We start from the raw sequence: 72,089 nt of genomic DNA, 5'->3' as shown, positions 1-72,089 counted from the left end.
ACGGGGGCATCATTTGATTGGGAATTTGACTAGACTCGGGAGGTTGTTTTTTACTATTAACTTTAGATTTCTTAGAAGGCTTTGAACCACCTGCCATTATAATTATATTTAACTAATAATCAACAAGAGACAATTAAATTAGTAGAGATTAACAAACAACAAAAGTCATGTACACAAAGTCACATATAAATAGTTAACAAACAACAAAGTCATGTCTTAAATATTTTATGTTTATAAACAACTACTAAACAGATTATTGTTACTTAATTTTAATAGTTAAAAAGCTACTAAACAAGATGTGTTAGATCTTACTTAACGATAGAATGATCGATTCGGAGAATTCCCACTTGCTTAGCCTCCAAATCTCCAATGCTCCATGTAACAGCCCGCCCTTAACGAGCTGCTTTATAAACACACTTAGTCTTAATTTAAACAAACTCAACGTAATTACATCTTTAAACCCTGCTAAACACACTCTACTCCTTAAACAACTTCGAATATTTAATCACGGCTTAGCCTATCTCAAAGATAGTAATTAAAACCCTTCAACTTAATTAGTTATTAAAAATTTCGGCAGCACTTCCCCTAAATATGGACAACCTAAGTTATTGCTTAGGATATTACGTCAAATTTTCTTTCACCTGCTTCAATTATAACATTCCAACATTAACATTCCCAAAACAACACCAGGGTGTCACCCAACACAACAAGGATGTATAATCCATAAATAATAAACCAAAAATCTCTAGAAAGGAATAATACAATCCATTAACAAATTGAAAAAAAAAAACTTAAATACACTTGGAGAACCCATAAACCCGCCTTGAAACATATAGGACATCTGGAGGACTCTACGCACCTTGAACCCGAATTGAGACCTAACTCTTGCTACCTGCAAAACATTTTAACTCTGCCCCCACCAGGACAGGTTCAAAGAACAAAATCAGCGGAAATATGAGTACACATTATCCAACCTGAAATGCATTTGATAGGTGGCTCAAAATAAACTTTTAGTTTTGTTTTTACGTTTTGCTTTGAAATGCCACTTCGCTTATTAAACTCACTTGGAAAAACAATTACCTGATCAAAGCATACTTAACTCTTTTGAAATCTATTTCACAAAATTCTTATCGTTCAACAATAACTTTAGAAACAATCCTACATAGTGCTACCAAGATAACTTGAGACCTTACCTCCATCTCACTAATTTCCAACTTCACAATCAACATGATTAGTTAAGCTCACAACTTATGATTCATTTAGTTACTCTCATACTCTTAATCATTTTCAATCGTAACCTTATTCGACAATTACTTATAACCATAGACCAAGTATTTCTCCAAGAGTAAATTTCCCCAAATCATAATTTATGTTGCAAGGTGAAACTCAATATACATATATTCACAACTCAATGTGAAATTCATTGGCACAACATTGACAAAGTCATATAACTTGATTCATAAAATTCTCATAACACAATTCAGATGCATAAAACATATTCATAGGAAATTAATAACTCAATGCGAAAATACACAATTCAATCTCCACTTTATAATTTAGAATTTGGGGAAAGTGAACACGAAGAGAGAGGGGTCAGCATGACGAGCTGTCTCTATACGGTGGGGGTCGTCACCCTCCTGATAAACATACGCTTGCAAGACTTAACTAGGACATGTCCCTAACTACGGGTCTATCCCGCTTCTACGAGTCTACTTTTGTAGCACTCGCTTTACGGCCAAGCCGCTTTAACGGGTCTATCCCGCCGAACTACGGGTCAAGCCCGCTTACCACAAGTCTACTGATGTAGCACTCGCTTCCAAATATGGGTCAAGCCCATTTACCACGAGTCTACTGATGTAGCACTCGCTTCCAAATGTTTTTCATCACCGATGCATGTGAGCACTACGCCACACATACTCGGCTACTTTCCCCTACCTAAGCATTTTATTACCAATTTATCCTAATTCGTTGCCAAAACTTATTCACGTTCCCTTATTCATGCATTAGCTTCTTCCTCATTATGGTTCAACACAAATTCTTTCTCATATGACTTCTTAACCCGATTTCAATCTCAAACTCAATACTTGTTTGACACTTTGCTCTTATACTTACTCAAACCGTAATGATCTAGTTAAGACATGGGCACTCTTCTCAACTATTCTCCTTAACTTAGAATCACTCCTTATCCTTGGACATACTCTTAAACCATTGGCAAACAATTGACTGTTAGTGACATTCATTTAAGATACTAAAGTTATTAATAGCTTATACTTTCCTCAAATCCGAATTCATTCTTTTATAACTTAGTGTGCCTGAAATGTATTTTAGAAAGCATTTGAACAATTCTTTATATTAAAACAATCTTTAATATATAAGGAAATAACTATTGGTTTCTTTTAGAATTACTAGTTCCAAATACACTTTAATTTAGTCGCATTTTCAAAGTATTTAATATTCATAAAAGAAAATAATTTCGTCATTCTTTAAATCAAAATCCTTTTGTGAGACTTTATTGAAAAACTATTTTCCTGTATAAAATCATTATCATTAATAAAACATGTTCACACTAAGATATATTTCAATAATCTTTGTTCAAATAAATATGCTCTTTAAAGATCTTTATAGTCATTTAAAACTATTCTTAATTTGTAATTCACGATTTAAAGAATATGTTTGACTTTTTAGAAACTCAAACTAGAAGTGGTTTTATAAAATAGTTTATAAATTATCTTCTAAAAGAAATATCGCCTTTAAGAAATAAGTTAAAACACGTTTTTTTTTTTTAGTTACATACTCAATATAGTTTAATTCCTTAGTTCTAACTTTTTTTTTTTTACTAGTTGTTGGCCGGCGCGCTAACGCGCGCCGTCCCCCAAGGTAGCAAAAATAAACTTTGTGAAATTATAATCGTCATAATTTAGCAATTACACTTTGAAAGTTGTTATATTAGTTGTCACAAGAAAAAACACTACGTTAATTTCATTTAAAAGTGTAAGTGTAACAACCATTTTATACGTTGTATTTCATATAAACCAAACTAAATTTTTCATCGTAGTTTCAAGTGAAACACATACAAGTATCCCTCTTAACACTAACCATAATCAATCAATTATATACATACAATAATTCAACAAATCTTGAAAAACACAACCTATTTAGACAAACTCATTTCAACCTAAACAAATCGAAATATAACAGGGAGAAGAGATTTTAACAACAAAATAACATTAAACTTTTAACTTCCACCATGATTTTTCTTGATATGGAGGATGCAACAGGATTAGGATATCAAAGAAATTTCACTTTCGATGCCTGTATCAAAAAGACATGGAATTAGCATAAACTTTTGACTACTGAAAAATCTAGGCAAAAAAAATATAATTATGCATAACCCGTGCACTAATCTCCCTTTGATATTTCATAACAGAAAGGATATACGCTAGAACATGATGCATTACATAGGGGGAGGGGTAATGGGAGAGTGGAAGAGGATTAATAAGAATAATGGGAGAGAGGGAGAGGAAAAGATATTGAAAACAGATAATTAGCCCACATATCTGACATATCCCCCATTTCTAAATTAAGGTTCGCTTTGAAAACATACTTGAATACACAAAAATAATATATACTACTAAATTATTTTAGAATATCTTCAACCCTTTTTAATTTATTTTTATTGAAGGCATTACTTATTCTACATACTCCGTATAATCTAAAAACGATGATATGCATGACTCAAAATATCACTATAAAATATTCATGACCAACTTCAAAGACTACTTTATCCCTATGAGCCTTCATCATAACCACCCAACATTCACCGGCAACACCAATTGTACTCTTCAAAATACACTAAAAACCCAAACCTAGCATACCATCTCTGGAATAGGAAGCAACTCACAAGAAACTGAGGCACGCAGAAAGAAAATCTTTTCCTCTTCAATCAAGTACTCCATATATTAGTTATCATACCTCTAAAAGGAACCTTCAGTTCACCTTATGTATCCATGTCGAATAATTGACACTGACATGGATATGGTCTCTAAAGGTACGTACTTTAATTTATGTCATAAACACACACAAGAATTCACAGAATACTCATGCCCAACAGTTGCATACTTGTAGGAAAGATCATTTATAACATATCTTCTCTTGGAGAGGAAAGAAATAGGATCAAGAGATAAGAGGAACATCACATGTCTTACATTGATGTCAAACAGAAAATAGCAAGGACACTAATCAGGGATCATAACCAATAATATTCTTTTCCAATACAGAGTATATAACAACAGGAAAATGAAAATGGAAAACGCCTATCTCGGCAGTCCTATGATGAATCAATCAAAAAGTAAAAGTGAGCCTGAAGAAGTAATAAGGTACTGATCAATTACAGCTCATAATAGGCATTTTTAAGAAATAGGTAAATAATAATCGAGTCAAATCAAGTAAGAGTAAAAAAAAAGGGAAAAGGGGCCTAGAACTTTTATGCTTTATTACACAACAAATGCTCATATCAAGGTTAATTCTTTGGTCAATTCTCAAGGTCTTTGACTCTTTTCACATCAAAAGTCAGTCCGGTTCCTTAAGAAAAGCAAAAGGCGATACCTTGTTGGAATAAAATATGGAAGAAATACCTCTTTCCCGCCAGTATTCAAGCTCTGTTGGCATTGGGAGTCTTAATGGTGCTTTATAGAAGGATTTTAACCACATTTCCCTTTCTTGATCTACTTCATTCACATAAGTTTTCCAGTAATCAGGAACCTGGATCATAGAAACAACAGATTTAATTATTTGAAGCATAAAAATGAGGTAATGTTTAGTTCATTCTCAAGAGTTCATTCTCAAGAGTAGGCAGACATCATACCTCAAGAAATGGTTGACGAAATGTCAAAACCTGAAGCTTGGCATGAATCTTTTCCCTCATAAAATTAGGGATGTTGAAGATCATCATATGTACCCCTCTCTTCTGTAACAACTGCATGAAATTCACAAAACCAACATCAAACATGGTTGTTGATATGTCATTGACGTAGCATAACGCTTGTACTATAGACAAGTGGAAACCATACACTGATACGCTAAAGTAATTTTACAAAGATAACCAATGATTTTCCATTTTCATTAATCGAATACAAATATTCTAGTAGTTCCCCTGCCCCTTCTCTTCTTAGTTTTGTGATATCAGTGCGACTCGGGAAATGGCCTGGCTTATTACTGTACATCTAAATCCAACAATATTCTTGTATAAGGTAGGCATTAGAACATCAAACTGCGGGAGAATCTTTTCAAAAGGTTGCACAACGTCCAACCCTTGTGATATCAATGATGTGAATTGATCCTAAGGGTGTGTAGTAGTAATTTGTGTTAAGGCCTTTGAAAACTTATTGGGCCGCCATGGACAACAGAGAAGACTTGCAAACAAATTCTAGAAGAAGAGTAATCAAAGGAGTAAAAAATCCTAGTGGTGTATCTTTGATTAGGGTCTACAAGGCCATATTAACTTACTACGTACATGATATCACTACTCTAACCAACTCTCTAGTAATATAAACTCTCCAATTATTTATACGAAACCCACATAAGCAGATACTTAACCCTCAGAAGCCTTATGATTGATACATACTTGATTAGTCTTCTTATACTCCGTACAAAGTAATTAATATTCTCAAAAGGGACGTTCCTGGTATCCTGAAGTCTGTTGGAGCTACATATTTTGTTGGTTATAAATAAGTGCCAAGATAAGTAAATTTTCCAAACAAAGATCAACACCATCAGTTACATAAAGATATTAGCTAAAAAGTTGCTTATATCCAAGAAAATATGCAGTAAAACTTGCTTATGTCCAAGAAAACATGCAGTGCCTCATTTCATGATCAGTGAAAATTTACAAATTATGATCCGCTCCTACTAAAGCTCCCGTCTTTAGATTAGAAAACATAGGTAGGCAGGTAGCGGAAAAAGTTCCAAAAATACCTCATCCTCTGATGCATATGAGAACAAGATTCTACATTTCCCTTAAAAAAAGTGAAGAGGATCTGTTTTAATATTTATGGTGTAAATGTAAGCAGGAGCATAGTGGAATTGACGCCTATTCCCCACAGACGCTAGACAGGCTAAAGTCGTATCACCTAGTCAAAAATAAACCTAATTCCACTAACAAGGTAGCAAGGGAAGTCAGGATTGTATCCACAGGGAAACAAGCGTTCTTTCTACTATTAAAACTAAGGTCTAAACTATTGGGAAACAAGAAAGTTGGTTGATTTGTATATTAAAACTAAGACAATAATAAAAGAGGAATAAATAAGATATTAAAAGGTCTAGGGCATAGGTTCACCAATGAACAACAATCCGGGATGATAAACAATATTAATAATCAATAGAACAATTAATTAGATTAGCATGCTCTCTCGAATCGATACTAATCATAGACTTAGAATTAACGGGCTCTCGCTACGTATTAATCCCAGTTCTACCTATTGACACAAGCCTAAACATCAAACTGCATCTCTCGAATCTTAACTTGATATTGCTAGACTAATACAATTAGACCTGCGCAAATCTAATCGCATAGTAAATGAAATCAATCAATAGGAATTAACCACAATACCAACAATCAATAACATTCAATCATCCCTTCATATTAATTCATGGATTCCCAAAACCCTAGAATATAAACTACTCACAAATATTTAATTTAAACAAAGCAAACATGATTAATGAAAACATAATTAAAATTGAATAAAGAAGGAAATAAATAATAAATACCAAATTGAAGAACAAAGGATGAAATTTAAAGTTTGAAACTTGAAAGCAATAATAAAAGTAATTAACAAAAGTTTAGAGAAAGAATAAAAACTAAGCAATAAACTAAGGTACTAGAAAAATAAGATCCCAAATAATATGTCTAAGGGCTTTATTTATAGTCTAGCCTTAAAGTAAAAGAAAAAAACCGGAACCAAAGCAAAAATCCGCGCCCAGGGGTTGTCGTCGCCCGATCGGGCAATGGGCCGCCCGATCGGGCGATCTGCTCGTCAAACTGCACGATCCCGTATCTTAAAAACACAAATCTCCTTCGTTATAAGTCGGAATTAGGCGAGTGACCACTCGTTGGAAAGCTCTTGAAGTTTTGAATCCAACCCAATTTGAATCTCTGCATTTGGAGTTGTATAACTCGAGTTATGATCAAAATAGTGGACGACATTCAGTTTTCTACTTCTTTCACTATTCGCTTTGCATGAAAATTCTTCCAACTCAATGTTTGCGCTCTCGAAAGTATATAATCTCTTGTATTGATTCAAATAAGTAGGAAATGTACAAAAATATGTTAATTCCTACAATGATGAACCTGAAACTACAAACACACTACAAGGAGCACATTAGTACTAAAAATCGCTCCGAATAGCTCATTTGAGATCAAAAAGTACTAAGGGACGGGGGTAAAAACTTTATATAAAACGCATATATCAAACTCCCCCAAGCTAGATCCTTGCTTGTCCCTAAGCAAGGAAATCATAGATGAATACAAGATCAACTTCACCCCTAACATATTTCAAAATGAAAGACATAATTCAAAGCAAAATCTAACGAGCATGCATCAATGTCAACCAATCAAATCCACCAACCACAAATCCTCCCTAACAATCGTCACGCAAAGCGAACCACAAATGCACAATGGAATTCAAGACTAGTGCTCACACACTCGTCACTCATTTATGTGGCGGATAAAAGATGTACCCGTTCGCTCTCCTCCCAACATATAAGTGTACAATGCCCTCCCAAAACTCACAACACTCGTGTGTCTAGAAAAACATACACTCAACCTAATAGTCGACTCGGAATATGTCATGTCATAACTTGCATTGATAAACAACTACTTTCACATTAATATGACTCTATGCACAAAGGTCGGAAGGTCTTCAAAGCTTGTAATGATAGGCTTAGGTAGGGGTGCGGTAAATTTGGGTAAAATGTGAGCTTAAAGCCTTGGCTTTGGGGAGCATAAATCCTAGCAAAACCATGATCAACCACAAATGATGACCACAACTCTCCCACTCAACACATGATGAAACAACAAACAAACCACACTATACTTTCTTGCCTTTCTTTCACAATTAAAATCAATCACTCATAAAGATAAGAAATTACAATACTTGAGTGAAACAATGCTTTGAATTTTTCTGAGAGTAATGAATTTTTTTCTTTTTTTTTTTCAATTTCCTTTTTTTTCCTTTGGAAACCATCATATTTTCTATTCTTCTCATCTCTTTCACTCTTCATTCTTTTTTTTTCTCTTTTTCAAACAACAAACAAGATAAGAAGAACTCCCTTATTTCCTTTTCAACACTCACTTTGTGCTCAAAATGTAGCACACTACAACTCCCTCACCTTACTTACTATTAGCTCCCCCAAGCTAGGCTTGGGACTAGTAAACAATGGGGCTTTCATGGGCTTGTAATATGGCTAGTCACCGAATAAAGGGGCACAAGCAACAACATGGGTAGAAAAGGAGGGAACAAATGTATCTAGATTCATCTGAATACTACCTAAACAGAAAAATGCCTTCGTCCTCCACAATGTGCATGTATATGAGTCATAAAACACTACTAACAGTTGCAAACCAATACTCAAAATCAATGACACACCAAGAAGCTATCACACATCCTAACCAAGTCAACTAGCCAAGCACCAAGTCCACAAATAGTTAGTCAGAGTTGACTCATGTTAAGGCATCAAAGCAATCGAATATCAAATCATGGCTAACACATCCACATTGCTCGTCATCAAATACCAAGAATCAAAACAATTTTCAATCAAAGGGGCACAGGGAAGCATGATATTGTATTCATCGGAACGTTTTTTTTTTTTTTAAAAGCGATAAACTAATCTAGAAAGCAATAACACATACCTCCCCAAAGCCAAACTCAGCAATGTCCCCAGTGCTTAAAGGAGTGGAGATCGAGGGTCTCAATAATCGTTGAACCCCTCCGGGTCCAAGTCTTCTATGCCTTCCGCTCGACCTTGGTTAGTAAATAACCAACCAACGAGCGCAGAATCTTGTCATGCGCACTCGCACATCTTTCGTGCAACCGGACATGCACGATAACCAACAACAAAAATTGCATAAAGTCCGAACGAACTCTATGCCAGTAAGGAGTAGGATGCCTAAATGAAGAAGAACAAAAGGAAAAAACAATAATAAAAGAAGAATAGGAAAAAGAAGGAAAAGAGAAAGTAGGCATACTCTCCTTATGGAAGCTATTTTTGTGGACTATTGATTCTTCAACCTCAACGATCAATAAAATATCACTCTCTGTGTTTGGGCATTCATGGTGGACAAGCTCTTCACCATATAGAGCTCTTTGCAAAGCATCCACCTCTTCTTTGTAATTACTGCAAGTACCTGCAAAAGCTTCACAAAGAGGAACCGGAAAAGATTAATAATCAATTTTTTTTCAAAGAGAAACTAAAGAAAAGAAAATATGTACATGCTCCCAAAAAACACGAAGTTCTTCGAGACTCGGGAAAATAATCTAGACCACAAAATTAATAGCAGAAAATAGAACCGTTTCCCCGGCAACGGCGCCAAAATTTGACAGGCTAAAGTCGTATCACCTAGTCAAAAATAAACCTAATTCCACTAACAAGGTAGCAAGGGAAGTCAGGATCGTATCCACAGGGAAACAAGCGTTCTTTCTACTATTAAAACTAAGGTCTAAACTATTGGGAAACAAGAAAGTTGGTTGATTTGTATATTAAAACTAAGACAATAATAAAAGAGGAATAAATAAGATATTAAGAGGTCTAGGGCATAGGTTCACCAATGAACAACAATCCGGGATGATAAACAATATTAATAATCAATAGAACAATTAATTAGATTAGCATGCTCTCTCGAATCGATACTAATCATAGACTTAGAATTAACGGGCTCTCGCTACGTATTAATCCCAGTTCTACCTATTGACACAAGCCTAAACATCAAACTGCATCTCTCGAATCTTAACTTGATATTGCTAGACTAATACAATTAGACCTGCGCAAATCTAATCGCATAGTAAATGAAATCAATAAATAGGAATTAACCACAATACCAACAATCAACAACATTTAATCATCCCTTCATATTAATTCATGGATTCCCAAAACCCTAGAATATAAACTACTCACAAATATTTAATTCAAACAAAGCAAACATGATTAATGAAAACATAATTAAAATTGAATAAAGAAGGAAATAAATAATAAATACCAAATTGAAGAACAAAGGATGAAATTTAAAGTTTGAAACTTGAAAGCAATAATAAAAGTAATTAACAAAAGTTTAGAGAAAGAATAAAAACTAAGCAATAAACTAAGGTACTAGAAAAATAAGATCCCAAATAATATGTCTAAGGGCTATATTTATAGTCTAGCCCAAAAGTAAAAGAAAAAAACCGGAAACAAAGCAAAAATCCGCGCCCAGGGGTTGTCGTCGCCCGATCGGGCAATGGGCCGCCCGATCGGGCGATCTGCTCGTCAAACTGCACGATCCCGTATCTTAAAAACACAAATCTCCTTCGTTATAAGTCGGAATTAGGCGAGTGACCACTCGTTGGAAAGCTCTTGAAGTTTTGAATCTGACCCAATTTGAATCTCTGCATTTGGAGTTGTATAACTCGAGTTATGATCAAAATAGTGGACGACATTCAGTTTTCTACTTCTTTCACTATTCGCTTTGCATGAAAATTCTTCCAACTCAATGTTTGCGCTCTCGAAAGTATATAATCTCTTGTATTGATTCAAATAAGTAGGAAATGTACAAAAATATGTTAATTCCTACAATGATGAACCTGAAACTACAAACACACTACAAGGAGCACATTAGTACTAAAAATCGCTCCGAATAGCTCATTTGAGATCAAAAAGTACTAAGGGACGGGGGTAAAAACTCTATATAAAACGCATATATCAAACTCCCCCAAGCTAGATCCTTGCTTGTCCCTAAGCAAGGAAATCATCGATGAATACAAGATCAACTTCACCCCTAACATATTTCAAAATGAAAGACATAATTCAAAGCAAAATCTAACGAGCATGCATCAATGTCAACCAATCAAATCCACCAACCACAAATCCTCCCTAACAATCGTCACGCAAAGCGAACCACAAATGCACAATGGAATTCAAGACTAGTGCTCACACACTCGTCACTCATTTATGTGGCGGATAAAAGATGTACCCGTTCGCTCTCCTCCCAACATATAAGTGTACAATGCCCTCCCAAAACTCACAACACTCGTGTGTCTAGAAAAACATACACTCAACCTAATAGTCGACTCGGAATATGTCATGTCATAACTTGCATTGATAAACAACTACTTTCACATTAATATGACTCTATGCACAAAGGTCGGAAGGTCTTCAAAGCTTGTAATGATAGGCTTAGGTAGGGGTGCGGTAAATTTGGGTAAAATGTGAGCTTAAAGCCTTGGCTTTGGGGAGCATAAATCCTAGCAAAACCATGATCAACCACAAATGATGACCACAACTCTCCCGCTCAACACATGATGAAACAACAAACAAACCACACTATACTTTCTTGCCTTTCTTTCACAATTAAAATCAATCACTCATAAAGATAAGAAATTACAATACTTGAGTGAAACAATGCTTTGAATTTTTCTGAGAGTAATGAATTTTTTTCTTTTTTTTTCAATTTCCTTTTTTTTCCTTTGGAAACCTTCATATTTTCTATTCTTCTCATCTCTTTCACTCTTCATTCTTTTTTTTTCTCTTTTTCAAACAACAAACAAGATAAGAAGAACTCCCTTATTTCCTTTTCAACACTCACTTTGTGCTCAAAATGTAGCACACTACAACTCCCTCACCTCACTTACTATTAGCTCCCCCAAGCTAGGCTTGGGGCTAGTAACCAATGGGGCTTTCATGGGCTTGTAATATGGCTAGTCACCGAATAAAGGGGCACAAGCAACAACATGGGTAGAAAAGGAGGGAACAAATGTATCTAGATTCATCTGAATACTACCTAAACAGAAAAATGCCTTCGTCCTCCACAATGTGCATGTATATGAGTCATAAAACACTACTAACAGTTGCAAACCAATACTCAAAATCAATGACACACCAAGAAGCTATCACACATCCTAACCAAGTCAACTAGCCAAGCACCAAGTCCACAAATAGTTAGTCAGAGTTGACTCATGTTAAGGCATCAAAGCAATCGAATATCAAATCATGGCTAACACATCCACATTGCTCGTCATCAAATACCAAGAATCAAAACAATTTTCAATCAAAGGGGCACAGGGAAGCATGATATTGTATTCATCGGAACGTTTTTTTTTTTTTTTAAAAGCGATAAACTAATCTAGTAAGCAATAACACATACCTCCCCAAAGCCAAACTCAGCAATGTCCCCAGTGCTTAAAGGAGTGGAGATCGAGGGTCTCAATAATCGTTGAACCCCTCCGGGTCCAAGTCTTCTATGCCTTCCGCTCGACCTTGGTTAGTAAATAACCAACCAACGAGCGCAGAATCTTGTCATGCGCACTCGCACATCTTTCGTGCAACCGGACATGCACGATAACCAACAACAAAAATTGCATAAAGTCCGAACGAACTCTATGCCAGTAAGGAGTAGGATGCCTAAATGAAGAAGAACAAAAGGAAAAAACAATAATAAAAGAAGAATAGGAAAAAGAAGGAAAAGAGAAAGTAGGCATACTCTCCTTATGGAAGCTATTTTTGTGGACTATTGATTCTTCAACCTCAACGATCAATAAAATATCACTCTCTGTGTTTGGGCATTCATGGTGGACAAGCTCTTCACCATATAGAGCTCTTTGCAAAGCATCCACCTCTTCTTTGTAATTACTGCAAGTACCTGCAAAAGCTTCACAAAGAGGAACCGGAAAAGAATAATAATCCATTTTTTTTTCAAAGAGAAACTAAAGAAAAGAAAATATGTACATGCTCCCAAAAAACACGAAGTTCTTCGAGACTCGGGAAAATAATCTAGACCACAAAATTAATAGCAGAAAATAGAACCGTTTCCCCGGCAACGGCGCCAAAATTTGACAGGCTAAAGTCGTATCACCTAGTCAAAAATAAACCTAATTCCACTAACAAGGTAGCAAGGGAAGTCAGAATTGTATCCACAGGGAAACAAGCGTTCTTTCTACTATTAAAACTAAGGTCTAAACTATTGGGAAACAAGAAAGTTGGTTGATTTGTATATTAAAACTAAGACAATAATAAAAGAGGAATAAATAAGATATTAAGAGGTCTAGGGCATAGGTTCACCAATGAACAACAATCCGGGATGATAAACAATATTAATAATCAATAGAACAATTAATTAGATTAGCATGCTCTCTCGAATCGATACTAATCATAGACTTAGAATTAACGGGCTCTCGCTACGTATTAATCCCAGTTCTACCTATTGACACAAGCCTAAACATCAAACTGCATCTCTCGAATCTTAACTTGATATTGCTAGACTAATACAATTAGACCTGCGCAAATCTAATCGCATAGTAAATGAAATCAATAAATAGGAATTAACCACAATACCAACAATCAACAACATTCAATCATCCCTTCATATTAATTCATGGATTCCCAAAACCCTAGAATATAAACTACTCACAAATATTTAATTCAAACAAAGCAAACATGATTAATGAAAACATAATTAAAATTGAATAAAGAAGGAAATAAATAATAAATACCAAATTGAAGAACAAAGGATGAAATTTAAAGTTTGAAACTTGAAAGCAATAATAAAAGTAATTAACAAAAGTTTAGAGAAAGAATAAAAACTAAGCAATAAACTAAGGTACTAGAAAAATAAGATCCCAAATAATATGTCTAAGGGCTATATTTATAGTCTAGCCCAAAAGTAAAAGAAAAAAACCGGAAACAAAGCAAAAATCCGCGCCGAGGGGTTGTCGTCGCCCGATCGGTCGTCAAACTGCACGATCCCGTATCTTAAAAATATAAATCTCCTTCGTTATAAGTCGGAATTAGGCGAGTGACCACTCGTTGGAAAGCTCTTGAAGTTTTGAATCCAACCCAATTTGAATCTCTGCATTTGGAGTTGTATAACTCGAGTTATGATCAAAATAGTGGACGACATTCAGTTTTCTACTTCTTTCACTATTCGCTTTGCATGAAAATTCTTCCAACTCAATGTTTGCGCTCTCGAAAGTATATAATCTCTTGTATTGATTCAAATAAGTAGGAAATGTACAAAAATATGTTAATTCCTACAATGATGAACCTGAAACTACAAACACACTACAAGGAGCACATTAGTACTAAAAATCGCTCCGAATAGCTCATTTGAGATCAAAAAGTACTAAGGGACGGGGGTAAAAACTCTATATAAAACGCATATATCAAACTCCCCCAAGCTAGATCCTTGCTTGTCCCTAAGCAAGGAAATCATCGATGAATACAAGATCAACTTCACCCCTAACATATTTCAAAATGAAAGACATAATTCAAAGCAAAATCTAACGAGCATGCATCAATGTCAACCAATCAAATCCACCAACCACAAATCCTCCCTAACAATCGTCACGCAAAGCGAACCACAAATGCACAATGGAATTCAAGACTAGTGCTCACACACTCGTCACTCATTTATGTGGCGGATAAAAGATGTACCCGTTCGCTCTCCTCCCAACATATAAGTGTACAATGCCCTCCCAAAACTCACAACACTCGTGTGTCTAGAAAAACATACACTCAACCTAATAGTCGACTCGGAATATGTCATGTCATAACTTGCATTGATAAACAACTACTTTCACATTAATATGACTCTATGCACAAAGGTCGGAAGGTCTTCAAAGCTTGTAATGATAGGCTTAGGTAGGGGTGCGGTAAATTTGGGTAAAATGTGAGCTTAAAGCCTTGGCTTTGGGGAGCATAAATCCTAGCAAAACCATGATCAACCACAAATGATGACCACAACTCTCCCGCTCAACACATGATGAAACAACAAACAAACCACACTATACTTTCTTGCCTTTCTTTCACAATTAAAATCAATCACTCATAAAGATAAGAAATTACAATACTTGAGTGAAACAATGCTTTGAATTTTTCTGAGAGTAATGAATTTTTTTCTTTTTTTTTCAATTTCCTTTTTTTTCCTTTGGAAACCTTCATATTTTCTATTCTTCTCATCTCTTTCACTCTTCATTCTTTTTTTTTCTCTTTTTCAAACAACAAACAAGATAAGAAGAACTCCCTTATTTCCTTTTCAACACTCACTTTGTGCTCAAAATGTAGCACACTACAACTCCCTCACCTCACTTACTATTAGCTCCCCCAAGCTAGGCTTGGGGCTAGTAACCAATGGGGCTTTCATGGGCTTGTAATATGGCTAGTCACCGAATAAAGGGGCACAAGCAACAACATGGGTAGAAAAGGAGGGAACAAATGTATCTAGATTCATCTGAATACTACCTAAACAGAAAAATGCCTTCGTCCTCCACAATGTGCATGTATATGAGTCATAAAACACTACTAACAGTTGCAAACCAATACTCAAAATCAATGACACACCAAGAAGCTATCACACATCCTAACCAAGTCAACTAGCCAAGCACCAAGTCCACAAATAGTTAGTCAGAGTTGACTCATGTTAAGGCATCAAAGCAATCGAATATCAAATCATGGCTAACACATCCACATTGCTCGTCATCAAATACCAAGAATCAAAACAATTTTCAATCAAAGGGGCACAGGGAAGCATGATATTGTATTCATCGGAACGTTTTTTTTTTTTTTTAAAAGCGATAAACTAATCTAGAAAGCAATAACACATACCTCCCCAAAGCCAAACTCAGCAATGTCCCCAGTGCTTAAAGGAGTGGAGATCGAGGGTCTCAATAATCGTTGAACCCCTCCGGGTCCAAGTCTTCTATGCCTTCCGCTCGACCTTGGTTAGTAAATAACCAACCAACGAGCGCAGAATCTTGTCATGCGCACTCGCACATCTTTCGTGCAACCGGACATGCACGATAACCAACAACAAAAATTGCATAAAGTCCGAACGAACTCTATGCCAGTAAGGAGTAGGATGCCTAAATGAAGAAGAACAAAAGGAAAAAACAATAATAAAAGAAGAATAGGAAAAAGAAGGAAAAGAGAAAGTAGGCATACTCTCCTTATGGAAGCTATTTTTGTGGACTATTGATTCTTCAACCTCAACGATCAATAAAATATCACTCTCTGTGTTTGGGCATTCATGGTGGACAAGCTCTTCACCATATAGAGCTCTTTGCAAAGCATCCACCTCTTCTTTGTAATTACTGCAAGTACCTGCAAAAGCTTCACAAAGAGGAACCGGAAAAGAATAATAATCCATTTTTTTTTTCAAAGAGAAACTAAAGAAAAGAAAATATGTACATGCTCCCAAAAAACACGAAGTTCTTCGAGACTCGGGAAAATAATCTAGACCACAAAATTAATAGCAGAAAATAGAACCGTTTCCCCGGCAACGGCGCCAAAATTTGACAGGCTAAAGTCGTATCACCTAGTCAAAAATAAACCTAATTCCACTAACAAGGTAGCAAGGGAAGTCAGGATCGTATCCACAGGGAAACAAGCGTTCTTTCTACTATTAAAACTAAGGTCTAAACTATTGGGAAACAAGAAAGTTGGTTGATTTGTATATTAAAACTAAGACAATAATAAAAGAGGAATAAATAAGATATTAAGAGGTCTAGGGCATAGGTTCACCAATGAACAACAATCCGGGATGATAAACAATATTAATAATCAATAGAACAATTAATTAGATTAGCATGCTCTCTCGAATCGATACTAATCATAGACTTAGAATTAACGGGCTCTCGCTACGTATTAATCCCAGTTCTACCTATTGACACAAGCCTAAACATCAAACTGCATCTCTCGAATCTTAACTTGATATTGCTAGACTAATACAATTAGACCTGCGCAAATCTAATCGCATAGTAAATGAAATCAATAAATAGGAATTAACCACAATAAAATCCACTCAAGCCCAATATCCCTTACAAGGCCTCAAAGGCCCAACAAAGGCACTATATATACCCCTCAAAGGGCAAGGTAAAGGGGTCATTCTCGAACCCTAGAGAAGCCACCCTACTCTCTCTCTCCCCTAAACACCTCATTTTATACATCAATTGTACTGACTTGAGCGTCGGAGGCTCCGCCTCGGGGACCCCCCCTTTGGCCCGGAGTTCATCTTGCAGGCACCGTACGTGATCGGAACTCAAGACATCAAGGACGCTCCTTCCATCGTTTCAACCCCGGAACAATTTGGCGCCGTCTGTGGGGATCGAGAGCAATAACCCATGAAAATCCACATTTTCATACTATTATGTTCAACCGCAAAAATGGCCGGAAATCTGAAATAGCCGACCAAAAATTACTGTTTGTCAACAAATTACGTTATAATGGGTAGTGTGGTGACAAATAATGTTGCTACAAATTGTTGCTACAGATCGTTACTACATTTTGGTGGCCCAGTAGCCTCAAGGCCAAGTAAAGATGCTTTCCCACTCTCCCAGATCTGCAAACTCATTTTCAGAATAAAGAGGATTCATTTTGCTTGAGTACAGATTTTTGGAGCCAGTAACAGCTCACGCGTGAAAGTTATGAATTTGGAAATAAAGCAAGTTTCCACAACTCAGACTCAACTGAGCCCACAATCACCTTGCACGATTGGTAACAACAGCATACATTGGCATGATGGCACTACATCACTTCCGAAGGTAAAAATCCGAAGGATAAAACCGAGCCGAAGGTAAAAATCCGAAGGATAAAACGGAGCCGAAGGTAAGAATCCGAAGGATAAAACCGAGCCGAAGGTAAAAATCCGAAGGATAAATCCGAGCCGAAGGTAAAAATCCGAAGGTAAAAATCCGAAGGATAAAACCGAGCCGAAGGTAAAAATCCGAAGGATAAATCCGAGCCGAAGGTAAAAATCCGAAGGTAAAAATCCGAAGGATAAAACCGAGCCGAAGGTAAAAATCCGAAGGATAAAACCGATCCGAAGGTAAAAAGCCGCTCCGAGATTACAACTCGAACCGATGTTACAATCCGAGCCGATTTTAGAAGCACGTTCTTAAACAGATCTCTGGATTTGAAGAACGAGGTTAAAAATCGCTCCGAGATTACAACTCGAATCGACGTTACAATCCGAGCCGAGGTAAAGAAACCGCTCCGAGATTACAACTCGAACCGATGTTACAATCCGAGCCGATTTTAGAAGCACGTTCTTGAACAGATCTTCGGATTTGAAGAGCGAGGTTAAAAATCGCTCCGAGATTACAACTCGAATCGACGTTAAAATCCGAGCCGAAGTAAAGAAATCGCTCCGAGATTACAACTCGAACCGATGTTACAATCCGAGCCGATTTTAGAAGCACGTTCTTGAACAGATCTTCGGATTTGAAGAGCGAGGTTAAAAATCGCTCCGAGATTACAACTCGAATCGACGTTACAATCCGAGCCGAAGTAAAGAAATCGCTCCGAGATTACAACTCGAACCGATGTTACAATCCGAGCCGATTTTAGAAGCACGTTCTTGAACAGATCTTCGGATTTGAAGAGCGAGGTTAAAAATCGCTCCGAGATTACAACTCGAATCGACGTTACAATCCGAGCCGAAGTAAAGAAATCGCTCCGAGATTACAACTCGAACCGATGTTACAATCCGAGCCGATTTTAGAAGCACGTTCTTGAACAGATCTTCGGATTTGAAGAGCGAGGTTAAAAATCGCTCCGAGATTACAACTCGAATCGACGTTACAATCCGAGCCGAAGTAAAGAAATCGCTCCGAGATTACAACTCGAACCGATGTTACAATCCGAGCCGATTTTAGAAGCACGTTCTTGAACAGATCTTCGGATTTGAAGAGCGAGGTTAAAAATCGCTCCGAGATTACAACTCGAATCGACGTTACAATCCGAGCCGAAGTAAAGAAATCGCTCCGAGATTACAACTCGAACCGATGTTACAATCCGAGCCGATTTTAGAAGCACGTTCTTGAACAGATCTTCGGATTTGAAGAGCGAGGTTAAAAATCGCTCCGAGATTACAACTCGAATCGACGTTACAATCCGAGCCGAAGTAAAGAAATCGCTCCGAGATTACAACTCGAACCGATGTTACAATCCGAGCCGATTTTAGAAGCACCTTCTTGAACAGATCTTCGGATTTGAAGAGCGAGGTTAAAAATCGCTCCGAGATTACAACTCGAATCGACGTTACAATCCGAGCCGAAGTAAAGAAATCGCTCCGAGATTACAACTCGAACCGATGTTACAATCCGAGCCGATTTTAGAAGCACGTTCTTGAACAGATCTTCGGATTTGAAGAGCGAGGTTAAAAATCGCTCCGAGATTACAACTCGAATCGACGTTACAATCCGAGCCGAAGTAAAGAAATCGCTCCGAGATTACAACTCGAACCGATGTTACAATCCGAGCCGATTTTAGAAGCACGTTCTTGAACAGATCTTCGGATTTGAAGAGCGAGGTTAAAAATCGCTCCGAGATTACAACTCGAATCGACGTTACAATCCGAGCCGAAATTAAAATCCGAAGGTAAAATCCGAAGGTAAAATCCGAAGGTAAAATCCGAAGGTAAAATTAACTTTCACTGCCAAGTGATCAAAATCAAAACCCAACCCATTTTTCAAATAGAATTGGGTCTGGGGGGCATTTGTTGGGGTGTTAAAATGGGCCCACCATTTTAACCTAAAAGCCAATAAAATCCACTCAAGCCCAATATCCCTTACAAGGCCTCAAAGGCCCAACAAAGGCACTATATATACCCCTCAAAGGGCAAGGTAAAGGGGTCATTCTCGAACCCTAGAGAAGCCACCCTACTCTCTCTCTCCCCTAAACACCTCATTTTATACATCAATTGTACTGACTTGAGCGTCGGAGGCTCCGCCTCGGGGACCCCCCCTTTGGCCCGGAGTTCATCTTGCAGGCACCGTACGTGATCGGAACTCAAGACATCAAGGACGCTCCTTCCATCGTTTCAACCCCGGAACACCAACAATCAACAACATTCAATCATCCCTTCATATTAATTCATGGATTCCCAAAACCCTAGAATATAAACTACTCACAAATATTTAATTCAAACAAAGCAAACATGATTAATGAAAACATAATTAAAATTGAATAAAGAAGGAAATAAATAATAAATACCAAATTGAAGAACAAAGGATGAAATTTAAAGTTTGAAACTTGAAAGCAATAATAAAAGTAATTAACAAAAGTTTAGAGAAAGAATAAAAACTAAGCAATAAACTAAGGTACTAGAAAAATAAGATCCCAAATAATATGTCTAAGGGCTATATTTATAGTCTAGCCCAAAAGTAAAAGAAAAAAATCAGAAACAAAGCAAAAATCCGCGCCCAGGGGTTGTCGTCGCCCGATCGGGCAATGGGCCGCCCGATCGGGCAATGGGCCGCCCGATCGGGCAATAAGCCGCCCGATCGGGCGATCTGCTCGTCAAACTGCACGATCCCGTATCTTAAAAACACCATATCTCCTTCGTTATAAGTCGGAATTAGGCGAGTGACCACTCGTTGGAAATCTCTTGAAGTTTAGAATCCAACCCAATTTGAATCTCTGAATTTGGAGTTGTATAACTCGAGTTATGATCAAAATAGTGGACGACATTCAGTTTTCTACTTCTTTCACTATTCGCTTTGCATGAAAATTCTTCCAACTCAATGTTTGCGCTCTCGAAAGTATATAATCTCTTGTATTGATTCAAATAAGCAGGAAATGTACAGAAATATGTTAATTCCTACAATGATGAACCTGAAACTACAAACACACTACAAGGAGCACATTAGTACTAAAAATCGCTCCGAAGAGCTCATTTGAGATCAAAAAGTACTAAGGGACGGGGGTAAAAACTCTATATAAAATGCATATATCAACGTTTTACATTGGATTTGATCCTAATCCTACTTATTTTTCATGTAAGATACGATTATTGGCTTGAGGTTCTTTACAGAGGAGTAGACAGTAGAAGACCATGGCTAATTAAACAAGAGCTCAGTATAAAGTTCAAAACATATGCATACCTGTCTTAAAAATATACTCTGTAGTTTTGAGTTGTAAACAGTAAGGCTCCTTCCATCAACATACTAACATACTTACACGTGTGATGTATTATTCTAGGATATTGTCTCACATTCCAAAATTACTCCCTCTGCCCCTAAATAATACTCCATATATGAGATGTAAAATCTAAATGGTGAAGGGTAATTAATGCATACCATAAGAGCCTAACATGGGAAAGTGCAGGACCTAGAGTCTCACATGTAGCCTTGTAAGATTGCAGATACACCAAGCCCCTTCCGGTTAGGTAAAGATCTGATCACCTTTCATCCACATCAAATCTACTAAGGTTGAGTCTTTATACATCTTTGTCATCCTCGTATACTACCAATATGCCACACAAATTCTAGCATTATATTCTAATTTCTTAATAAGAATTAAATATCTCATTTAATTTGCGTACTTCTTTTTGGTGCAAAGAAAACTTCAACAATTATATTACTTCTAAGTAATTACACTTAAAGAATAATCCAACCCCCCTATTTCTCGGAAAAAAGGAGTGAACTCTAAGCCAAGAAATCAAGTATGCATATATTTTAAGCACCTATACTCATCTCCAATATAGCCAATAAGTACTTATATATGTACTCACATAGCCAATTAAGTATCGCTCGTACTCCCATAGCCCTAAGTACCTATATATACTCGTACTCTTATAGCGTAAAGCAAGCAGAGCTAAGTTGAAGGTAACCACGTAAAGATGGAAATAATCAAAGCCACAATCATACTATGACTACTAAGCTTACAACAACCAAGGATAAAGCCCGTAATTGAATCACTAACATCACTTAGTTCACGTCCACATCTTAAAACAATATCCAATCTATTCTATATAATGAGTGATTATTAGCTCAATAAATTACCAACCCACTAACAATTTCAATCAATTCAATATACGACATTTACCAAATTAGAGTACAATAAATAAATAAAACACAAGTACAAATTTATTCATGAACGTACAACTTTATTTTAAAATATACTTCCTAAGAATTAATTCAAGAAATACTTGGAAATATAAAAAAGAAAATTGACCTGTTTTTTCTTGGCTAGAAATCTATCACCAAGCAATTGATCAACTCGTTCCCATCCCACTATAGTGGTTCCGGTGACATAAATTTTCTCTCACCTTTCCCAATTGCATCAGCCTAAAATCAACAAAATTCACAAAATCAAACAACACCCTTATAAAATCGAAAGAAACCAATAAAATGGAAGTGTAAAGGATATTTTGATAACAAATTTTTTTGTGAATACGAAAGACAAAATCTCAAATACATGAATCCCTAATTTAACAAATACATGAATTCATAATTTGATTTAGTTGTCAACTTAATAGTAACTCTTGCAGGACCAGTCACAAATCTGTTGACTTTTCACAATCAAGGAAAAGGAATTTGCAGCACTATACACCATCTTAATGTAAGAATTCCATAAACCATTTTATAAGCAATTTACCGTCTCCGACATAACCATAGCTCATACACAGTGAGCAAGTGAGGCAATGTATCACAAAAACAAACAACCCCTTTAAAAAAAAAAAAAAACCTTTTCGAAACCCATGTAACTAAATATGACCATAAATATGTGATAAGCTATTTTTAATCATGAATTTGATCATGATCATGCAGGTGATATATTGGGAGTAATAATCAAACAACAACATTGGAAAATAAGTAGGCTAACCCAAACTCTGTACTACATCATCTGAATGCATAGCTCCTCCATCCTCTTGAAGACAATTTGGAGTTTCCTTTTCCTCAAAGACACTTATTTGGTTGCCATCTCTCCCCTGTAACTCAACATCAATTGAACCCATTGCATCACCAAAATTGTAAATTCTTGCAGCACCATAAAATAACAGAAAAAGAAACGTTGAAACAGTAAATATTCCAATTCAATTAAACCAGCCATAATTCAACAAAATCAACAATTAAACCCAAGAAACTAAACCGGCCCTAATCCAGAAACTTCTGAGAAAAGAGAATCATACCAGGAGAAAGAGCCGAATTGATAGTGAGGAGATTCAGAAGGAGTACGCGTTGTGAGGAAGAAAATTTCAATCTTCGTTCATATCAACACGCATTCTACAAAAAAATAGTCTGTTTAGTATGGATATTCGCCAGGGAAAACCAATCAAAGGCATATAAATCATGAAAAAAGAAAGGGCTGGCCTTCGATCGGAGATGGCCATACAAAATCCCATAAACAATCAACAAAAATAGCTTAAAATCGCATCAAATTGATCAAAACATCGCGAAGATCTGACATTTTCTGAAGAATTGAAACCCTAATTTTGCAAAAATCTTTTGAAATCATCGATCACTTTGTAAATTTGGATTTGAGATTGATAGTTAGGAGTGATAATGGTTTGGTAGTTGATGGAGTGAATTATGAAAAGGAAAATGAAAGCTTAGAACCCTAGAAATAGATGGTCTCGAATGGCTGGGAGTGTTTACAGAGAAAATGAGGAGGGAGAAAGGGGAAGATCTGAATAAAGGAAGGGTTTGACGCTGAAGCAACGTGACAACGGCTGAGATGAAGGGTACAAAAGATAAATTGTAGAAACTTAAGGGCATTTTAGTCATCACACTATTGGATGAATAGTGAAAATCAACTCCTTGCTTTTAAAGGTTGTAAGATTTCTTCATTAATATCATGCGGTCAATAGACAATGACTCACATTAAGATTCAATGCAACCTCATGTTCTCTTGAGTTCGACCAACACTTGAATTACCATTAGCATCCTCATTTATAATTCTATACTGCATACCTCTTCTTAAACCTTTTAACTCATTTACATACTTCATGATTGACCTTGTCACTACCTTATGCACCAACCCAAACCCAAGCACTCTTGATAAATTTAATACTTAGAACGCATATTCTTAGCTCACAGGTATTTGAAAATCAAACCATTCCATTCATGAACAAGGAAATTCAATAGATAAACTGTTTCATTAAAGCAATAGAAATTCATCAAGTACCACAAAATCATTTGCAAAACACAATTTCAAAACATACATACATACATATATGCATAATATTTCTAATACTTTATCATACTCAAACACACAAAACATATTTTTAAAATCAGAGGTTGGTTGGACAATGTGTACCTCGCATCGCCACACATAGATCCCTAGTCTCATTCGATCATCGTTCTCCACCTCACTCCATGATTCAAATCTCTTTAACCATTCTCCAATCAATTACCTCGACAAGAAACACTCGAATTAAAAAACTACTCACTAGAATCGACTAGAACTTGATAAATTCTTTAGAATCTTAAATGATTTTCGAAAAACATAGTATTGAAACGGACGTGACATATTCTACCTCGAGAAACTAAAACTGACTTAGGTTGATAGACATGGATTATGATTGAAACCATAATTATAACATTTTATTTGATTAGCAAAAATCAATTTAGAAAACTTAATCATATTTCTACATTAGAATCCTTCTTTGTATTAGGAAAAAAAACATGAATTACTCAAATATATTATAAAAATCGGCTTAGTTCAAACAAAACCAAAATCGATCATTTCCAAGTAATCAAAGTAATAATTCAATAATAACTTAGTAAGGTATTTTATAAAGACTACACAATCAATAAAACCAAACTAGAAAATCTTAGTTACATTATCATCAAGAAAATATTTTAGAACACGAAATATTAACTTGAACTGTTCAATTACATAACCGAAATCGCTTAATTAAACTACTGCAATTATTTTCATAAAATCAAAATAATTAACTAATGACAAATTTATTCCTAATAATTATTTCAATCTAATTGGGCTAAACTAAAATAAACCAAAAATGGAATTGAAGTATAACCTTAAAATTTTAATGGAAGAGCAAGATGGGAATTTAGCAACAACAAGATCAGGAACAACAACCACAATAGCGGCAGAGGCTGAGGAGCAGAGTCGCCGCATGCGGCAGCGGAGGGGAGGCGACGGTGGTGGCTACCACTCAGAGGAAAGAGAAAAATTGAGTTAGGGTTTAAAATCTTGAATCAAATTAATCAACCAATTGAGTAGGGATTTAAAATCAATTACCGTTTGATGATGGAGCATTGATAATGGTTAATGTCAGCCACCGTCGACGACGGCACAGGCACGAAAAAGAGGAGGCGAGAGAACGGGGAAGAAGCATTACCACCAACAACAACAACCAAGACCACGGCATAAACGATGTCGCCGGCAAGAGAAGAACAGTCGGAGGCGCGTAGGTGCGGCGAGCAAGGAGGAGAGGGGGGCATGGTAAAGGGAGGGGAAGGAGAAGGTGAAGAGTGAGAAATGAGAGGAGTGAGAGAGAGATCGAGAGAGTGAAAGAAAGAAGGGAATTCTTCCCTGAATTTTCTAGAGTGCTTGACTTCTAATGGGTGAGTCATCACTCTCTTAAGTGGACAAGTAGCATTACTGTAAATAGATATAGAATTTCTCTAGATTATTTATCCTTTTATTTTTAAATTGATTTTGAAATTTTCACCAAAATAGTTTAGGAATTATATATTTAGGAAAATTATTTTATCAAGAATAATGGATTGCCACTAGTTTGTTTGGAATAGAAAACAAAAGTTTAAATGCTTTGAACGAACATCTCTAAATAAATAAATAAATAAATCATCTTTAGGTAAAACTCGAGAATTCATTATAAGATGATTTTGAGAGATAATTAAATCCAGTTGTTTAATAAAACCTTAAATCATTTACTCGAGTTTGTCGTAAAATGAACTTTAAGAGTGAGATTAAGAAAATAATTATATTAAACGGCAAAATAAATTATCAAAACAAGTTGGTAAATTCGATTTAAAATAGAAATCTTAGTTTTATATTTACTCATCGATGTTAAGCAAACTGTTTTTAGATTAACAAAATTCCGAATCCTACTTTCGAATTAATCTTAAAAGTGGTTTAAAAACGAATTTAAGCTAATAAGTATACTTAACACCAAATCAAAAGTTGCTGAAAGTCAGGGCTATTACACTATACCAACCTTAAAATAAGTTTCGTCCTCGAAACTAATTTGAAACATAAAACTAACTTTAGATCATTTGAAGAGTTATATCCTTTTTAAATCACTTTTGTAAATCATAGTATAGTAGGAGCTATGATATCTCCAACAAAAGAATATTGTAAAATCAAATAAACTAGAACTTAAACTATGGAGAGAGTACCGTATAGGAGGACACGTCAACTCTAAAAGATACGAGGGAAGAAGTCTAGAGTAGATTTATATAGAAATGATATATTAGCATACTTGATTATATAAGACAGAGTAAAGGGGCATAGGTTTTACTTTGGGAGAACTATTCAAAGGAATTGAAGTTGAGAACGCATATGAAATCTTATGGACATCAAATAAACTGGAGACATCCTTAAAATATTTATTAAGATTGAAAAGAAAGAAAGAAAGTTAAATAAGCAACAACCATATAATAGGCTTCGGGCATGCTTAATTTAAAAGGAAAACCATTTTCATGGTAAGAATTTGTCAAAGGAGTGGAATTGTTGACGCTTTGAACAAATCGAAAGGGAAGAATACCAACCGGACTTATATGGAAGAATACTTTAATGAATAAGAGTTTATATAAGAAGTTAGACCACAATTTACAAACAAAATTCGAAAAATACTTGGTTGAAACTTTAAATATTCTTTAAATAAGTTTTTTTTTTCCAAAGGTTCAAATAGGAATCTTAGAGTTACTTTTAAAATAATAAGAAGTATATAATAAACTCACACATGAGATCAACACCTCCATCAATTCAACGAAAAGTATTTCCTAAATGCAATACTCACCTTATACCTCCACGACTTTAATTTCCTAGACTCAGCGTATATACTTGACTTTCAATCCTAATAGTACTAATAAACAACCAACGGATGCACAAACACATACCAAATAATCAAACAATTAAACCAGTAAACAAGTAAACAAATCAAAAACTCTAATCCTCCGATAATTCCAACACATTACTAATCTCTAACTCACATTACAATTCCAATTCTAATCCTCAATATTTCCTATCATAAGACCAAATGAATCCGCGAAGATTGTTATAATTTATACTTTTCAAAATAATGATTCATTCTCAAGCCCTTAAATCTCTAACGACCATTTCACGGACCAAACTTATCGTTCTCACCCTCATTTCCAATTGCTCAACTTCTAATAACGACATTTAACTATAAAAACATCAAACTATATATCATAATCTTAATGGAATACCTCAAAATCCATAAATCATAATCCTTAGGTTGGAATTTCAAAACTTGACCTCTCTTAGTTCTAGTAATTCTCGAACCATTAATCTATATTCTTCAAATCCCAATGCTTTTATATTTCTATCACAATATTCTTATTCCAAACTTTTTCTCCTAATACTCCATACATGGTACCCCACTATCATCTTACTCGATTTCCTATATTAAACTTTCAAAATAAATATTTTCTTCGATGAACAGATTTAAGCGCTTCAAAATTCTCAATTTACCATTCCCATTCCTAAACTCAATTCTAGACAAGCCCAACCATTATATAATATTTTATTTCCAAAATACCACTCTACCCAAACCATAAGTTTAAATCATTTAACCCCTATTAACTCCAAAATTCCAATGTTTTAGCGTTTCAATGACTCAATCCATATCAACAAACTTAATTTCTTCAAATACCTACTTAAATTCCCATGTTCTATTCAGCAACACCTCTCACTAATAATCAAGTAACAAAATGATAAGTCCATCATACACATTCTTCCACAATACTCATATTCGTACATTTCTCAACTTTATTGACGACAACTCATATCCTTATAACCCCATATTAATACGTATGACCCTGTTGGCCCTTAAAAAAAAAACTTTCAACACTAGTCCTTTGGTGACTAACCTCCGTACCAACTCTCGATTTCTCAATTTGAAATAGCAATCTTAAGCTTTTCCTCCCAAAATAAACGCATATATTCCATAACTCTTAATTGGACGTACATACATTTTCTTTTTCCCAATTCATATGCCATGATATGAAGATTATGGCGAACCCAAAATCAACCTCGGCTCTGATACCACCTGTAACCATGGTATCAGAGCGGACATGCGACTGTATGCCGAGTTATTAGACGACTTAGCTACATAGCAGGGAAAAAGATCTATGGGATTAGTTGTGATTGATTAAGGATATTAGATATGAAAGTTTGTGGATTGAAATATGAGAGTAGGCCGGAGTTGTTAAGGGAGAGTTGGAGATTTGAAATGGGGTAATGATTTGATGGAACTAATCAAGTTATACAAGTTAAGGATTTTGCTGTTGAGGTTTGGAGATTTTAGCAAAATATCGATCTGGGAGTTAGTTAATGGTTGAGTTAGTATGAGTTTGCTTAACTTTGTTTTCTTCGTGTGATTCTTTGTTTTTAGACAATCTAAAAGTTTATGTTTTCAAATTTCGAGGACGAAATTTATTTTAAGGGTGGTAGTATGAAATAGCCTGATTTTTAAGCAGCTTTTAAGTAAATGCTAATTCTATTTTATTAGCTAAATTTAAATCTTAAAAACGATTATAAGGTTAACAGTACATTAAGGCTTTCCTTTTAAATGACTTATATACTATATGTTATTAAATAAGTTAATATTTTCCAAAAAACTATTTTTCTTTTAATACCCAATAACAATCTGATTATTTTTTTTAACTTAAGTTACAAAATTACCCTTTCACTCTAAACATGAGAAAGTCAGCTCCTCATTCACTTTTGTCTTCTTGATGCGTGGCAAGTGGAGGAAGTGCCACCAATTGCATTGTTGTCAATAGGAAATCAATAGCTAACCAAGTGATCTTTCCCATGTTCTTAATGAGCTCTTGATCTTTGTAATCTAGCTTTATATATTTCTTTTATCAATCCTAATTAGCTTTGATTATCGTAAGAACCACCACCGTTCGTCGGTATTTCTACCGCCAGACACCACCATAAACACCAGTACCACTAGTATTATTCACCCCATCTTCGTCATTTCCCTTTTGCTCATTAATTGTGGTCAAATAACACCCACAAACATCTCCCAAATTTATTCTTTTGTATCTGAAATCGCAACACCGAAACTTTAACCCAATTCATTAAATTTCTTTTTCCTTGGTGTCGGGCCTGTTGTCCAATTCGCCATTGTTGGTGGGTTGTTCTGTCACCATGGTATCACCATTCTTGCTACTTCGTTGTTCGGTTGAGGCGCAGCCATTGTTGCTACGTTGGTGTTGTTCTTGTTGGATGTTGCTCCTTTGTTCTACTTTTCTTGTTATTTTTAAGGAGACCCAAATTTTAATTGGGCTTTTAGAAGATCATATGGAAATTGGAGAGTAATGAAAGAGTTGTGTTCAAGATGGTAATGGGGATCAAGGATTATTTCTATACTAGTACTATGGGAAATGAGTATTGTTCCTAAGATTTGTTTGCTCTTTTGTGGTAACTTTTATGTTCAGCAAAATTACTTTATGCCCTTGTGTGTGTTAATTATTATTTTATATTCATATATGATCATATATCCATGGCCATGAATATCATGAATTGCATTTATATTTGATTGTTAATTAATTTGATTGATATTGTGAAATTATTTATGGTATTGTTCGGAAATAATTTGTCTATTAAAATAGATTTCGAAATGATATTGTAAATAAAAATGTGATCCGTATTTGTTTTGTTGGTATTGGATTATGAACGGATATGGAAAAGTGGGCAAGGTACAGGCAGAGGAAAGATCCTAAAAATTAAGCTAAGACCGGAATGGTCGAATATAAGTAATGTGTTGTGTTTAAAATTAAAGCAAAACCAGAATGGTCGAATATACGTGATAAGTTTTGTTCTGTGATAATTAAAATATTTTGTATCCAAAGCCTGTCCTTACCACTGATTTGTGAAGGGAATGATCAATGCCAGCTATACGTTTTCAAAGATAACCAAACTCTATTTCCGAACAATTGCTAAGTTATGTTTTGAAAACTCTTTGAACAAATGGTTTGAACTAAAAACGTTTTTACGGGCTGAAGTAAAGGTTACGAGTTTTTCACTCATTTTGGAATTTTTGTTTTTTTTTTATGTCTTCTCTCTGTAAGCAGGTGGAGTGGAAGCTCAGGTGGGATTCAAATGGAGGCTGGTTGTATTTAAGAGATTGTAAATTATGTGTTACAGATTAAGGTTGTATTTACGTGTGATATTAGATTGTGAATTGTTTGTAAGTTTGATTGTGAATTAGAAATTTATATTTATTTAAAGATTAATCATTCGAGTTATTTAAGGTTGTTTTGTGGGCCCATAACCACAGGTCCAGGATCGAGTTTAAGATTTAAGGTTAATTATTTCGTTGCGTGTTAAGAGTTAATTGTGATCATTAAGGGTTAAGTGTTGTTTATTAGCAGCTCGAAAGAGCGGGCTGTTACACTCCAAGCCTTTGAATCTCCAATACCAAATTACTAACCCATTATTTTTATAATTTCTACAACAAAAAAGAGTTAACATCTATTAAATTATAGTTTAACAATTTAGGAGTAATATATGAATAAGTTGAGAGTGAGAGTGATATTGAAAACTGAAGTGAGAGTATTTGTGAAATAATATAGCAAATTTATAATAAAAGCCTAGGTGATTACCGTTGTTTTTGAGCCGTTGGAGTTGATAATTGAAAGTCTGAATTCATTGTTGATAATTTCGGTGGATGAACAGATAAACTGATGAAGCCTTCATTTGAGCCGTTGGAGTTTGCTGTTTTTGGAAGATGAAATGATAGATTTATATAGCAAACGATGCATGCTAGCATACATGCATGATAAATTAATGAACAAACTTTACTTTGTCAGACAATGTTGGAATTTCTTTACTTTACTTTACTTTTCTTACTTTACTTGACAATGTTGGAACAAATTGATAAAGTGAAAGCATCTTTTGCTTTCTTTAACCACAAAATACAAGGTTGGAGTGTTGGACCACTTTGGAAGTATTAACATGCATGATAATTGATAAAGTGAAGAATCTTTTGACTCCCACATGCATGATAAAGCTCTTCAATACAATACAAGATATTAACATGCAAAATTGGCACAAAAGTTGTACAATATGGCACGTCGTGCTTTATCGGGCTTTAGGCCCGCGGGCCGGGCTTACCGTGCCAGCCCACGGGCTAAAACGTGCCTCAGTGGGCCAATATTCGGGCCATGGGCCGGGTTGTGCCTGATCGCAAAAAAACAAGGCCCAGGCACGGCACGTGGCACGGCACGAACAGTAGCGGGTCGGGTCGGGCTTGGATCAAGCCCGTGCCGGGCCGGGTTTTCCTCGGGCTGGGCCGGGCTTCGGGCCAGCCCGGCCCACAGCCATCTTTAGTCACAGTACTACTATCAAAACCTAAAAACCTAACCCCATTCTTGAATTCTTTCCTAGGGTCCCAGAAATGTACTTTCTCTATTTCAGTGTACCCTAAACCATCCACTAATTCCTTAACATATTTTCCATCTGCATTCTCATGGATGTAATAAAAGACATCCACCCTCCCCCCATTATAAACCATATCCCCTTGTACAACCCATTCACCACCATGATGCACATATATGCAAGGGTTCAAAGTCAAATCATCAACATCTGATCACAGTTAAAACAATATCAATTAAAAGAACAAAACTTTAAGAAATCAAACCAAATGAAAGCTTGAATAACAACACAAGAGATAACCAAAGGAAACAGTTTCATTCATTCATTCATCATGATCATTCCAGTTAAATTTACAAAAGGGTAGGCTTCAACCCTTACATCACAAACCCCAATCCACTATTGAGGGAGAAGCCTACGATTAAGTATAACATACTGTCATAGCAGTGACAAATACCAAAAATCAACACTTGTCACCTTCCACAAAAACCTACTTTGCTATGACAGTAGTGATTGAGTTTGTCCTAGATTTTTTTAAAAAAAAAGCTATTAACAAGCTGGATCATCAGAAGCTTGACAAAAGAGGGGCCACCACCAGCGCCACCATCACGCACCCCTGCATGGCCTCCACCAACAGCTACTCCTCCTCCTTGAAAAGGAGGGGAAAGCCGTCAAAGTAGACGGTCATGTCCTTGTCGAGCCAGGCGTGGAAGTCACGACCATCATTCTCAATGATGTCCATGATGACCCACTCATGCAACCACCCACGGTAGCATCCTTGAGGGTACGTGTATGGCAGGCGGTAGCGCAACTTGGACCACCTACGCCACTGCTTGCAGACCCCTTGCACAGCAGCCTGCCCCTCCCATTCCAGCCTGGGGAAGATCTCATGAGTCAGGATATGTTGATGATAGCAAAGGGGGTGTGCCTCTCTCAAAGCAAGGACTCCTAAAGTCAAAGTAACGGCAAAAGTCAATATCAAGCAAACTCTGTTTAGTTAAGTGAAAACAGTAACTGAAACCCTAATTACTACAGAATCTAGTTTAAATTACTTCCAAATTAAGCAACAATTCTTTAATTAAACATATTAAACACCATTTTCAAGAACATGCAAGCATCAATTCAAATTAAAAATTGGAAAGTAAAAACGGAAGAAACCCTAATTCCTAATTCCAACTTAAATTGTTAAATTATGCAAAATCATCCCACGATTGTTCAAATTAACATATAAAACACCATTATCAAGATAGTGCATGCACCAATTTTGGGAAAAACTTTAACAAAAAAGCCCTAATTTATCATGGCTCAACTGCAAACATTTATTGAAAAAAATCGACAAATTGAATGAATGAAAGTACCATGAGGAGTACCTTCGTCCCATCTAGAAATTCTTGGCCTCTTCCTGGGGAGTCCTTCCCACTTGGCATCAGCATATCGTTTGTTGGATGAGCAAGAACCCATTTTTGCAGAAAAAAACCAGAGCAATAACTTCAAATTCCTTTGTGTTTAAGTGAGTAAATAGGAAAAAGACAACTGAGAGTGTAAAGGGGGGGGGGAGGGAATATAAATAGGGAAGTGAAAGGGGGAAAATAAGGTTGGGAACAGTAAAAAAAACCGCCAAATAGAAGGTACCAGGAAAACGAGGGAAGTTGGAAGGGTTTCCTCTTGTAAAAATAGAAAATGAAGTTGAAAAGGCTAAGTAATTCGAAAAGACTAACTTTTAATCAAAATCATCTGTTTTCAATCATTAATCTAACGTGTATATTAATTCTCCTTTTATTTAAATCATTTTTAATATTATTATATGCATTTTAACGTCCGTTAGTTAGGGGAAATAAAAAGCAGCGTTTTTCATCCATTTTCAGGGACCTAAATGCTCATTTTGAAACTTGAGGGACTAAACTGCACCTTTTGGCAAAGTTTAAGGACCTTCAGACCTGTTTACTCAATTAAAATAGATATCTTTTACCTATACAAGGGTAACTTTTAAGCATTTTACATTAACTTACTTCGATATACAATATTTATCGTACACCTCGTGTAAATAAGAATTTGTGTTGTTGTGACATTTGTCAATGCAGTGAAACCCTCATTTAACGGTTAACACTTAACACCAGTTCTTGTCAACAAATTGAAACCCCTCTCTCTCGATGATGATGATGAACACCAGTTCAAATTTCCCACTTCCAGATGCATTCATCAAATTCCTCGAAGAAAATGGACTAGACCCTTCAATTTACGCTTCCAGGGATTCTCTTCCTCGTTACATTAGGTATTATATTCCTCATCCAAAATCTCGCCCTATATTTCTTTTAAAAATTCATTGCTAAAGGAATGATATAATCATTCATTGCTTCAATTATGAGATGATTCAATTCGATTGTATATGGGTCTGATTGTAACAGGTTGAAGCCAGGTCGCGAGGCGAAAATTGATGAGATTGAAGCCGAGTTTCAGTGCAAATTGAGTGAAGTAGGTTGGCTGCCAAGTTTTTATTCTCTACCAACTCATGTTCAAATTGCTAATTCTAAGGCCTACCAAGAAGGCAAGGTAAATAGAGGAAGAAATTCTTCCACTTTGAGTGGTTACGGTTGATTTTTTAATAGCATTTTTTCTTAATTTCTAATACATTTAACTTCATCTGATTTCTTATTAGTTATTCATGTTTTTAATGACCTTTTAGTGTATAGTTTAGGGGAACATCATCAAAATTATGTTAGTGTATAGTTTAGGGGAACTTCATCGAAATTAGGTTAGTGTATAGTTTAGGGGAACTTTTCATCTGAAACTATGTTAGTGTATACTTTAGGGGAACTTCATCTGAAACTATGTTAGTGTGTAGTTTAGGGGAGCTTGAATTTGATAAATAGGTACAAAAACTCTGCATTTTCAGCATGGTTATAAAGATTTCCTACGGTTCATCTTTGTTTGTTGTGAAGTAGCCCAAGAAGGTCATATTGGGTTATCTATCAACTGTTGAACGTTGGAAATGCAAGACTGTAGAGACAAAGAATGGCTGCTTTCGACCTTGTTGGACCTTGTATTTGACGGGAATCGTGTGCCTTGAGTAGTAATTGAGTGGATAATGTAGATGTATTCACTATTCCCTATCTATACCATGTCTCTTCGTGCCTCTACCCTGATCCCCATTGGACATGCGTACACTAATCCATGTGATTTTGGCATTTTTCTATCATTGGTGGGCCGAGAGCCTCATTTGCAAAGAGATTGTTTCAAAAGACTAGCCTTTTTTTTATGTTACTTAACTTCATTTGCAAATAATACATCAACAACAACAATAACGCCATAGTCCCAAAATTATTTAGGGTCGGGTAACATGAACTGTCATAAAGAACCGTCTGGAACAAAAAGGTAGAAGATTATGTTAAAGAGAGTTAACACACAAAATTGAGAAAGTGAAGGCGAGGGTAATGAGGCAAGAAAGTAGGGAACAAGATATGAAAGCCGGTTTAAAGAAGAAGCACTAGTGTATAAAAAGGTGCAAGGCGCAGGCATAAGGCGCGCGCTTCATCAAAGTGAGGCGCATTTTTTATGAAATAAACATTTATTCACTCATATGCATACACATCCCACTAAAATAGACTATAAAAACACATAATTGTTCAACAAAAGATATGCATTTCATTCATTTTACTATAATCAACATTAAACATCGTCTTTTATCATGCAATAGGAAATAAAGATGCTACAAAGTGAACAAAGCTAGCTTCATTGATAATATCAAAAGTATATGGCTTGATTTTATCATATTATATCATCATCTTCTGCTATAAAAACATCACCCTCCATTCAGTGACTGATAGCCTTCATCGTCGTATTCTTCTTCTTCCTCTTCTTTTCTTATGGCCTGCCTTTGCCTTTTTGTAGTAACCCCACTTGGGTAGAACGTGACAAGTGGAAGGTAAAAATTATCAGTTTATTTTAGTCCATAGAAAATAGATCTTTATGAATCAAAAAGATAAATCTGTTGAGAGAGAAAGAGAGGTCGAAGATAAAGATAAGTTTGATGAGAGAGAAAAGAGGTAGAAGATAATTATAAGATCTGATGAGAGAGAAAGAGAGTGTACCTCGGCAGCAAGGTTTCTTCATGGAGAGATGACGACGATGACGATGACGATGACGATGATGATGATGATGATGATGATGATGATGATGATGATGATGATGCTAGGGCCGGCTATTATATAATCTGTCTTCTGCTTTCTTCTTCTTCTTTTTTCTTTTTCTTTTTTCTTTTCTTTTTTCTTTTCTTTTTGAACTCTTTGCCCACCATCTGATGTTAAGGGGAGTATATTTTGTGTTTAAGTGCATGATAAGAACTATCAAAAGTCCATCAAAAACAGGAAAAAAATAAAATAGAAAAGACGTTTTAAAATAAATTTGATACGCCAGCGCCTTATGCGCCTTTTTCTCGCCTCATTCATAACTTAGGCGACACATCTGTGCGCCTTGAGCCTTATCGCCTAGGCACGCCTTTTTATACACTGAGAAGCACACAAATGTTTATATATATATATATATATATATATATATATTTAAATAATAATAATAATAATAATAATAATAATCAAAAGAAAAAAGAAGAGAGAAGAGAGAGAAGTTTGCAAAGGAAAATAGAAAACCAAGTCATGTTGAGTCATTGACATATATAAATAATATTATATTCCTCCACCAGGGCAAAGTATCTAACGCCATATTTTCTTGAATCCTCAACAAATTCATATCACTCTCAATCACCCTCTTTGGTCTTCCCCTACCCCTCACAACTCTATCAACCCTTCTAACCAGCGCATAATTTGGTCTTCGTCTTACATGGCGCGTGGAAAACAACTTCATAACTTCATAATGGAAAACATTTCCCTTTTGTATAGAAGGTATTCCACATTTTCCATTCGATTCCCTTACATTTCTTTTTCTCTCCTCCCATCTCTCCTCTCCTCTCATTTTCACTTGTATTTCCTTTTTCTCACAAACTTTTTTTTTGCAAGGAAACAAACAGAAGATAAACTATTTTACAATTGTGTTTTCCCTTGAAATTGTTTTCCTAGGAAAAATCCATTGAAACAAACTGAGCCTAAATAACTCAATGGGAACAGTTGCTTTGCTTTCGGGGATAGGTAAGGGACTAACGGAGAGTAGAGAAGAGAAGAAAGACTGCTACAAGGTACTGGAAAGTTTAGCCTATCCTAGTTTTGAATATTATGTTGAATATTGAGAAAATTTTGGATGGCAATCAATTGATGGCTAGTGAATGTGTGATGGTTTGAAATTGGTTAGAGTTTAGATGGTCAATGACTATGTTAAGGTGTTCCCTCACCTCTCTTTTGCACATTTTCATAACATGTTTCATACTCCAAGCCTTGTTTTTTACTATGGTAAAATGATTAAGGGTTCTATCATCCTTCGCTGGCTGTTGCACAAACGTTTGAAAGCAATGCCTTTTGTTTCTGTTTTAGGTTTATGGGATTGATGCTGCTTCAGGGGCTGCTGTCCAGGCTTTGAATATTGTTCCAGGAGACCATGTTCTTGATCTTTGTGCCGCTCCAGGTACTCACATTTGTCTTCCACGATTTAAGTAGCAGCATCTTTTCATGTATTTTTTGGAGCTGCTAGCAAACAATTTCTCATTTTATTAGTAGCATCAGCCATAAAGCTTCTACTTCTAATATCAGTATTAATAATCTTCTTTTTTAGCTAAGATTGTATTAGGAATATAATTTGCTTCATCCTTTTAGAGAAACTTTGGGGTAGTTTTGGGCTTTAAGGTTTAGTATATATACGAAACCACTTGATGCATCAAAATTATCAGGATTGGCTGTAGCTTTATGCATGGGCAACTTGGTCTGAGATGGTTGAAGTTCCGTTTGAGTATGCAATTGCAAAATCTTGAATCTTACTTTGCATTTAGTTAATGCCAGAGTAGGACTGACCAACATTTAAATTTCGTTTAAATATAGACGTTCAAAGTTGTTGATGTCTCAAGAAGTCATAATCGACATTTTTGGCCATCTGATAGTTTATCATAATGTTAGAGATTTATGTTCACTGTACATCTGTGAGAGTGATTTCTCAAACCTGTCTTTATTTGTCTTTTGTTGGCAGGTGCAAAGCTTTGTATGGTATTAGATCTTCTCGGTGATTCTGGTTCTGTTACTGGTGTTGATGTTGCAAGACATCGTCTAGCAGCTTGCAGAACTATGGTCCAAAAATATGCCCTGGGTGATCGCTGTCGACTCTTAGTAGCTGATGGCACGTCATTTTCTCTGATTCCTTCAATAGTTTTGGCTGCTACTAAATTACGTAAGTGTAGGAATTTGGTGCTTGGTTTAATTCGTTTTACTAGTGTTAGGTGTCTTTGGAAAGTTGTTTTTGAAATAGTCCCTTTTTGTAATCAGTTAATGGATCTACATTGGAGAAGAAAGTAGATGTATTCAAGGAGTGGACTTCTAAGAGGCCTTGGAAGGAAAGGAAACGTGCAGAAAAAGCAAGGGCAGCTAGTCCATTACAGATCTTAGAACCAGAACTGATATTTTATGGGCAGCATTCAGGAGTTATTGGTTGTACGAGAGATGAGTTATATCAGACTGTTAGTGATGATGAGCTTTACACTTGTGGTTATGACAAGGTACTCTTATCGTCCTGCCCCAGTCCTGGCACTGTTTTTTTATTTTTTAGGTTCTATATATTCCAATATGTTTTGTGTTTTCTTCCCCTAGGCTTTTCTATTTCACTCTTTTCTTGTTTGTTCCTGTATTGCTAAGGGGCTATTCCTTAGATTCTTAATTGAAAAGACTATTGGCATCTACTTCAAAACATATAAGAGATGAAGAACAGTTCATACGATATTTTATCTGTTGGAACTTCTAAGTTGGCAAGTTTCTCATTTGGAATCTTTGAACTTTGTTATGACTTATGACTTCTCTTGTCTCTTGTTTCAAGGAAGTATTATAGAAAATGGCTTCATTCTTAAGTTTCATTTTTGTGTCCTATTCAATCTCCATGTCTCATCTCATGCCTCAATTTTTGCTTATATGTTAAATTAAATAACATCAAGATTCTTCTGGTTTCTTCTCTTTTGAATTTGTGTCCTTGGTGTTTAATACTTTAACGTCATCGAGATTCTTCCGTGTCCTTTATGTCTTGATTTTGCTTGCATTTTTATTATCATCTTGATTCTTCGGTCTTTGGTCTTTTGGATTTGCATCCTCTCCAAATGTAGAAGTCCTGGCTATTCCATTATTAACATTTTTATACTTTTTGTTGAGTCCTGGCTAACTGGCTGTGCTGGTTCTTTATGCTTAGAGCTTTTTAATTCTATGATACCAGGTCCTTGTGGATGCAGAGTGCACTCATGATGGATCAATTAGGCATGTTCAGAAATTTGAAAATTGGGGCTGGCAAACACTTCAACGTCGTGTGTTGGATGCAGAGAGAACTGATGACCTGACAAATCTCCAAGTAATAACCGGACGGTTAAAAATTCTGTAGTTCTGTTTGTTATTTTTGGATGATAGCATGATTCTCACATACCCATACTTGCCATTTTGTAGTTTGTGTGAAGTGTTAGGACATTTACGACATTGTGTTATGGTTGGGGGTCTCGGGAGTCAGGACAAACTCAAGTATGTATAGGTTTTGACACTCTGTCATGAAGTTGGTCCAGCCAGTATGACGCTTAAAGAAGGGCTACTTATGATATTGAGATTCAAATGTATATACCCACTATTCCAGTTTCCATCAGGCCACCATGCTAAACATCTGTAAAGAGCCAGTCTGGGCTTGAGTATAGATTATTGGCACCTCAAATTCCCTCATGGAGAGGATTTATCAATTCCAGCCCTGAACTTGAGTGAACCCGTGACATTAAACCTTTGGTTATTGGAGTTGGGGGTTGGATGGGATGGGATGGGATGCGGTGTGGGTATCTGTAATTTGAATGAGATCACCTGATTATGGTGCTGTATGAAATTGTATTAGATGTTTGGAGGTTTCCCCCCCCCCCCCCTACCTAATTACCTATCCCGTCTCTCTCCTCTTCTGCAGTGGATTGCCTCTGATCAGTTATTAGGCAGCATGAGTTGAAGATTTGAGCCCTGTTCGATAAAGTAGAAAGTAGTAGCATCTAACCATATTGAATTATTCTGTCTAATATCATGTTGTATTGAAATAGTAGAATTGCACCAAGCCTAATCTAAAGGTCTAATAGCTTGTAGTTCTCCCTTAATTTGCCGACAGTGGCGACAGCAGTTATTATTGCAGAGAATGGTGGACGTTTTTTTTTTCTTTGATGTTTCAGCTATTCACTTACCATTTGTTGCCTGGATGTATTTTGTCAGGCCTGTTGCCTTCTTCATTTTTTTGTGTGCTGAAAACAGAGGCCTGTTGCTACTATCCTTCGTTTAACGCCTCCCTTCCCCTCTTCTCAGTTCCGACTTCTGAGTAATGGTTTTCGATTGCTTAAAGCTGGGGGCTCACTTATCTACAGCACTTGCAGGTATCCTTGTCTTGTATGCTTTTAATTGATGTTCCTTAGGAGGACAGCAAAGTTTAATCCTTTTTTTCTCGTGGTGTAGCTTGACAGTTGCCCAAAATGAAGAAGTGATTGAGAGGTTTCTGTTGGAGAATTCATCTGCTGGTGATTATCTATCTCTACCATATATAAATTTGAATATTCTTATAACTCTTGCATTCTTGGATACAGTAAGGCAGGTAAGGCATGCAGTCGTATATTCTTCTGGTAAAGGAATTGATTGAGAAAATAAGTTTTGGTCTTCTGTATGCCAAGGGAGTGTTAGCGTAAACTATTTTCTCGGAAATGATTTTCCCATTTCCATTTTCCATTTGAAAGGAAGGGAAACCACTCTTCCCACCAACTCTCACTCATCTACTCCTGTTTTTCCTTTTCTATATGACTTTTCTTGGAAGTAACCAAAACAAAGAGAAACTAGTTTCAAATAGTGTTTTTCCTTGAAAAATGTTTCCATGGAAAATCATTTTTCACTTAAAATGTTTTCCGCCAAACCAAACGAAGACCAAATGTTATTTGATAAATAGTTCTCCTTGACAATTTGAAATGGAATAACAAAAAGGGTCGGAGCCTCAAAAGAATTTGCCAAAAAACAAAAGGGTGTCGAAGTCCATTTCTCAAGTTACTCAGTTTAGTCGACTTTTATGCACAAAACTATTGATTAATGCTGTTTGTAAATGTGAATACTCAATATACTTTGGTTGTGTTAAAAAGTGATGTAAATGCAGTGTTGGTTATCCTTGCAGAGCTTCAAGAAATAGATGATTTCCGCAGTTGGCCATGCAAGAGTGGTCAGGTACCTAAGACGCTGAGATTTGATCCTGTAACATCCCAAACAAGCGGGTTATTTGTTGCCAAATTCACGAAGTCGCCCACCTTTTGATTTGGAGGTAGTTTCTGAAGGTGAAAATTGAGAGTTAAGACAGGTAATAGACATGTGATTGATGTGGTTAGAGGAGTCTGAACAAGCCCTGGGAAATTGAATACATTGTCGTTGATGCTACAAAAATATCTTCCTTATGTTTCCACACGTGGAATCAGTGATTGTATCATGATTGAATCAACCAGTTTCATGACCAACCAAGTATCGCTTTGTGGTTTCTCTCCTCACCTGAAAGGAAGAGTTGTGCTGGCTCTCCTCTAGCCTCTAGAATGTAAATTCAGATTTTGAAATACTGATGAACTCTGCTTTGCTTTAGACGGATAATGCTACCGTCTGGTCATACGTTGTATTTATTGCATTGAATGTATATGCTTTTGTAACGAGTGATAGATTGAAGGAGAAAAACACACAATATTATACCTGTTTCGGTTTTTGCAGATACAGAGAGTGTTGGTTAATTGTTTCTGACCGAGGAACATCCTGGCAAAATGATGCAATTCATGGAGTACATTGTTTACTCCTATCATGAATTCTATGTTTGTGGCAAAATGCAATCCATATTTTAGAAGTGTTGTTTTTCTCTAATTTTTGCACTATTTACCGTTTTACCTCTTTCACAAAACAAACTATTACTAACCGCGTAAACTTAAATCACTAGCCGGTTGTATGACTTGTATTTGACATTTTGGCAATTTATTATAAAAGCGAAAAATGATACGACCTCCGTCCATTTTTTATTGCCACATGTTTCGTTTAGGGATGTCCCTTTAAGTTTGTCCCATGCCGTAAATGGTAACCTTTTCCACTTGCCCTCTCTCTGTCTCTCTCCTCACGATCCCCTTTCTCTACCCATGTGCACAATGTAAACCCAAATCTTAATAAAGTGCAACATGCTATATAATGGGGGAATAAAGAAGGGACGGAGTGAGTAGTTTGGGTTGGATCATTCATGAGCCCTCTATAATGAAATAATTTTCTTTTTCAACAACTTTTTCCTACTTTACCTTCTTTTCGTAATGTTCTAAATCGAATTAAAAGTAAATAAGATCTCTACTCGAAAACAAAATGCATATCCTATGAGATCCAAAGATTTTTTAAACGTCAATTGACTTTTGGACACGAGTCACCCAATATAACATTTTTTTAGAACTAATAAAGATTAGGTCAAACCAATACCACAACTTACTCGTATTGAGACTATTTATAATGTATTGGTAGGCTAATATCATACCACCTCTGTTTCAAAATGGTCTTTACACTTTTCGTTTTAGTCTGTTTCTTAATGTTCTTTACACTATGTTTTATTCTTTTTTTTTTTGACAAGAAAATTTACTACCTTGCCTTTCTTACCCCTCAATGTTTACCATTTTTCAATCACTCACTTTTTCTTACTTTATTCTTTTTTTTCACACCCACTCACTTTTTCACACATTTCTCTTACTTCATTCATATTTTATTAATTCAACCAACTTTTCCATTTTTGTCTTAATATTTGTGCAAATAGTAACCGTAAAGATCTTTATGAAACGGAGATAGTACTAATCAGTATGGATATTAAAAGAATGAAAACCATAGTAAAGTTCATTCTACTCCCTCTGTTCCTTTATGTTGTTCCCAGTTGGAATCGTGGTGGGAATTAAGAAAACTACAATATTGGTTTGTTTGGGTATAAGTGTAATGATTGTGTGCAAGAGATTCTTTTTTTAGGAATAAAGTAAAGAGAGAAAATAATAAAGAAAAAAGGGAAAGTGAAGATAATTGATTAGTAATAACAAAAAATCAGATTAAATGGGATGTGGGACCCTCGTCACTTGAAATATGCCAATGAGCATCCAATGATCCAATTCACACGAATTCACCTCCAATTCACACGCATCCGAACCAGAAATCAAATCATTTCATCTGAATTATTCAACAAAAATTCAACAACAATTCAACAACAATTCAACGAAAATTAGAGATTAATCAAAAAAATTCAACAAAACTCGGAGATTAATTCCGTGTAGACTATTCAACAAAAATTCAGCGAAAATTCAACAAAAAATCAATAACATTCAGCGAAAGTTCGGCGATTTCTGTGTAGAATATTATTCAACAAAAGTTCAATAAAATTCAGCAAAAAAATTCAAGAAATTCAACCCTATAATTCGAAACATGCATGAACCCAGAAATAAAGATCAACCCAGAAAATTCGAAACATCAACCCAGAAAATTCGAACATCAACCCAGAAAAATCAACACATCATCCCAATGAATATTCTTTCTATTCATTTCCTTTTCTTCTTCTTTTTTTTGTTTTTTTTGTTTTTTTATGTTTTTTTTCCAAGAATAACAACTTTTTCCATAATCTCCCAAACAACACAATTATAAGAAAACTCGAATAACAGTTCTCCATTTAGCTAAGCTCGGGTATAGGCCATAGGCTTGTACTCATGTACGGTTTGCCAAGAAAGGTTTAACGCTCAACAGGGCTAAGCAAATGGATTTTTTGTGAATACAATAAATAACAAAAGGCCTAGATATTCTGGAAGCTCTAATTATATAAATAAAAAAAATGCCTCAAACACTTCTCCCCTACACTTTGGTCATCGATCTCGGGAAGCTAAAATGCAAGTCCCAATTTGGGCGATCAATAAGGAGGAAAATAAAGAAGTGAGTCTTACGAGGTTCGTGGCCCTCCATTTCGGGTTTCATCGCACAAAGGGAAAGCGAAACCAAGCAACACAAACCATGTCAAAGAGGGGTTTATGCAATCTTTAATACCATTCATAATGATCCAATGCAAGCTAGTTTGTGACAAAACCATAAACCCCTTTCTTTTTCTTCTTTTTTTCACTTATCAATCATTTGGTTTGAAAATCAAAAGAACCAACATTTATTTTCCTATGTCACAAGTACAACAGAGTATGCTTAAATATGATGGAGACACTTTTACTTAAAATTTGACAGCAGTTCGTTTTAAAAATGATGATTTCTAACCACCCCCCCCCCACACTGAAACTTTGCATTGTCCCAAATGGAAAGAAAAAATGTAGAAAGGTCAAAAGAGACTTAGCTGGTTTATTGGAGGTGCCAGAAGAAAACAAGATATGCAGATTCGGTGTGAAGTTGTATTAGAGGTCTGATGAGAATCGTGTTGTTCAGCAAAATCATAGCATGCCCAAAGATAATGGCATCACAGATTTCAGAAGTTAGGTGGTTGCATTGTGTGAGAGTTTAAAACGACCTTAACAAATATGTGGACAGAATAAACAAAATAGCATCAGGTGCAAGCGGGATCATGTCCCTTTTGTTTTCGGTCTACCTGTACTAGAAAATCACAAAAAATAAAAACTAAGTTATTAAATAAAGCTGAGAAAAAGAAAACAAAAACAAAAACAAAAAATTGAAATTATAGGAAAATGAAAATAAATAGCTCTAAGCCTTGGGTTGCCTCCAAAGCAGCGCCTCTATTTCCCGACGTTGGCTCGACGTATAACATTCTTCAGTCTTTTGAAAGCTTTATTTCTTCAATCATCCCTGCTTGTTCATACTCATAGAATGCTTTTAATCTGTGACCATTCACCTGGAATACTTTACCAGAATCCACACTTTTAATCTCAACTGCACCATGATCAAAGATATTAGTAATAACAAAGGGACCAAGCCATCTAGATCGAAGTTTGCTATGGAATAATTTCAAACGAGCATTGTATACAAAGAACTTTTTGTCCTACAGAAAAAGTAGTTTTGACTATCCTTTTATCATGAAATGCCTTAGTCTTGTCTTTGTAAATCTGAGCATTTTTTTTTAGGGAAAGATCAAGCGGATTTCATTAAATCATGTCTAGTTCCGACAAAGTTTGAATACTTTGGGGGAACGATTTCATACAAATACGTTCTGAATGGTTACCGGTATCCCATCTAGCTATAGTGTGAGCTACCGTATTTCCCGCCCGTCTAACATGAGTACATGAGAAAGAGGTAAACATATTACTCAAGTTTACAATATCATCGAAGATTAAGAAGATAGGGGCATCCCCCTCTATTCTTTGGTGTACCGCCTTCACCATTGTTGTTGCGTCGGACTCTAGGACAACTCTATCAAACCCCAGCCTTCGTGCCACTTCTAGTCCGAACCTTGCGGCTCCTGCTTCTGCCATTTCCGGTTGCCACCTCGCGTTACTTTTCTTCACTGCAGCCACTACCACTGACCCTCATTGTTCCGAATTGATACTCCAAAAGACACCCCTACATCCTCCCTCACATGTGCATCAACATTAATCTTGTAAGAGTGTTGTGGTGGAGGATGCCACGCAATAGTTGATACGTAAGGAGGGGGTTTCCCACTTACACATACCTTTGCTTTGTACATCTCATAGTCCTCATTATTCTTCACAAAACCCATTGTCGTAGACACCGCATCAATTGTGGCAGAGGGCTCAAATCAAGCTCGGTTTCGACAGAACCAAGCAGCCCACGCTAGAGAGGCATAGGTGCGAAGCTTGTCCTTGGGTAATTTTCCAGCCACCCATCGGAGATTATCCGCAAAAGATGAGGTAGGGGTATCCCTTAGGAGGGACCCAAACTCAATGTGATCCCAATCTGAGCATTTTCATAAGCCTCTAATCTGATTTCTTCAAGCTCTTGCAAACTAGTTTTCTCTGCTTCCCAGCCAAATCATAATTCATATTACATTGCTTAACATCCCAATAAGACTTATGCTCGATTTCCACAGGTAAATGACAACCTTTCCAAAAAACAAGTCGATATGGTGACATCCCTAAAGGAGTTTTGTAAGCTGTCCTATAGGCCCATAATGCGTCATCTAGCCTAAGGCTCCAGTCCTTCCTATTAGGGCTCACCATTTTTTTCAAATATTGATTTGATTTCCCGATTAGACACCTCATTTTGACCGTTTGTTTGAGGGTGATAAGCAGTTGCTACTCTATGTGTCACATGAAATTTCTCAAGAAAGCACCAAAAGTTTTATTGCAAAAATGAGTTCCCCTATCACTACTTATGGCCTTTGGCATGCCTAACCTATTAAAAATGTAACTCTTAACAAACTTAACAACAGTCTTAGCATCATCAGTTATGGTGGCAATAGCCTCCACCCATTTAGACACATAGTCCACAACAAGAACAATGTAAAGATTACCAAAGGATGAGGGGAAGGGACCCATAAAATCAATGCCCCATACATCAAATATTTCACAAACTATAATTCCATGTTGTGGCATTTCATTCCTCTTTGAGATATTACCTGTTTTTGACATGGTTCACAGGACTTAACAAAAGTATAAGCATCTTTAAACAACGTAGGCCAATAAAAACCACACTGAAGGACTTTATACGCAGTCCTTTGAGGACCAAAATGTCCCCCACTTTCAAGATTATGACAAAAATGAAGAATAGAAGCATATTCAGGTTTATCTATACATCTCCTGATTATAAGTCAGAACAAGATTTTCATAAATATGGATCATCCCAGAAGTAGTATTTAGACTCAAATTTGATCTTTTCCTTTTGAGCTCTAGATAATATAGGAGAAAATGTTCTAGTGACTAAGTAATTCACCATATCAGCATACCAAGGAGTATCAATACGACATAAAGAAAGTAATTGTTCATCAGGAAAGAACTCGGTCATTAACGGCCAATCATCTCTAGGAACAATCCTACTTAAGTGGTCAGCAACCACCCTTTTTATCCCTTATTTCAAGGTCAAATTCTTGCAGCAAAAGCATCCATCAAAGCAATCTAGGTTTTGACTCTTTCTTTTTCAACAAAAATTTAAGAGCTGCGTGATCAGAATATACAATCACATGAGTGCCAAGCAAATAAGATCTAAAATTTTCCAAAGCAAAATTACCCAGAAATAATGACCCAGAAATTACCTCGTTCGATTTCATCGCCGCCATCAAAGTTCACCCATTAATCCACGATTTTTGAGGATTTAGAGGTTAAATCCGACCATGAAATCTCTAGATCTAGAGCTTTCATGGTCGAATTTCACCATCTAAAGCCATAATACATATTTGAAGGAGTTTAAAATTCTTGATCTAGAGTTTTTTTCGAAGGGTGGTGGTGGCGGCGGTGGCGGCGCAGGTGTGGTTGTGGTGGTGGTGGTAGCGGTGGTCAGAGAGATTTTGGAGGAGAGAGAGAAAAACGTGAGAGGAAAAAGGAGAGAAATAAATAACATTTAGAGTTCTTAATAAATCAGAGAGGTTTTCGAGGAGTGAGAGGAAGAAGGAGAGAAATGAAGAGAGAGGGAGCGATAAGGACGGTTGAAAAAGAGTGGGAGGGTGAGTGAATGGGGAAGGGTGAATGAATAAAATAAGAAAGGTGGAGAAATTTAGGGAAGAATTGGGTAGAATCTTAAGAATTTTAGGTAATTAAAAAGGGATATTAGGGTATTTTGGTAAAAAGATGTCAAATATTTCTATTATATAAGTGAAGATGTGAGGTTATTTTAGTAAATTCACTTTTGGTGTACCCTTTAAATTACTAAAATACCTTCCACACTTATAGATTAGAAAATATAATGACAACCTACCCAATAGGAAAAGCCCAAAGAAGCATCTTAATCAATCTAACCCCTTAAATAAATTTTACCATTTTAATTAATCTGTTTATATGCGTTTGACTCTATCTAACTTGGATGTTTCTTATATTCGCACCGTCACATTTATATTATATTTTTTACATGTTATTGCAAGCACAAATTCTTATTTACAAGGGTTGTACAATAAATATTGTACACCAGAGTAAAAGTTAACTCAACATGCTTAAAAGTTATCTATTTTTAGTGAATTTTTTTCATTTTAATAAAACTTATTTCTTCAAAATCACTAATAATGTATAAAATTAATCATTTAAATGTTTATCTATCAACTTTTTTTTACTAATAAAAAAGTTAATCAAACTAGGTTAAAGTTACAAAAAAATGAGTAAAAGTTATCTTAGTGTACGATAAATTTATTGTACACCTTGTGCGTTCAAGACCTTTTGTATTTCAAGTTTAAATGTAATAACACAAAACTTTTTTAAAGATTACAACTGAAAATGATATTTAGAAACACCAAAAATAAAAACGGAAAGAACATTTGGGGACAGAGAAAATAATACACAAATCACTTATAGCATAGCCTTTGGGGGTTTTTATTCGACGTCTTATTCCGCTAAAAATGCCCTCATTTTTATAGTGAAAGTACGTCATTACCCTTGTAAAAATAAACCCCCTCTCCCTCCCTTTCCCCCCTCCCCTCAACCCCACGTTCAGAACATCAAATTAGAAAATTACAACCCATACCTGCCGTCAACAACCAAACCACCGCCGCACCAATGCACACACCACATCACCGCCGCACCACTGCCACACACCACATCACCGCCGCACCACTGCCACACACCACATCACCGCCGCACCACTGCACACATCGCACCACTGCACACATCGCACCACTGTCGCACATCGCACCACTGTCGCAACCACTGCACACTCCGCACCACTGCACACACCGCACCACCGCACCACCACAGCACCACTGCATACTACACACACCGCACCACCGCCGCATCCCTGCCGCTGCGCCTCTGCCTCTGCACCCAAACTCCTCCTCCGCAACTGCCGCCCTGATTCTGCAATTATTTATTTATTTATTTAAATTGGTCGTGCCGCCCGGAATTGGCGGCCGAGCCATGGTCGTAACGCCTTGGATTAGCGGCGGCGACCATGGTTGACACGCAGATCTTGGGCGGCTGAACCATGGCCGACGCCGCTATTCCAAGGCGTTACGACCATGGCCCGGCCGCCAATTCCGGGCGGCAGTTTGCATTTAAAAAAAAAACTGAATTGAATTTTTAAATGCTTTTTTTAACTAATTCTAAAATTTCTAAAAATAAAATAAAATTGAATTGATTTTTTAAATTTTGTTTTAATACTAATTCTAAATATTCATAATTTTTAAAGAATCTCAAAATTATTTAAATGTAAACAAAATTTTAAAGAAATAATTCTTTTTATTTAAAATTTAACACAGGCGTAAAAATATATATATATATTTTTATTATTGTGCGACTGCCGCCCAAGATAAGGTGGTGGAGATAGTGGTGTAGTGATGGTGGTGGATACGGTGGTGGAGATGGTTATAGGGTGGGGTAGATTATATAAGGGCACGAATGTCATTTCATATAAAATACGCGGGCGTTTTTAACGAATGAGGACGTCGAATAATGATACCTTTCCTGTGCGACCCGACCCTTGTGTGTGTATACAGAAACAATTGCAAATTAGTATTACCCCGTTAATCCCAAATTCCCAATACAGAACAATGGAACCGTAAAGTCAAAGAAGCAAAGGAGAGTCGAAGAAAGTGGTAATCCTGAACAATGGAAGAAGGTGATGAACAACTTTCCAAACCTTCCACTTTGAGATGGAAAATTCTTCGTAATGCCCTTCTTTCTCGTCCTCCTTCTCAATCAGGTATTTCTCTTTTAGCTCGTAGTAATAATAAGCGAGTACTATAGTTTCTTAATTTTCCCTTGGAACTTTTTTGCAGACGCAAAATCTGAATCACGAGAAATCATCAACCGTATTTCCAGAAAGGGAAAAGGAAATCAAAGCTTTAATTTGATCCCATGTCATCTTCACCAAATTTCCAGCACCGAGGTTCAGGGTTTAACAATGGATGCTTGCTATTGCTATTCTTTACCCACTTCGATTGCTGCTTCTAATCTCTTTCTTTAGTGAGCTTCTGATCTTCCTACCTTCAGTTTTACAGTAATTTTTATACCATTTTGTTTTGTTTGCTTCTATTATGTACATATTTTATTGGGTTTTTTATGTTTGGTGATGAAGAAATGATACAATGTTACTGCTGTACCTGTTGGATGTGAAGCAATCTTGTTTTATTTCCTAATTAGCTAATCCCCTCACGTATTACTATCCAAAATCGTAACAATTTGTATGTCCGAATTGGTATGGTGGAACACATTTTGACTAATAGCAAAATTAGGTAGTGAATTGTGCTCCCGTACCCATTCCGCATACTAAAGCTTAAAGTGAATTTGTTGTATGTCAATACTAGGTAATGCATAGCCGTAACTGAACCCTTGGTGAAAATTTGTATAATTTTGCCAAGGTTTCAATATAAATAACGTAAACGTAGATTGAAAATGCATTGATTCACTTGTTACTTTGCAGTAATCATGATAGGTTTCAATATAAATAACGTAAACGTAGATTGAAAATGCATTGATTCACTTGTTACTTTGCAGTAATCATGATAGAATCTAGTGGGTATTTTGGTGATACGTTTAAGTGTTTAACTAATCCATGGTATCGATAGCTAAACAGTTGCTCTTTAGTCATGAGTCATGGAGTAGCATTGCCTGTTTTTATGATAAGGCAGTAGCATTGTGTATGTAAACTTTGTGCTGTTTGAGCTTGATAAATGTTCATTTTGATTTGACAGTCAAAGGAAAGACAACTGTGCTAGTATCACTGATTTTGAGATTTGCAACAAGAATGACATTGATAACACTGGTGTTGTATGTAAGTCATCGAAGCTATTGATGATCTTCTTTATTCTTTGCTCGATTGTGTTTTCTTTCTACAGCTAGCTAGCGTTCGTCTGTTAGGTTAGATGTTGTTCTAATTGCAGATGTTGTGCACGATGAGGTGGATTCATGCCTTCAATTGTAGTTCCTGTTTTATATATTCGATGATGAGAGTGTGAAGAAAGCCTTATTTAACTTTAAAGATTCACCTGAGAGTATAATGAGGTATCTTAGGTCTTTTCACAAAAAGTTAATCGCCGAGATAAGACGGAGAAGAAACCTTATTTCGTACTGTATTATTCATTAACAGTTAGGATTGTTTTGAATTTAGAATGGACATGCATAAGTAATCCCCGTATGACTCTGTAACCTTTCGTAGGACTTCCGTGCCATTTGTTGTAGATTGTGTGAATATTCTTCTGATCATATTTTTATTTCCTTAAGAAAAATATAAGGGCAGTTAGAGCACTCTATTGTTTAAAGATCTAGAATATTGGAAATTTAAACCAGTTACCTGGTAAGCCTAGATTTTTTGGGATTTTGTAAAGTTATGAATCTCAGACTCCCTTTCTGTAATGTTTGCATTTCTTGAAATATTTATTTGTTCGCATGCTAATATTTGTACTCCAAGTCGATTCTGCATTTTACATGTGAAAGTTGTATTTACATGCTTGCCAATTATGTTTGTCACTGTTCTTCAGGTCCATGGCCTTCAGAGGAAATCCTTTCATATTATTGCTTGTCACATGCAGACATGTTCAGGTAATCTAATATCTTGCCACTCTTATAGTCTTATATACTGTTCTTCAGATAATATTTCTTTTTAATTGCAGCTAAACTTGCTCTTCGTACCCTGTGTCCCTGTGTATGAAATATACTGACTAAGTAATTTGTTTTCTTTTGTTCAAACAGGTCTAAATCAATTATTGAGCTAGGTGCAGGATATGGTTTAGGAGGCTTAGTTATTGCTGCTGCCTCTGAGGCATCTGAAGTTGTGATATCAGATGGAAATCCTCAAGTAATTGAATGTATCCTTTTAATGAGCTTATCCATTGTAATCAACTGTTACTTTCTAGCGAATAGGTTGTTTATGTAGGTTCTACATCTGGTTGTTTTTATGTTTAAATTATAATATTCTGAGATGTGTACTGATTTTCTGTAATCAAAGCACTAATCTTAATTGTACTTCTACGCCCTCTATACATATATTCATTAACTGTTGATGCATAGTGTTTATCCGTAGTTTAGAAGTGTGTGGAGAATGATGATTCTTCCTTCTTATTTGAGCCAGTTATTCTAGTTAACAAAATAAAAAGGTAGCATTGAACTAATTGCATTCTACATTTGGATACCTATCCTTTGAATCACACTTGTAGGGTGCATATACTCCACCTCATATCCCGACTTGGGTAGGTAAGTAGGTGCCCTTTTAGAAGCATGGGGTAATGTAGAGGTTGACGTTGTGCATTCTGATGTTTTATTTAAATTTTTTAATGTCTAGAATGTGTTTACATATTTATTTGACAAATTTGGTATTTTTTTAGCACTTTATCAGTCTCGTTTTGCTGTCTGTTGGTGTGTAACTGAGGAAATTTGGGCAAAAAAAAAGAAAAAAAGAAAAGACAAACTAAGTAGATGAGCGTATGATGATATGCTGTATTCTAACAAGGCTTTGGCACTGGGAAAGTAGGCACTGCCATGTCTAGAATGTGCTTTGTTTTCATTTCCTCATGTTATTAAGGAGCTATATGTAGCATGGAAAGCATGAGGTAACCAAAGGTGAAAATAATTGATGTTCCTCTTTGAGTTGGATGTTACATCTTTCTCAAATTTCTATTTATTTTTTCTTTATCTTAATTGTGTGTTAAAGGCGGTTAGATATGAGTGTAACTACTATACTGTATGGAGTATAAGATAGTAAAGTAAACAAAAATGGTACTCGTACTACTTTTCATGTAAGAAACCGATTTTGTTTTCAAAAGCTTTATTTCTAGAAACTTCATGATTGGCATATAAAAGAACGTTCCAAACTGAATTTTTATTTTGTGAATGAAAGTCTATTTTGACAATAAACTACGTGGAGGTTGCAAAAAATAATGACCTATGTGGAGCTGTCCTGACAAGCATAAATCTTTTCTTAACTCACTTTTGGTTTCTTCTGCAACATCCAGCAGCTAGCTGGCTCATAAGTAGCGAAAATTCATGAAGAAGCCTGATCATCTTAGCATCTTGTTGGCTAGTACTGACTACTGCTTATGCACTCTGTTCAGTGTGTAACCCCTGCAAAAATATAAATTTCTTTGTCAGAAAATAATTAATGGTTACATGAATCATTAACTTTTTGTCTACCTAATGTTCTGATGGATATCTTTAAATCTACAAGTCTTAACAAGCAGATATTCAGCGAAGTATAGCTGCCAATTCTGAAGCTTTTGGGAGTACAGTTGTGACGTCCCAATTATTGCACTGGAATAAAGAAGACATTGAAACATTATCCCATAAATTTGACTTCATCGTTGCAAGTGACTGGTATGCAATCCTTGTCTTCTTTTCTTTGAGGTCCATCGATATAGATATGCGGCATATGCCTTATACGTGCTGCCTGTTACCTTTTCTGTGACAAAGTGTATAATAAGGTATGGGTTTATCACAATATAGGTGGATAGAATTGGATAAAATTCGACAATTTTTTTGGGTAGCACATATTATTCTCTTGCAGAGTTGGAGTCGATCTATTGATGGAATTTAGGCATTTAGCAGTTCAAGCATGGGTTAATTTTTTTTGAGGAAAGTCATACCATTTGATTGATACCTTGGCCTTAGTATTTATTTTAATAATTATGAAAATTGGCCGTCTTCCCCCCCCCCCCCCCCCCCCCCCCCCCCCCCCTTCGGGTGCTTATGTGACTGGTAGAATTTTCTTATCTTGGTGCTCCTCGTCACCTTATGAAAAACAATCTTGATATGCTACGATTATGCGTGCTTTACATTTGCAACAATACAGTGGTAATCTTTCAGACGGTCCTTATTGAACTTATATTATTTCTTGTTGTCTTGGCAGTACATTCTTCAAGGAATTTCATAAAGGTCTAGTTCAAACTCTGAAATCATTGTTGAAAGATTCTGGCTTCTCTGAAGCTATTTTCTTCAGTCCCAAAAGGGGTGACTCATTGGACAAATTTCTGGAGGAGATCACGGAAGCTGGCTTGACCTACTGCATATCTGAGAAATACAATGAGAGAGTTTGGAAGAGTCACCAGGAACTCATGAAGGGTGATCAATCCTGGCCCAACTATGAGACAGATCACTGCTATCCCTTGTTGCTCAAAATTTCACGGTGAAGTCTTAGAAGCATTTTTTATCAGATCAAATTGTCTGCGCTCTTCTCTTTGCTCAGAGTTTAGAGAATTTCTTTTTCCTAGATTTTTGAGTGGAATAAGTTATTCTCTTTTCCTTGGTTCTTAGCCTTTTTGGCTGTATTGCTAGTAAGTGATGCCTGTTAAAGTAGGCTGTCCCGTGTGTGAGAGAGCTCTAAAAAATAAGCATAAGAGTCACCATGGTTGTCTAATTTAGTCGTGGTCCTTATTCCTTAAGCATCTCTTATTATGCCATACACCACTAATTAGTCAAGGCTGTCCCTAAACACCATCCTAAAAGTTTGCCAATAGGTTAGGAGGGCAATAATTAGTTATTCATCTCCTTTCCATTTAAATATTGTTATACCCCGGAAACTTTTGACTTTCTGGAATATTCCTTGACTGTGACATAAAATTTTGCACACTAGAAGCCTTTGCATGTGTCTGTCCATTCGGAGAAACTGATCCTCGACCAGATATAATGTGTGAAGAATAGCAAATAAAAGAATTCAAGAGGCATCATACTGCATGAACTATAATCATAGGGATTTTCTGTAGTTCCCCAAAAAACTTCTTAACTAAACCCACCTGACCCCTGGTCCTTATGAATTTGATGCATTTCCAACAGTTTCTACAAATTTCAGCTTTTCTTAAAAATCTGTAACTTGCAAGATTCTCTGTTTTTCTAAATTCTGGGACAGTCTTCTTTCATTAAGAACCAAAGTAAAATAATAAAAAAGAGAGAATCTCTAATACCTTTATATCTTCATGGGAAAAGTTAGGCCGTTTGATTCCCTCTATTTAGCTATTAATCTTGGTGGTGTCTGCATTCATACCAAGTTGGTAAAGAACCGTTCAGTTCAGCTGGACGGGCATCTTTTTATGGAAGCAATTTGGACTACTTTTGGAGTCATTTGTTTTTGCTCCCACCTTCTTTTAAGTGAATGATAGGTTATCTTTTTTAAACTCCTTTTACCCTTAAGCTTTTCAATCATCCATCAAGACAGCTACATAACTTATCCTTGTTAGTTAGACTAACCTATTGTTTATGCATGCACCCTTAAATACTAGTCATTATTTGTCCATCTTTTTGTGTTTCCCCAATATAACCACAACTAGGGTCTGGGCTGTATTTGGTGGTGGTGTTCTTGTTTCAATTCTTCTTCTTTTTAGGGACATCTGATAACTATCCTTCCCCATAAACATTCACCTTTTATATTTTAGTTGTAATGGAGTATTTGGTGTAAAGAGAGACGCAGAGGGAAAGTCATATAGACGGGATGTGATCCCTAGTAGGCTAGTACCACCCCAAGACTTTAACCTACTAAAGCTAATTGACATCCACATATTTTCTTTGAAAACATTAGGTTGTTGTAATTACCACTAATGTGAATTTGGGTAGGAAAAAATTAATCTTACGGTCACCATAGGCAATTCCAAGATGTGAGGCTATTTTGAGAATTTCGGTTAACCTGATAATATCCCTTTTTAGAAGGAACAATAAAGATGCAGGATTTTACGCTCCCAAAAAAAGAAATAAAAAATGCATGATTTTTACTTAAGACAAAAGATGGAAGAGCTTTGATTAAGGATTTATGAAGAAACTTAGTAATAGCAATTTACAGTTGTGACCGGAAAAGATAGAAGATGTACAATTTGCTGAATGAGTTAAGATAATTACTTCATCAGTAAGACTTGACTTGAATGCTAATGTGTTCTTTACTCTTGCGGTTGCGCACCGTTGGTAGTGGGAACTAGGAAGGAAATGGTTGTGCTCATTTCAGCTGTTTTGGCAGGTAACGACTTGTATGTTGAAGATCATTGAAACATCTCAGTTGAGTAATCAAGGGACTTGAAGACTTTCCAGCAGATTAGAGGTGTATGTTTCATTGGAAATTAGCATAAGATATTTTTGATGTGTACCCTTCCCTCAAAACCTTTATGACTGTAGTATTTATTAATCAATTTTCTGTATTATTAGATTCTTTGGAAAAAGAGCAGAAATCGAAAGCAAGTGTATACAGGAATGAAAAGTATCTTGCATTTGCATATGGCGCTGTTCTAGTTGTTTAGACTTTAGAGTAGTTAGTACCTTCATTAGTTGTTAACTTGTCACTCTATTATCTCCCCGTACGCCCTTGTGCTTTGGTGGGTGATGCCTGGAATGGGCCAAGAAAAGGCACATGTCCAGCCCCTGTGCTGCACCAGCCCATGCCCAGCCCATGTCCGGCCCTAATATTTGGAATTATATGTAGATTTATCGTGGAGATAACTGCAGATTCCAGTAACAACGAATAAATGAAAACTGAATCAAATTTCTCTCTTTTTTTTCCGTATCTTTCCTCAACTCCTTTTCATTGTGTATAATCATTTTGAGGGAATATTATCGCTTTGTTGTGTTTTAAATTAGTTTTTGGCAATAATTCTAGTCTTTGTAGACATCTTATTTGTTAATTTCACTCTATACTTGTTGACTTCCATTATTTGGCTACTCTTTGATCGCTCAAATAAATATTGTAAACCGGATTTAAAACGCTTAAAAGTTAAAGTTAACTATTTTTTAGGGATAATTTTTTTTAATAAAAATTATTCATTCAAAACGTCTAATAATGTACAAAGTAACCATTCACAAATAATGTACTTCGTATAAAATTAATCATTTAACCATTTAAAGGGTTTATCTATCAACTTTTTCCTTATAATATAAAAGTTAATAAAAAACATATTAAAACTGACAAAAAACTGGGTTAAAATTATCGATCTTGATGTATTGTACACCTTTTGCGTACAAGACATTTTGTCAATTGCTACGGAGTACTATACTAATCCATAATAAACTAAATGATTCGGGTTTTCTAATTGATATCAATTGAAGCTTAAACTAAAGAAAAACCTAAAAGAAATACTCCATTTAAAAATAGTGGGATGATGATTGATGAACCCAAATTAACTGGTGAATCAATCCTAGACTTTGAATGAAACTTTACCCTAACTGATCGACGTGGAACAATCTAACAAGTTAGGATATTAGATGGAATAGTAGAGTACCAAAAACTATGTCTCGAATGATAAAAGGGTAATACAGTACGATTTAATTAACAAGTTGGGATATTAGATGGGATATTAGATGGGATAGTAGAGTACTGAAAACTATATCTCGAATGATAAAAGAGTAATACAATACGATTTAATTAACAAGTTGGGATATTAGATGGGATATTTAGATGAGACAGTAGAGTACTGAAAACTATGTCTCAAATGATAAAAGGGTAATACAAAATGATAATCTAACAAGTTGGGATATTAGATGGGCACAAACTTTTCAGAAAGACCGATTTACGATAATATATTGTGTGGCGGCCTAAAAAAGGAAGGTTATCCGCACCTGTTATGTTCTTTTAGTTACCCTTATTGGTGTTATAAGTTATCTTTATCGTAGTTATAAGTTACCTTATTTTCACGGCTATTAGCTCAAATGGTAGAGCAATGTATAATATTGTACATGGTGTGGGGTCAAACTCCACGTAGCCTACTCCTTATATTACACTTGTGTTTTGGTGTATATTTTCATTGTTGGTGTTGTATTGGTCATAGTTATAACTTGTAACAAGCATATCACTCTTGGGCCCTGTTCTTTTTGGCTTAATTTCAGCTTCATGACTTATTTGACAGTTCAGTTCAGTTCAGTTCAATTCAGTTCAGTTTAGTTCAGGGGCATTCAGTTCAGTTCAGTTCAGGTCAGGAGCATTCAGTTCAGTTCAGTTCAGTTTAGTTCAGTTTAGTTCACTTCAGTCCAGTTCAGTTCAGTAGCATTAAGTTCAGTTCAGTTTAATTCAATTCAACTTAATTTAATAATATTATTAATAATAAATAATAATAATAATAATAATAACTTTTTGTAATAATTCAGATTGTATCTCGGCTTCCCACTTACTTTTTGTAATTTTTTTGACTTTGTTAGCATTTGATTTATAATAATAATAATAATAATAATAATAATAATAATAATTATTATTATTATTACTTATATTATTATTTATATTTATATTATTATATTATTATATTACTTATTATCTATATTTATATTATTATATTACTTATTATTATTATTTATAACTAATTATTTATTAATAATTAATATTATTTATTATTATTTATTAATTAGTTACGGATTATTAGTTATTAATTATTTAGTTATTAGTTATTAAAAATGAATTATTATTATTATTAATATTTATCATTTATTGTAATTATTGAGTAATCAATTACAGATAATTATTATTATTTATTAAATAGTTATTTAGTTATTAATTAATAATTATTATTTAGTTAGTAGTTAACATTTTTTATTATTAATTATTAATTATTAATTATTAATTATTAATTATTAATTATTAATTATTAATTATTAATTATTAATTATTAATTATTAATTATTAATTATTAATTATTAATTATTAATTATTAATTATTAATTATTAATTATTAATTATTTGTTATTTATTATTTGTTATTTATTAAAATATTCTGTTAAGTTAAGTTAAGTTAAGTTCAGTTCAGCTCTAAAGAACAGGGCCTTGATCAGGGCATTTTATTGTTTATTGTTAAGGTCGCATTTTTTCAATGGTTAATGTCACATTTATCTTTGAGTAAGGTAACTTTAGTCCTTGAATAAGGTCACTTATATCTTTGGTCTGGTTCACTTTTACATTTGGATGTACAGTAAAATACCGTAGATCGGGGACACACAAAAGTTTTTGTTGGATGGGATAGTAGAGTACTGAAAACTATGTCTCGAATGATAAAAAGGTATTCCCTCCATTTCTTTTTGTTGTATCCGTTTCCATTTTAAGCGTTTCTTTTTGTTGTATCCGTTTCTATTTTTGGACATACATTTTATCCTAAAATACACTTACATTTCTATCTAATTACCAAAATACCTAAAGATTCTACCCATATTCCCATCTAAATTTCCCCACCCCTATTATTTAATTCTTTTCCCTTCCACATATACCCACTCTCTCACATTCTTTATCACCCATCATTATCACTCCTCTCTCTTACCTTATTTCTTTATTATTTTCTCTCTTCTTTTTTTATTATAATCTCTTACATACAATCATTTTTCTTACACCCAATCATTACACTTATACCAATACAAACCAAGATTCCAATTTTCTTAAAAACTCCCCACTATCTGAAATGGATACATCAAAAAGAAATGGAGGGAGTAATACAGTACGATTTAAGATTCAAAATCCTGCAAAGTTAAGAGGGGCAGACAGATGAAACTGGCATTGCAAAAGAATCAAGTTCCTTTATGTTCAATAGGAGTAATACTTTATAAACAATGTGAGCAATCGTACATATCTTAAAATAGATCTATCTTTTCTTTTAACATCCTCACTTTTCTTCCTCCTAAAGCATCTCATCTCGGACGAATCAAGATCCATTTTCATGGGAGCTTATCATTTTTTTTAAAAGCATACTTTTTACAATATATGAAAGCTTAAATATTTTACATCATATCCAACGAGTTAAATTTCAAATATGTAATTTCATCTGCATCTTTTAATGGTTTTGCTCCGAGGGTGGATCAATTAGTAAAATACTTATTTGATGAGAATACATGCTCGACATCGACTTAAATTTACTAGCTAGTTTGCATTTCGAGATCAAACTCGATATCTAACGAGCTTTAAACGAGTGTCGCAACTCAACCTTGAAGTTGAATATGAATATGGTAGGTAAAAGCATTAAAAATTTATAATCAAATTAATATGTACGTACGTAGTAATGATCTAAGTAAAAATAAACCCAAGGAACTCCTACGAATTGATGTTAACTAAAATAGACAAAAGTTAGGATTTTGATTGGCTAATTGACAAGTTATAGAAATTTTTTGATTGAATATTGCGGTAATGAAGTCTAAATTCCCTAACTTCACATTTTCTTCCATACAAAAATTGGACTTTAGCATTACACCAAATGATATGTATAAATTTATAACTAAAATTATACTTGGTAAATATTTCTTTTAGAGAAACATATTATTTTTATACTTATGAAAACATATATGAGTTAGTAACGACTTATAAACAAGCTACTATACCATATTAACAGGTTACAAAGAAGCAATTATAAATGAGAGTTTGAACGCTAACAAGTCAAACACAACGTTGTTTGAATAATGCAAGAGCTTTAAACTTTAGCTCAAAGCTTGTTCAATAATATTGCTTAACCAATAACGTGCTTTGATCGATCTTGTTCATGAACGTGTCTGCCCAAATACCCTCCTACTATCCGGCGATCGATGATCCATTCTAACTTGGATCTTTTGAGTTTCCAAAGAGTCAAAAACGGGAACCCAATCAGGATCCCTTGTCCTATATATATATATATATATATATATATATATATATATATATATATATATATATATATATATATATATATATATATATATATATATATATATATATATATTCTCTGAATTGAAGACTTTACTAACTAAGTTAGCTTGTTATCAACCCGATCAAATATTTTGATGATAATCTCGATTCAAGATAATAATTCTGTGTTGCCAACCATTGAAGGCCTCCCAACGAACTAACTAATTAATGGATGATCCCCTTTCTCTCTACTACAGTTGGAAAAGAGAGGTGGGCAAAAAGGTGATGACAAAGAAGAGGAATGCTAATTGTAAACCAAAGGTAGGATGTCTTGTATTTGAAGAGTCTCCAGAGGCTAAGTCGGTTAACCATGACCCGTCCCCCATCAATGACCCTGTACCTGTACCTGTACTGCTTGTTCCTGTACCCATACCCGTACCCGTATCTGTACCCGATCCTGTGCTAGTATTGGAATCAGAACCGGAACCAGCAGAACCTCCTGTTGCTCCAATGTTACTTGTTGAACTGTCCGTTGACGATTTTTGACTGCAATAATTTAGAAAATATTGCAAATTTTATTAGTTGAAAAGATGATGCCCCTCAAAATTAAATACTACATCAAGTATAACACATAAATTAAAAATACACCGACACCATATATACACTCAATAGTCAATACTACTCCGTATTATATTGATACGTTTTGTCTTAGATTACCCCATAAGATAAGATACCACCAGATAATGATATAAACGAAATTTGATCTAATAGTAGTAAAAGTCTAAATTCTATAATCCAACGACCAAAACGAACTCTGTTGTTCAGATCGATCAAACCTTTTCCCCTTTTATTTACCTGACTTATTTGTTTCTGAAACTTTAATCAACTTTTTTTTTTACTAGTAACTTGATATTTTGACTGCAACTCGATCGATTCATTGTAAAATAAACTCTGTTTGTTAAAATAACAACAAGAGGGTAGTACTCCGTAATGATTAATGAAAAGAGAGAGGGGAGAAATGTATGGAAAAGAGGCGGTACCTTGGAGAAGAGGGACAGAAGGTGATGGTATAATCCCCAGCGCTGCAAGTAAACGTACTAGTCGCATCATCATACGCGTAACTATATGCCCTTGGACACGCGTTCTTAAACAGTTCTGAATACATCGACGGCTTACATTTGTCTGGTGTTCCAAACTCCCCACTACAACAATACTCCGGTGTTCCAAACGCCTCACACGCGCTTCTACACGCGCCACCTCCTTCCGCCATTAACTCATTCGGGCACCGCCTGTTCAGATCCACCAAGCACCCTGTTGTCTCGCACCCTCCTGACCCTCCGTTCGTCTCCACGATCATCGGGATGTTATAGCCGTCGACGAGGCTGACATCATAGAAATCTTGCCCACCGCTGCCGTTTAAAGTGAATTCCGCTAAGGTTGCCGGTGGTTTAGCCCCGCTCCCGTTGCACTCCACGGTTCCGGACCCGCAGTCTCCAGTGGCGCAAGTGCCTTGACCTGCGTCGTCAAAACTGCAGCCAGTCCGACCCCAAAACCGACCCGACCAACCCGAGGGAGCCTGGAAGGTTCGAGCTCCACCGTGTTGGAGCTCAAACCCGGTACTATCCAACTTAGGGCTACTAGCTCCTGCTAGTATCCCCGGCCAAACAGTGTAGTCGCATTTGTTTACTAATGTGAAGGTGGTACCCGAGACATACAAACCACTCAACATAGATAATAATACTAGAATCCTCAACATTGCTGTGTACAATAACTTGAATGAATTCATCTCGATCGATACACTAACACTAGAATGAACTTGGATCTCCCAAGATAATAATAGTATGGGATGAATAAGAATGGTGAGAAAATATAGGGAGATAAATATTGTAGGAGAATGTTAATGATCAAGGGTTGGGTAGATTATATATATATATATATATATATAGATTATAGAGTGTGTGAGACCGACTCATGTGGGGCATCACCGCCCTATTCAAATGTGTCATTATTTTGTTTGCTACTTGATTAATTTAATTCACTTCTAAGTTTTTAGGAATTTTAAGTATTTTATGATTGTTGTTTACTACTAATATAGTAATATGGAGTATTAAATCAGTAGTAATGTCAAAGGCATTTATGTACTTTTGTAGTCACAGAAAAATAAAGATAAATGGAAGGCAGATGATTTTACTTAGACCTGACAGGCCGGGTTCAGGCCGGCTGGCAGTAGTGCCGGTAGGGATGGAAATGGGTGGTATTTGGATCGGGTGGAGCATCACCCGCTTTCATCCACTCCACCCGCTCCATCCGTCACCCGCTTTACTCATCACCCGCATTCCGTTCATCCATCATTCGCGGGTGAACCGGATGGATCGGTTGATATACGGGTGAAAACTATTAACCACTACAAATTCACCACCTAAGAATATGCATAATAATTAACCAAAAAAAAAAACTTATATACCTACATTTACTACCGAAACATATAATTATTTCTCATCATAAATAACTTGTAACCCAACAAAATTAAACAAACACTAACTTTAATAAATAATGGATTTACTAACACATTTTTATGTTTAAAACAAAAATAAAAATAAATGGGTGATGGATCGGGTGATAAACGGGTGGTGGGTCGGGTGATGGATGAAAAAACATCACCCGCATCCGACCCGCTTTACCCATCACCCGCTTTTCATCCATTTATTTCGGGTTTTCATCCGTTTAATTAGAGCGGGTGGCCGGGTTATTGGATCATCCAATGAATATATATTTCCATTGCTACGGGCCGATTTGTGTCCAAACCGCTATTTCATATCGAAAAAATAACAGGCTTCTCGGCCAATTTTATAACTAAAATTATAATTTTGAGTTGCCCAAAAAAATTTATTGCTAAAATTTTATCCAAAATATATTATACTTCTTTTGATTTTTAATACTCGCAATGTTTGTGTATTTTATACTATTCATATTTTCTATTTTGACTATTGTTGGTGATTTATATATAATATAAAACATAATCATATAGGATGTTGTTAAAGTCGTCAGAATTTGTATTTTCAAAATATAAACTTTTTTTTAATTTTTGCTTAAAGAGAATTATAGATATTAATGATTAAAATTGTGCATAGGCATGCGTGAAAGTGACAAACGTTGCAAGTATTAAAAATCGGAGGAAATATTAAGTTAGACTTAGCACATAAAACGGGCCGAAATATCTACCTAAGTAATCGGGCCGGGCTTAAGACGATAGATCAGTCTACTGGATTTCTTGGATCACCTGGTCCACCCCATGGCAATACTGACGTGGAAGCACCCTAGTGGTTTCGTCTGGCTTACATGCAACTTCACTCATTTTTTTTTTCTTGGCCCTTTGAGCTTCGATCGACCGTTTCTCTTGTTACTACATGCCCCCTTCTTTTCCTTGAGCATATTCTCTTTGTTTTTTATTGGAAATATATCCTCTCAACTTCTGATCGTATGGTTTTCATTAGGCACATGCTGATTATCCTATTGCGAGTAGATTTGTCCTCAAATGAATTTAGCCATGTGCGGTACTGCGGTGTATAATAAATTATTATATATCGGAAAATTTTAGACATCGAAACATCATAAGAGGTATTTGAATGTTTGTTCCATATTCTTTTTATAATTTTAAAGACTTGATTTTTCAAAACTCCATCTTTCACAAAACCATCAATTTCGGTTATTCACCTTTATGTTATTTTTCGCTTTCATTCAATTCTTAAAATTTCATATTCATTTGGTTATAACAAGTCCCTCTAGGTGTTGTATAATTTATTTTCAAGTCCTATTTCCATTAGTGATGTATGCTTATGCCTATGTACATCATCTTTACCCTGATAATTCAAGGCTATAAAAATACGCGCCATCACAATAATTAAATAAGAAATTTTTTAGAGAACCGGACTAGGTTCCCATTATTTTGACTTCATACAAAGCGATAACCAATTCTAGTACAAATGTTCTAAATCAAGCATCAGGCCCGGCTATTGGGGGGGTCTGGTCAGCGCTACAGCATAGGGCCCAACAATTTTGGGCCCATAAAATTAAAAATTGTTGAATTAAAATTTAAAGCTTAAATAAATATTTATACACTTATTCCTTCCCCGTGAATCAGTCAAACATGAAACCAAAAAATAGCTCTTCAGATTCTCTTTCCTTCCCATGGTTTGATTTTCCAAAAATTAGTTAAATAATTCTCTTAATTCCCTTAATTATCTCTCCTAAAAATACACTAATTGACTGAGTTCTTCTCTATATTTTCTTCCATTATGAAAAACTAGTCTTATATGCACGCTATGCGTGCGAGATTATATAAAAAATAAAAATTTCGTTATGACAACTAATCAAAATAAACAATATGCTAGAAAAATTATTCAAAAAGTTCATATGAAAAAAAGTTAGATATAATCTCTAGTTAAAAATATTTACATAGTTAAATAATGTAATACACATGTTATATGACGAAAAAAAAAAATTTGTAGTATACTAAAGTAAAGAAAATTAACATATAAATAGTGTGTTTCTTAGAGAAATTGAAAAAAATGATTCAGAAATTGATTGACTTTTTTTTCTTAGAGAAATTGGAATAAAAATATTCGCAAATTAGGTTTTGATAGCGAGTAGAGAAAGAATGTCGTTAAGTGGATTGTTTGGACAGCAGCAATGAACGTTGTTCCACCATTTTGACTGCAGCATTATCTAAAATGGAGAGAATTAAGTGATTATGAATTAAAATGGAGAGAAATAAGTGATTTTGTCATCTTTTTTCAAGTTATTAGCAATTTAACATTAACAAACATACATTATGGAGGAGAAAATTAAGAGGTAATTGATTGACTTTTTGACTTTTTTATTTCTTTTATTATTTTTGTGTGATTACGGTGGGTTAGTTTGTTGTAATTAAGTCTCTGGTAAAAAAATTCCTATTTTAATTCCCAACCCTGATTTTGGTGGGTTAAGTTAGTTGTAAGCCTGTAATTAAGTATTTGGTAAAAAAAATTCTTTTTTTAATTTTGACTTTTTCGTATTTGTGGTTGGGCCTACTTAAAATTTACTGTGATTAAGTTATTTTTTTTAGTTTTCCTTATTTATTTTCGACTTTCCCTTTTATGACGTTTTTTTTATTGTAGTTATCGACTGACTTTTTTTCTTTTTATTGTATTTAATACTTATTGTTAATATATTTATGGTTAGTAGGGGAAAGTTAGTCTTTTCTATAGGGGATACCAAAAGTGTATTTACTAAAATAACCTCATGTGTTCCTTTATATAATAGAGATTAACGTTCATCTTTATTTTTGTATCAAGATCTCTCAAGCATCAATGTCTACAATTTCGAATAAAGAGGAGAAAATCAACAGTAGCAATATCTACAATATATTTGCTACAATTCAAAGAGAGGAAGCAATCAATTTCTTCTCTAATTTATATCTAATTTTAAATAGTTGTTTGATTTTTCAAATGGTCTGATATACGGAGTATTGTTTATGTAAATTTCTTTACTCTATTTATTTTTTCATTTATTGATCGAATTATGCCCCTAAAATAGGAAAAATAACTATGGTTCTGAAAAACGTAAATGGAAAAAAAGAATGGGAGAGTTAGATAATGCTGAAATATGTACTGGTAGGGGGCCTCATATGAACTTCATTGATAAGATTAACACAGGGCCACCAAATTGCCGGAGACGGCCCTGTCAAGCATGATCACCCGCCTAATAAAACCATGCTAGGATTGTTGCACGAAAACAATATTTGTATTGAATATACATACACCTTAGTTAATACAAATAAGTGTTTCGTTCTCGAATCCGGGTCTAGAGAGAATGAAATTTTTATTGGAAACGTAAAGCCAAAGCTAGTTAATAATAAGATCAATATGGGCTTATCAGGCCATCAACCAAATGGTTGGTATGTTGTACGTCTTAAATTAAATCAACAAAAATAGTTAGGCTCTGTTTGGCAACACATATAAGTTACCTTAAATGATTAGGTGCTGAAAATTTAAGTCACCTTAAGAGAATAGAAGTGTTTGGCAAAGAGCTGAAATAAGATTTAAGGTGATTAAATTGACTGAAATTGAAACGTTAATTGTTTTAACGTTTGAAATCAGTCGACTGAAATTCTAATGAGAATTGAAGTACTTGAAAAGGAAGTTTTACAAGAGTTCCAGTAACTATAAAAAAAGGCATTTTGTTTTATGGAATTTTGGGTAGATTAGTTGAAGTAACGTGATGCATGATTTCATCATCAGCTTGTTTCTATCTAAAGTTTGATAAGTGTGCTTGTATGGGAGGTGATAAATCCAAGGAAAAATTTACTTCTTTCACGGAAATCAACTTTAAAGGTGATAAATCCAAGGAAAATTTTACTTCTTCTAAGGAAATTCACATTTTTTAAAGTTGATTTCCTTGGAAGAAGTGAAATTTTCCTTGAATTTATCATTTCCCTGCTTTTATTGGTGACACATGTTACTCAAATGAAAAACAAAATTACAAAAAAAAAAAAAATACTTTGTAGTAAAGAGAATTAGTTTGGAAATATAAATTAAAGCACTTCAAAAATACATATTTGTTACCCGTTTTATCACACAATGTGAATTGTAAACTTTATATTGCTGTTTTATTTAATATCGAATATAAAAAAATGTGAAAATATATACTATACAAAAATGTATAAAAGGTTGCTTCTTTGATCAGTTTTACTTTTACCAAACACTTCACGTAATTAGATATCTTACAGTTTCAGCAATTTATCAGTTTTAGCTCCCACCTTTTCCATTTCAGCTAACTTATCAGTTCAGGCTCTTTTTCAGTTAGTGTTGCCTTAGTGTTTCGAACGAGGAAGGGAGAAAAGAGAAGGGGACAACTTTCCTTTTTTTTAAAACTTTTCTTTTTTTAATTTTTTCAAGAGAAAATTTTATTTAAATTAAAGTATAATAAGTTGAAAAAAACGTACCCTTAAAACTACATCCATATATAGCCATTCTATTAAAAAAAAAGTCTTGTAAACAATAATAAATAAAGGATTGTATATTAATGGCACACTCGTAATTGTACTAGCTAATGAAAAATCTATTATTTTTTATATTAAAACAGGCACCATGAATGACACATGTCACTTCCTATTGTAAAAAATTTCCGCAAAAAATCCATTTTTCTAAAACTTTATGTATCTGTTTTATGTCACTATATTCTCTACCCTCTTTTATAAACAATTTATGTATGGAAAAAACTACTCGTATTAGGTTATAAATTATGACAATAATAGATACCATGTAATAATAAATTTTCAAAATATTTTTTGGTATTAGTCAAATCGGTACATTAATAATGGAAAATATATTAACTCAATATTTTGGTCAAATTAACATAGTACGCATATAAAATATGCATATTAGATGAATAAATTAAATGAATATGTTCAAAATTTAATAATTATGTAGTAGTTAATAGTACTTTGTAAAAAAATTGATCAATATGCGTACACGGAATCTTATTTAATCTAGTTATCTATATATATATGAGAGTCAAACACCTAATTAGAGTAAGATGTATCATTATATACACATACATATTAGGTATCAGTAAATAGTCTTGGTTTTCCTAGAATTGTCCTAACCAAATCGTAAATCACAAATGTATGTTTTTTTACATAAACAAATAATTGTTACATTAGTACAATAATAAAATTACAATTATGCCATTATAATCTTCATTTAATTACAACCAAATTCATATACTTGTACTAAAGTGGATTCAACAAATATGATGAACTAAGACTAAAAACGGTCTTTCTCAGAAACTGCTTGTGCGTGGGAAATTACAAACGTTGTTAGTGACAAATATATAGCATACGTTATTATATGATTGGCGGAAGATTATTTAGTGGGTATAAGTTAATCAAGTCAAGTACTCGATCCGTCATATAATGTGGTTTAAATAACAATAATATAATGTTGATGACCAATTGTCGGTTGTTCTAAAACGAGTCGCAGCGAAATTCCCTAATGGGAAGATTTGGTGACTTGCTATATACCAGGAATCCACGTCGATAGTTTTCTTTCTCGTCTATAAGTATAACCTATATAGAAGTGTATAACAATATAACATATTATATTGTCGCTTTAAAAATTGGTAGAAGATACATTGGATGTATCATTGTATGTAGTTCTACATACAACCGCTTCGTTTTATACTTTTAACCCCTTAAAAGCATGTTTTTATAGATTAAGAACACATATTTCCTCCGTTCCGGAAATATCGCACCAATTGATTTTTACTATTTACACTACGATTTTAATTTGGCCATTTTTTGTGATTCATACGTATGGAAATTGTAGTCATGGGGTCATGTTAGATTCACATCGATATAATTTCTGAATATTAATTTTTTATAATTTTTACTTGCACATGATTTGAGATATTAAGAGTAAAAGTAATGGTTAGAGGAGTAAAAGTTAACTATGGTGTGATATTTCCGGAACGGAAGAATTATATAAAAATTAAAAGCACTTTTTTCAGTTTTAAACACATTGTTCCAGATGAAAAGCAAAGTTTTGCAAGTAAAAAGAAATGGAAAATATCTAAATATGTGCTTTTAAATCGTTTATGTGCTTCTAAATATGTAAAATTTGTTTAAGCTGTAAAAATATGTGTTTTTAACCTTGTTGCATGTAGAATTACATATAACCGGGCGCACCTTCTAATTTGTGTTAGGTAGGTTTAGGTCATCGTTTCCATCCCCAAGAAATTGATTCATATATAGATGTATAATAAACCAGATTAGATCCGTGCATGTACGAGTATTATAAAAATAATTACCACTTTTGTAAAATATTTGAATAACAAAAGAATTGTTAAAAAATACTCCCTCCATATTTATCTAGGAGTCACGCTTGTCATTTCCGGACATATTTTATTAGGAGTCACATTTCCATTTTTAGTAAATTTTCTACCCCACCTTCTAATTATTTAATATATCCAATTTCCTCTAGGAACCACCGCTTCAATAAACTTTCTCTGTACTTAGATTAAAATATCTATTTGTTTATTACTCCATCCCCTACTTGCTTTATTATTTTTATTAGATTCAACTATCCTTCCTTAATACGCTTGTCGATCAACATATGACTCCTAATAAAATACGGAGGGAGTAAAGTAGTACGAAGTACAAACAATCTTGCAGATTGTCAAGATTAATATAGTTGTGATATTTTTATGATTTTACAAATATTCTTTTTGAGAAATAAAATTAATTACAGTTGAAAATTATATTGAAGATCAAAAAAATAGGGAAAGATAAATTTTAGACAAAATACTGAATCTTTTCCATAAAAACGAATTAAAAGTTCTTAAGTAACCTAACAAGGATAGACCAACTATTTATAGACCAACCTTTTCTATTACGTTATAAATGAAAACTCTACACTTTTCCCAACCGCCAACTCACTTCGCCTACGCAAGGAAGAGAAGTGGGCCAAAATGTTTCTTTTCCAGGAGAACTTTTCTAGGCTGGAAAGCTGTTCTTTTCCTAGGTTGACTCGTGAGCCAATTTACAAAGGATTTATGAACTCTGCCTCCTAATCTCCCAACATGCTCAAGAACCGAGAGCCGTCCAGGTACCCTTGGCTTCGGTGCCAGCTAGGACTGGTAGCATGGTCTTCTCTTATAGTTTCTCTTTGATTCGGAATGGGAGCTCCACGTTAGCCCTTTACTTTTTTTACTTTTCTGGCATATCAGAGGTGATTATAGGTTTCCAGCTCTTGGGGCCGAGATTGACGACTGGAAAAACTCCTTGCGATTGAACTTTTGGCAGAAAATTTTTCTACCAGGAAGGACGTGTCACTCCTGATGCCTGTTTTAGTATAATGCATAATGCAGAGTAATAGATTTTCAGTTATGATACAATGTTAAGGGAAAACTGTCATTACTTTTAGGCAAATTTGCCAAAAAAGACATTTTATAACCCAAATTTTGCGAGAAATGACCTCATATAATTTTTTTTGTGAAATCACACCTTAATGTAAATTTGTTTTGCAAAAGGCAACCAAAGGCAAGTTTCCGGCATTGACTGAGATTTTCAGGCCATTGACTTGCACGTGAGTAGCACGTATGACTTTATTTTGTTATAAAAATACCTTTTGATAACCCAAATTTTGCGAGAAAGGAACTTATATACTTATTTTTTGTGAAATTAAATCACACCTTAATGTAAATTTTTTTGCGAAAGACAATCAAATGCAAGTTTCCGGCATTTATTGAGCTTTTCCGGCACATGAGCATTACATGTTGCTTTATTTTGCTAACCACGCCCAATTTCTCTTTGTCTTCTTCTGAAGCTAAGCGAATTCTATAAACTGCATTTTTTAATAGAAACTGCATCTTCTCTAGAAATTGATTGTAATCTATAAATTGCATCTTTCATCGAGGTTGTGTCATTTTTAACAAGTGATTCTAAGAAATTCTCTAGAATTTAGACCGTTTAGCTCATGATAAACGAGATGGAATAAGTGCCACTTACAAATTTCTCACAGTGATGCATATGAGCAAATGAAAATAAACTAATTATGGAAATAAGAATGAATTATTATCCACTCAATCTCCAGCTAATTAGGGGTCATTTCTTCAATTCTTAAATGAAACACCATTTTGATTGATCAAGCAACAAATAAAATTTTCCAGAAGTTTTGACAATTGAAAAAAATCTAATTTATCTTCGCCCAATTTTAGCTTGGATGTGTTTTCTTCTTTTTCGCCTAAAATCTTTTGGTTTGAGAAAAAGGGGATTCTTTGGTTCAGAGTTTGAAAAGAGGGAAGTTTCTGAGATTTGTCTTTCTAGGGATTTCAATCAGTCGCAGAGAGTGAATGAGTTAGTTGCTGGTGGTTCTAAAGGTTGGGGTGGTGGTGGAACTGGTTTAGGGTCGAGCACTATGGTTGATGCCGCCATTTTTGAAGACTTTTTGATAGATTTGGGAGGATAGATAATTTGGAACTATAAGAGCAACTCCAATAGTTAAAAAAAGGACTAGCTCACAAAAAAATGACCATGTGAGCATGTAGCTCACCATTGGTACAACAATGACATAATTTAAGCAGTTGTTAAAACATTGTAGCTATTTTGGGCTACATAGCTCAAAAAATATAGCTCAAATAAATAAATTATTTAAATTAAATATTATAGGGAGCTATAAAGTATTGTAGCCCACCAATGAAATTTGTAGTTTTAATCAATTGTAGTTAGAAATTTTGTAACAGGCCATTCTTAATGAGCTGTTAACTAGAATTACTTATTAGCATTGATCAAACTTAGCTCTTAACCCACAAGGAATCAATCCATAATCTTCAATAACTCTTCATATTTAACTAAAGAATAATCATACAAAAACTATTACAACCTTATATATGTAATTCAGCTAGCATATCCCTTTTCGCATTCACGATCCCTTATTCAACTTCGAGCATTAACTAAAGCTACAAAATCACGAATAGGAATCTGCCCCCACCAGGACAGGTTCAAAGAACAAAGTCAGGGAAACTGAGTACACATTGCCCAACCTGAAACTCATTTTAGTGGCTTAAAACATAATTCCGTGAGTTATTTATTTCAAAGACAAAACCGATTCAATACGAATCAAATCATATTCAAATTAAGCTCAGTAATCAAATTGCAATAATTTAAAGCACATGAAACATTGAACATAACTTTGGTGTTTACAATTGATAAATAAATCAAGAAAAGATTTGCACTCAGTCACCAGGTGTTTTTCC

The 72,089-nt window shown here is 35.0% G+C and overlaps 4 protein-coding genes across 6 annotated transcripts; 2 read left to right on the top strand and 2 right to left on the bottom strand.

Annotated features, from left to right (window-relative positions):
• Nucleotides 1-33,661: 33,661 nt before the first annotated feature.
• LOC110801203 (uncharacterized) lies at nucleotides 33,662-41,445 on the top strand. Of its 2 annotated transcripts, none has more exons than XR_002536848.2 (9): nucleotides 33,662-33,847; nucleotides 33,981-34,125; nucleotides 37,053-37,143; nucleotides 37,699-37,896; nucleotides 37,992-38,221; nucleotides 38,923-39,054; nucleotides 39,933-40,090; nucleotides 40,170-40,231; nucleotides 40,870-40,889. XR_002536848.2 is itself a non-coding variant. In XM_022006532.2 (9 exons), the coding sequence occupies exons 1-9, from the start codon at nucleotides 33,726-33,728 to the stop codon at nucleotides 41,004-41,006; spliced, it is 1,185 nt and encodes a 394-aa protein (XP_021862224.1). In that variant the 5' UTR covers nucleotides 33,664-33,725; the 3' UTR covers nucleotides 41,007-41,445. The 2 variants fall into 2 exon arrangements, 1 of the variants encoding a protein (XP_021862224.1); XM_022006532.2 differs by having other exon boundaries at nucleotides 33,664-33,847; nucleotides 40,023-40,090; nucleotides 40,870-41,445.
• Nucleotides 41,446-45,940: 4,495 nt separating this feature from the next.
• LOC110801213 (uncharacterized) lies at nucleotides 45,941-46,637 on the bottom strand. The gene is made up of 3 exons (XM_022006542.1): nucleotides 46,579-46,637; nucleotides 46,323-46,432; nucleotides 45,941-46,251 (listed from the first exon to the last, which is right to left on the bottom strand). Exons 1-3 carry the CDS (start codon nucleotides 46,635-46,637, stop codon nucleotides 45,941-45,943), a joined length of 480 nt encoding a protein of 159 aa, XP_021862234.1.
• A 2,650-nt stretch (nucleotides 46,638-49,287) lies between these two features.
• Nucleotides 49,288-55,953, top strand: LOC110801204 (calmodulin-lysine N-methyltransferase). 2 transcript variants are annotated; one of them, XM_022006535.2, is made up of 8 exons: nucleotides 49,288-49,472; nucleotides 49,549-49,735; nucleotides 50,464-50,543; nucleotides 51,250-51,310; nucleotides 51,461-51,576; nucleotides 52,963-53,077; nucleotides 53,610-53,885; nucleotides 55,701-55,953. In XM_022006535.2, exons 1-8 carry the CDS (start codon nucleotides 49,379-49,381, stop codon nucleotides 55,702-55,704), a joined length of 933 nt encoding a protein of 310 aa, XP_021862227.1. In that variant the 5' UTR covers nucleotides 49,288-49,378; the 3' UTR covers nucleotides 55,705-55,953. The 2 variants fall into 2 exon arrangements, with proteins under 2 accessions (XP_021862227.1, XP_021862226.1); XM_022006534.2 differs by having other exon boundaries at nucleotides 52,945-53,077.
• Nucleotides 55,954-60,396: 4,443 nt separating this feature from the next.
• Nucleotides 60,397-62,210, bottom strand: LOC110801207 (thaumatin-like protein 1). Its single transcript, XM_022006537.2, has 2 exons — nucleotides 61,337-62,210; nucleotides 60,397-60,842 (listed from the first exon to the last, which is right to left on the bottom strand). The coding sequence occupies exons 1-2, from the start codon at nucleotides 62,080-62,082 to the stop codon at nucleotides 60,548-60,550; spliced, it is 1,041 nt and encodes a 346-aa protein (XP_021862229.1). The 5' UTR covers nucleotides 62,083-62,210; the 3' UTR covers nucleotides 60,397-60,547.
• Between the last annotated feature and the right edge of the window lie 9,879 nt (nucleotides 62,211-72,089).

The sequence above is a fragment of the Spinacia oleracea genome, chromosome 3, assembly GCF_020520425.1.
Source record: "Spinacia oleracea cultivar Varoflay chromosome 3, BTI_SOV_V1, whole genome shotgun sequence".
Taxonomy (NCBI): Eukaryota; Viridiplantae; Streptophyta; class Magnoliopsida; order Caryophyllales; family Amaranthaceae; genus Spinacia; species Spinacia oleracea.
The sequence above is the reverse complement of the archived record's forward strand: the minus strand, read 5'-3'. Positions and strand labels throughout refer to the sequence as shown.

Bases quoted from the DNA above. Each gene is read 5' to 3' on its own strand.
- LOC110801203 (XM_022006532.2), top strand. From the start codon at position 33,726: ATGATGATGATGAACACCAGTTCAAATTTCCCACTTCCAGATGCATTC. The intron at 37,897-37,991 runs GTAAGTGTAGGA...TTTTGTAATCAG, and splicing joins TTTGGCTGCTACTAAATTAC to TTAATGGATCTACATTGGAG. The intron at 39,055-40,022 runs GTAATAACCGGA...CCCTCTTCTCAG, and splicing joins ATGACCTGACAAATCTCCAA to TTCCGACTTCTGAGTAATGG.
- LOC110801213 (XM_022006542.1), bottom strand. From the start codon at position 46,637: ATGACCGAGTTCTTTCCTGATGAACAATTACTTTCTTTATGTCGTATT. The intron at 46,433-46,578 runs GTATGCTGATAT...ACTTATAATCAG, and splicing joins TGTCGTATTGATACTCCTTG to GAGATGTATAGATAAACCTG. The intron at 46,252-46,322 runs GTTTTTATTGGC...TGTCAAAAACAG, and splicing joins GTATAAAGTCCTTCAGTGTG to GTAATATCTCAAAGAGGAAT.
- LOC110801204 (XM_022006534.2), top strand. From the start codon at position 49,379: ATGGAAGAAGGTGATGAACAACTTTCCAAACCTTCCACTTTGAGATGG. The intron at 49,736-50,463 runs GTGAGCTTCTGA...TTGATTTGACAG, and splicing joins GCTTCTAATCTCTTTCTTTA to TCAAAGGAAAGACAACTGTG. The intron at 51,577-52,944 runs GTATCCTTTTAA...CTTAACAAGCAG, and splicing joins AAATCCTCAAGTAATTGAAT to ATATTCAGCGAAGTATAGCT.
- LOC110801207 (XM_022006537.2), bottom strand. From the start codon at position 62,082: ATGAATTCATTCAAGTTATTGTACACAGCAATGTTGAGGATTCTAGTA. The intron at 60,843-61,336 runs GTACCGCCTCTT...AAATTATTGCAG, and splicing joins TTCTGTCCCTCTTCTCCAAG to TCAAAAATCGTCAACGGACA.